The 54285-nt window shown below is 43.0% G+C and overlaps 1 protein-coding gene across 2 annotated transcripts; it reads left to right on the plus strand.

The window, feature by feature from the left end:
- Positions 1-5337: 5337 nt before the first annotated feature.
- On the plus strand, positions 5338-47953 carry inv (invected). Of its 2 annotated transcripts, XM_002050095.4 has the most exons (4): positions 5340-7106; positions 45731-45736; positions 47124-47284; positions 47370-47953. In XM_002050095.4, exons 1-4 carry the CDS (start codon positions 5726-5728, stop codon positions 47652-47654), a joined length of 1833 nt encoding a protein of 610 aa, XP_002050131.3. In that variant the 5' UTR covers positions 5340-5725; the 3' UTR covers positions 47655-47953. The 2 variants fall into 2 exon arrangements, with proteins under 2 accessions (XP_070066075.1, XP_002050131.3); XM_070209974.1 differs by lacking the exons at positions 45731-45736; positions 47124-47284; positions 47370-47953 and adding an exon at positions 9485-9686 and having other exon boundaries at positions 5338-7106.
- The last annotated feature ends 6332 nt before the right edge of the window (positions 47954-54285 follow it).

The following is a 54285-nucleotide window of genomic DNA, read 5'->3' on the forward strand; positions in this document are numbered from 1 at the left end:
TAAATTTGTCAAACAAAGAAATGTAACATAAATCCATGTTACCAATAATAAATTATATGTTTCTTCTTTCGGTCAACCTGGCAACGCCGGGCTATATATATAATGTTTTCTAAATAGCCAATTTTTGCAAGTGTTTAACAAGCTCACATCTCATCAGCTGCCGCCTGCAACAGCAACTGCAACTGCAACTGCATCTGCATCTGCATCTGCATCTGCATCAGGATCAGCTTGGCCTCCGAAATGAGTTCGTCATGAACAAATCAATTTTGTTGCGCATTGAACCTTTCCCAGCAGACCGTTAAATGTGGCAAAAATGCAAATTTCCTGCTTATGGCAATGAGAATCCATCTGTTGCCCGGTTGCTCGGCTCCGCAGTTCCTGTCTGCAAATGCAACTGCAACTGGAGACCGAGGCTGAAGTCTGACCTTTGCGGGTGACTCTCTCTCTGCCATGAATGAAAACATTTGCTGTTGTCGCTGTTGTTGTTGCTGTTGCTGTTGTTGTTGCTGTTGGTGTTGCAGCGCAGCCAGAGCCCTGGGGCCGGAGCAGGTGGAAAGATCATCGGCCACGTTGCAATTGTTGGCGTTAATAGTTTTGTTGCTGCATATTTTCCATGCTGATGATTAAATTGCGATAAATTTTGGGCAAATTGCAATTCGTGTACAACAAATTGCCAAGGCGTTTGGATCTGGCCAGAGATATCTACGTCTGCATAGATGGCCAGATCGCGTGGGCGTTGCATAGACTGGGTGAAAGCTCTTCCTCCTTTCCGTGTCCAAAACAAATTGGGCCTTATCAACGATAAATCAACTATTTGTGTTTGCCGCTGGCCAAGACAACAATTGACACATGAGACGGGGAGTATATGAAGTGGAATTGAGGGGGGGGGGGGGGGGGTTGCAGCAAAAGGGGCAGCAAATTGCATGCGATTGAAATTGAAATTGAATGGTTTAAATGGTCATTTCAATGGCTGCAATTTAACAAGCCATAATTAGTTTATTGTTGTATTTACGAAATAAACAAGCAGCAACAACAACAACAACAACAACAATAACAAACGACAAGTTTGTTATAAACGCCAACTGACAATTGACATTTGCATAGGCCGCGCTGTCGGCGTCGCGACGTCGGTTAAATTGAAAGGACTCGCTGCCTGTTAATACATAAATAAACAGGCGTTACAAACTGCTCACAAACACTAGCGCACACACACACACACATAGACTCACGTACGCGTAGCCATCACACACATGTCCATGTCACATGAAATCGGATGGGCTCTGCCTTTGCGCTGCTGCTGCGCTGCTGCTGCGGCGATTTGGCTTGTCGGCCATATTGTGTCTGCCTCTCTTCGCTCTCTCTCTCTCTCGCTCGCTGCTCACAAAAGCTCAACTGCAGCAGGCACCGTTACTGTTGTTGCTGCTGCTTCTGCTGCTGTTCCGTGCTATTTATTAACCTTTTATTTAATGCTATTTGCTTAGAGGTTTTACTCGCACGGAGCCCCAACAAGCTGGCAGCAACAAAGGCAACTGATGACAGGCCATCGCCTTGCAATTACCCTTACCAGAGCTTGAGCGAACCGGGTTGGGCCGGGTCTGGGCCAAGTTGGACGCTCTTCTATGTAATTAGGTGATTGTCTGTCCGGTTCAAATGTCGCGTTTGTTTGTTTGCCTTTCGCGTGTACACTACGCTCCTATACAAATGCAAGTGTGTGCGTGTGTGTGTGTGTGTGTGTGTGTGTGTGTGTGTGTGTGTGTGTGTGTGTCTTCTAGGAGCTGGCAAATGGGAATGGAACGGCAGGCTGATCGTTAAGGCGGAGCGCCAACTTGCAACTAATGACAGATGATTGCGGCTGTTGATTGAATGGAAACTGAATAGCTGTATGATTGAATGAATGAATGAATGTATTCACTCACTTGTGTGCGTGTTAAGTTCGAATCATTTTGCGGCTTGCGAAGTTTTGAAGTACTGTAATTTGCATGTTTCATCAAACAGCTTTTCAGATGACGCCGCCAATGCCCCAGAAAAACTATTCAAATAATAAATGAGCCTGTTAATAATTTCAATCCATTAACTTTACTCAACCGAATACTACGAATAAATATAAAAAGTTAAACAATACTCAAAGTACTCATACATACAAAAGAAAGTAGGTTGCAAAATAGCAATTACAATGTATCTAAAACTGTAGCCAGCGCCAATTAGATGTTGTCTAATAAGATTATGTACTATTCCATTAAAATTACATTTAAAATTCTGTTAAAAGAATACTCTAAAATTTAACATTTATCTAATTGAATGTGTGTGCATATGTAAGTGCTTGTTAAACAGTCCAATCAGACAACCAGTTGGAGTCAACTTGTATGGCAAGTGGAAAACCGTTTAGCTGTCAATTAAATACAATTTCCACATGGCTTTTATTGATTTTCTCGCTCAACGTGGCTAAAGCGAGTTGGCTAAGTCGAGGGCAATCAACGGTTTTCATCATGTGTTAATTGCAATTAGAGCGGCTCGCAGCCATATTTGTTACGTGCGTGTGTGCGCGTGTGTGTGTTTGGTATTCAAATATCGATACATGGGCGTATTTTGTTGTTTGCTCGCCAATGGGCAGGGCAAACATAAATTGAGACAAATTCCCCATGTCAAGAAATCAAAGCAAAGCAAAGCAGAGCAAAGCAAAGCAGAGCGAAGCAAATCAAAATGCGAGCCAAATAGGCCGCTTGGGGGCATTGCGCAATGCGCCGACCGACACAAATTATTAATTTGCGCAACAGTTGTAGCCATTTTGTGATCTGACTTATGACACAGTCATGTCCATTGTTTGCTAAACGGCATTAGACAAACAACAGCAAGAGCCACGACAACGACAACGACAACAATCGCGACAATCGCAATAATCAATGCTACGATTCGATTAAAAGATCAGCAGCACAAACGAGAAGACTGCAAAAATGCAATTCCAATAAGATTGACAATGAGCGGCTGCCTAACGAGCCAGACAGCGGGTGCAAGCGAGAGGGCAGGCACTCAAAGTCGGGCTTGCACTCCTCTTGTGTTGCTCGTTTGTAAGCAACATACATTTTTGCGCGTCAGCGACGACAGCACTGAAGGCTCAGCTCTCTCTCCCGCTTTATCTCTCTTTCGCTCGCTCTCTCTCTCCCTTTGCCTCTTTCGCTGTCTGTCTTTGTGGGTCGCAGTCGCAGCCGCAGACTCAGAGTCGGTGACTGCGCTGCGCTTTGTTTAAATAAAAGCCTCTTTAAGTTTATCTATCGGGGCGCATCTAAATTGTGTGGGGAGCCCGTCGCTCTGTGCGATTATGCTATTTGTTGCTGCGACTGCGCAGTCGGCAGCGACTGCGATGCTCGTGTAATGTTTTGCCGGCGCGCTTTTATTTTGCTGTTGCTTTTGCTTTTTGTTCGTATTGCTGTTGTTGTTGTTGCTGTTGCTGTTGTTGTTACTTATTGCTAGCGTTGTACGCTTCATGTTTTGATTGTATTTATTTTAGTTTGAGTAACTTTACTTTTTTGCTGCTGCTGCTGCTGCTGGTGCTGAGCTGCTGCCGCTGCTTGCGTCCATTTCTGATGAAGATTTTCTGCGCGATTAACTGGCGAGATCGCCTTACGCGCGCTCCACGCGGTCTCTTTTATGTGAAAAGCGTTTCGTGCGCAGCTTTAATCATGTCTCTTTTCATGGAACGACGACGCGCTGGAACGGCCACGGCAACGGGTTGGGGTGGATGGGGCACATAATGGGTAACGGTTGGATTTCGCATTGCGCAGACATTTGAGCAATTGCGTTTAATTTTATTCATAATTCGTGTCTAGGGTTTCTCGACTGCTTTTAATCGCTGTATAATTGTTGCCCTCTCGCTCTCTCTCTCTCGTACTGTGTGAGCTGCCAGCTGAAATTAAGCTTGATTAATTTGTTGGTTGCATTATCGACGCGTCGGCATCTGGGCCCAGATCGGACCCGGACCGGGGGCCGCGACCTGCGCTCCAACAAAGTTATTAAACTGGATTGGGTGTGCAATTGGGGCGTGGCAGTGTGCCTGGCCAGATAATAAACCGTGGACAGCTTTCGATGGTCGACGGCAAACAAAAAAAAAAAAAAAAACACACTGGAATTTCTATTTTATGGCCAACGGATGTTGTCTGAAGAGCTAAAAGCAACTTTTTAATGGCCCATTTTGAAAGATGAATGCAGATAAGATAAATTTAGCTTATTAATTAGTTGCCGAGAGACAATTGAGTATGTGTGTGTGTGTGTGTGTACACAATAATCAAAGCAATTCAAAAGGGCTGCCACTTGAAAAACAGTTAATTTCCGAGGCTCAACATAACCTCAACAACGACGACGACACAGTCGTAAGTGTGTATGTGTGTGTGTGTGTGTGTTCTGTAGCCCAATTAGACAAGCTCACTCACACACACACACACACACACATGCATGAATAGTTGTGAGCAACTATCATCAACGGTCGATGTGTGAAGCAAAAAAGGCATCAAAAACAATTATGAAATCACAGCAGATGTTGGAACAAAATTGTGGTGGTGATTTATAAAGCGCAGGCTAAAAACAGCAACAGCAACAGCAACAGCAACAAAAACAAAAACAACAACGGCAGTGACATCAAAAAGCGCAAAATTTTGGTTTTGTGTTTTATGAAAAGAAGAAGAAAAGCGAAAGACACGAATAGAGGCAGCAAACAGGGACCCAAGCATGTGGCATGTGTTACACATACAAAGGCGAACGCACACACGCACACCAATTGGTTGGTGTGTACGCAAAAAGAGTATGGAGGATGCCACTAAAAGGACTGCAGATGCGCAGCCACAAGCCAGAAACTTATGTACGGTGGAGATTTACGACTTAAATGCTGCAGCGCATAATCAAAAAGACAAGCGCAGATGGAGCTGGCATCGAAGCTGTGTGGAGCAGCAGCAGCAGCAGCGATATCCGCAGGAGTAGGAGCAGCCGGCAAAAGCAGCGACGCTGGCAGTGCACTTAATTAACAAATATACAAACACTTAACATAACCTCAACTGACAGGCGGTCGGGCTAGCGGGCAGAGCGCTGGGTGAGCGAGATAACGCTAGTGTACAATTGCCTCATACCCTCGCGCGCACACACACACACACACACACACACATCAATGGAGTGCGAGCGCAGCTCGCTGCTCATTGGATGTTCGAAATGCGAGAGAGCGGCGGAAAAGAGAGCGCACGAACAACGCGTGTGTGTGTGCCTCTACCTGTGTGTGTTTTGTTCTTATTGCCGTTCCGGTTTTGGGCCCTGTGGCTTGACTGGCGACTGCTCGCTCTTGCTCATTTTTGCCGTCTCGTTTAGTTGCAAGTTCGCGGGAGCTTCAGTTGGTTCAGCTAACTGGCAGAGCGCACGTAACGGAAACCGGGCGAGAGTTTTATTGTTTTTCTCTGGACGCTTTATAGTATTATGTTGAATATTGAAAGCCAGACGTGCGTGAGCGCCATCTAGCGGCGAGACGATCACATCCTAACGTATCGAAAGTGCCTCTGCGTGTTTGTGTGTGTGTGTGTGTGTGTGTGTGTGTGTGTGCGCGCGTGAACTAATTGCGAATTGTAAATACCGATACTTAAAAATGCCGACGGCTTTGCAGCCGCTGACACAGGGCTAGCCGAACATCTGCCTCGAGGCAAAAAAACAACAGCAGCAGCAGCATTGTGTCCATTGAAAACTGGCTACACTTATGTCCACGCTGGCCAGCAGTCGCCATCCGACGCTGAATCTGACACTGAAACGCAGCCCCGGCAACCAGCAGCGAGAACAGGAAGAAGGAACGGCGGTTGCAATGCATCCCGATTGCCTGCCACTGCCACTGCCGCTGGGCCCAGCTGGCAGCCATGGGAGCAGCCCGCAGCTGCAGAAGCCCGACGATGGAGAGGAGGACGACGGCTCCAACTGCGACGAGCATATGGTGAACATACTGGACGACCAGGAGCCCAACGAGGAGGAGGACGAAGAGCTCGACGATGCCGCCAGCTGCTGCAGCGAGAACAGCGTGCTTAGCGTAGGCCAGGAGCAGTCCCAGGTAGCTGCCGCCCAGGCCAGGCAGCGTCTGCTCATGAGTCAACTCTACCGCCCGTCGGCATTCAGCAGTGTCTCCAACTCCCACTCTCACGCTGCCGAGGATCCTGGCGGTGGCAGTCCCTTGCCCCACATGCCTGCGCCGGCCAGCTTTCAGGAGGAGTTTCTGCGCAAATCCCAGCTCTATGCGGAGGAGCTGATGAAGCAGCAGATGCAGCTTATGGCCGCCGCCAGGGTCAATGCGCTCACAGCCGCCGTGATGCCGTTGGGCGGCCTGCGCGGCCCCAAGGTGTCACAGCAGCTGCAAATGGCCGCTGCGGCGGCGGCAGCTGCCGCAATGCGACCCAATTCTGGACAGGATGCTCTTGCTCAGCTGACGGCCACAGCGTTGGGCATTGCCCCGGTCGCGCATCCTCACCAGCTGCTCATGCAACAGCAGCTCCAGCAGCAGCAGCAGCAGCACCAGCACCAGCAGCAACAGCAGCAGCAGCAGCCCAATCCCTTCCAGGCACAGCAGAGCAATCACAACTACAACAACAACAATCTCAACGAGAACATGCACGAGCGGGCGCTCAAGTTTAGCATTGACAACATCCTCAAAGCGGACTTTGGATCACGTCTGCAGCAGCGCCTGGCCGCGACCGGGGCAGCTGCTGGAGCAGTTGGCGCAGCGCCGCTCAAGACGCCTCGAAAGGCCGTCAAGCCCCTGAATCTGGTCCAGGCGCAAACGCAGTCGCAGTCACAGCCAGGTCTGCAGCTGCAGACACAGACACAGCCCAGCCTGAGCTTCTCCAGCACGCTGGCCAACATCTGCAGCAATAGCAACGACTCCAACAGCACCGCGACCAGCAGCAGCACCAACAATCCGGCAGCCGTTGACCTGGTCAAGTCGCCGAGCGCCACATCGCCGGCGCCCGCAGCGGCCGGCGGCAAGGCTTCAGAGGATGGAACAGCCGCGACAGCCTCGACATCGACCAGCTCCACGCCCATTGTGTGGCCCGCTTGGGTCTATTGCACGCGCTACAGTGACCGCCCCAGCTCAGGTAAGTGGCATTCAGACTGAGATATGCGTGAATTCAGTTCTCCCCCAAACTTATGGAATATAAGTGGAAGCACCTCTTAGGCACAGTTGCTCCAATTTGTATTCCTGTGTTAGATTTGGTTCAAAGTGAATCACAGATTAATATCTGTAGTGAATGAAAGAATTAAAAGATTTAAGCGATAACTACACTGAGCGAAAAAAGTCGATAATCGTACTTGAATCAAGCACAAACAGTCTTAAAGTGAGTTTATATCGGTCAAAATTTACTAAAATATGAAATTCTTTCTTCAAATAAGACTCTTCAAGTTTCCATGAAATCTAAAGTCTGTAATTATCAGACTACTTAATATCGAGGTGTTAAATATGCGGGTAGAAAGTTATGTATCCATATTTTTTTAAAATCGAATCAATTATTATTTATTTAAGAAATATGAAGGAAGTTATCTTAAGAGTCTAGATTAGCTATATAATATCTCTGACAGAAAAAGTCACAGATATATCAAACCAATCTGATCAAGAATCCATAAAGATTATTGTATACCAGGTATACAATCTCTTATTAAAACAATATATCAACAATTATGGATTTAGAATAATTTCTTCAAATTTTAATAATTGATTATGTAGCTAGATACTGTAGCTAATCTCCAGACAGGAAGAGTGCAGCCACTTTCACTTAGCTTACTTTCGCAGGGTGTACAGGGCAGAGAGGGTGTTGAGTGGGGAGTGTTGAGTGGTTGAGTGGCTCGTAAACAGTTAAGCAAATAAACTGGCAACCACAGAGAAGTTCACACCACACCACATCGCATCGTTCAGGCAACGGCGTCAATCTGCAGCTCATTAGTTTGCAACCACCAAAAAAAGGGGCAACAGCCGTGACACGCTCAGACCACACCATGCCACAGCACTGTGAAAGGCACCCTCACCCAAGTCCAAGTCCACATCCACATCCACATCCACATCCACATCCACTTTCACATCCGCAGTCGCATCCACTTCCACTCATGAAGTGTTTGCTCGAGTGGTTTTTATGTCCTTATGGCTTATGTAACATAACTTAAGCTCATTATGCGTGTGCCTGTATGTGCGTGTGTGTGTGTGTGTGTGTGTGCGTGTGTAGCACCCATCTGCCACCCCCTTTCCAACACTGCCCAACAATCATGGCACTCATGAATTTAGTTTATGCCGCCGCAGAGAATTTGGTAATCGTTTGCCTAATAATTTGATGTGGCCAACTACAAGTCCCTGTGCTCCTTCCTCCAGGGTTAGGCATGCGAAGGGTTGTTCTATTGGCTGGTACACCCATTGCCGTTTCATGTTTAACTTGTCATTTTGTTTGCCTTTTCGTATTATCCAATATTCTCAAGTGGGCGTCATCATATAGATATAGATTCTCTAATGCTTGCTAATGAGATTATTTATTACTAGTAAATAATGAACTATGTCAATGTTAGGGCAATCATTTTTCTAAACAAAAAACCAACATTAATTGTGAAAGTTAATAATCATAGTTATCGTTTTATGTGTTTCTTACCATCTATTTACTTAATAGCCAGTTTACATAAAATGATTAATAGACTAATGAATCTGAGCTTAAAGTCTAATGTCTAAGTCTATACTAGTTTGTATGTATGTATGTATCATAACATACTTTCTTAAAGCTATCTATTATTTAAAAGGATAAAGGAGGCTTCATTACGAACCTCAAATTTGGTGAGTAGCTCTTCCTTTTGCACGCACAGATCAGGTTTATCGATAATTATCGATTCTCACATTCGTCTTTTCTTATATCTGGAATTGTGGGATCTAAAGACATTGCAATTCACTTTTTGCTTTTCTGTATATTAAAGATAATTCTAATACTTTCCACCTGCATTTGGACACTTCTATCGACTAGATTCCTTAAAGTATCGAATCATCGATAATTATCGATTTTCATATTTGTCGTTTTGCTCTTATCGACTTAGCACCTTCTATTCTTGGTTTCACATATGTATTTACCATAAGATACTCTAGATGATTTGTTCCGGCAATTTAGGTATTACACTGATTAATGTCAGGTCCCCATTTGAGTAATTATGGGCGCTCAACTGAATCCGACTACCCCATGGTTCCCCGCCTAGCCACATTCTCAAATTTATTTCAATCTGGAATCCAAACCTGAAGCCGAGTGCATAAATCTACGGTTTTGGGTGGGTTTGTCGCGCTCGCTAATTAACCAGAAAACGAAACGTTTTTTTCTTTCTTTTTTGTTGTTGTTTCTCTCGCTCTCTCTCTCTCTCTCTCTCTTTTTTTGAGGTGTGTTTATTGTAAAAATGTATTATGCATTTTATTGTTGTTGTTGTTGTTTTGGTTATATATTTTTTTTTATAAATTTAGCGTGACTAAAACGAGATCTCGATCGCATTGCGGCTCCATAATTTGAATGAATGTTGTAGGCGATGGCGTCGGTTGGAGCCGGAGCTGGACTTGGAGCGGGAGTCGGAGTCGGAGTCGGAGTCGGCGTCGGCCTGGGTCTGGTTTGTTGCTTTTCGGCTGCAACAATGATTTACCGTGAGATTTGTTCAACAGCAATCAAAATAACAACAACAACAACAACAACAACAGCAGCTGCAAAAGCTGCAAATAAAATGAGAAGAAAAAAAAAACAACTTTTAAATGCACACGAAATACCGAAATAAAAGTCATAAATTTGGTGCTTTTGAAAAATTGCCATGACTACGACAAGAAAAATTATTAAATTTTATTAAAAGGTGTTAATTTGACAAATTAATGCGACACGTGTGTGTGTGTGTGTGTGTGTGTGTGTGTGTGTGTGCGGAATTAACAGTTATCACAACTCATAAAACACGAATTTATTTGTAGCGTTAAAAAATCTACGAAATTTTACATTTTTAGCAAGCTTTGGAACTTGTAAAATGGCTCAAACTGATAAAACCTAAAAACATGATGAAAACTCGTATTGATATTGCTTTTGCTTAAAGTATGTCTAGAGTTATTTATTTCTATAGTTTATCTAGAAGTTCTTTAAGTTTATCCAGAAGTTTTTTAACTTATGCTCTTGTCTGCATGCGATTTTGCCTGGACTTAAAATGCAGGTAGAGCGTGTTTAACTGCTGGGTATAACCAATTTTTGCTAGGTATCTGTTTGTCTATCATTTTGATTGACAGAAAACGGCTTCGATGCTTACGGCATACTCTAGTTGCTCAATGCTCTACATTTGTTATGTGCCGGGACTCTTCCGATTCGTTATGTTGAACCTCATTGACCTATACTGAGTGTAATACTCATATTATGAACAGCTCAAGCGCGAGCAGGTGCTGCAGTTTATAATTATATGCTTATGCAAATGAAATACGCCACAAGAGTTGTCAGTTCAATTGCAGTAATAGGTATAATCAGAGTAGGCAGAGCTAAGCCTGATCAACCACAAAATGTTATAGAGTCTGTATAAAAACAAAAGCTATTGAGCTACTCAAGACTGAGAAAGTGATCCGAAATGTGTCGCACAATTGATCAAATTATGCGTTTCGGGTCTATATATATGTAAATATGCGTTGTCAACACACTTGAGCTGAGCGCTTTAACAGCTGCTCGTGTTGCCAATTACAGACGAGACAGTTAACAAATTCGATAAACTTGCAGCCAGCTTCAGCTAGGCCAGAGGCAAAGGCAATTTTCGCATTTGTCCGGCACTTGGCGCTCATTTAACAGTAGCCCCGGCCACTGAACCATTAAGTAATTTTCAATTTGCCCAGAACGAGCAACAGCACAACAACAACGAACAACAAACAAGCGGCTGCTGTGGCAGCCACAACAATGACAACATAAACAAACGAATTTCAATTACCCATCAGGCTGGCTGCAATTACCTGCACCCCGCGCAACGCTTCGCCCTACGCTCTATTGGCCGCCTCAAGAATTTTCCGCGCAACACAGCTAAAAATTAGTTGAAAGTTGTTCGCTTCGCTTTTCGCTCATGCTGCGCATTTCTCAATGGAAAATTTGCTTAGGAAATTGGCCTCAGCGATTTGCCAGTTGGAAAAACCAGAAAACCAAGTCCCCCCCAACAACATTTCCCATTTGGCATTTCGCTTGGCAAACTTCCCGCCCCTCAAAACGCTGCGTTTATCACAATTTTACAATAGTTGAGACTGCAAAATACTTTGTTGATTTCTGTTTTCGCAGCCTCACCGACTCTGCCAGATACCCTACATTCCTGCTCTTTGAGTTAGTTACGACTACAAAGTCTGCAATTACGTGTAGCTCTTTGGTAATTATGGCTGGAGGGAGGAAGGGGCCATTAGGCGTCGCCCGTCATGTGGTCGCCACCTAATAAAGATTTGATTGCTTCGATTCCTGACCCCCTCCAGCCCCTTAAAGTGGCACAATGCATGACATGGCATCAATAAGTGGCGCCTGGCAACAGTTTAAGAGCTATTTGCAACATTTTCTACACTTGCCTGCAAGTGAAACTGTGCTCCCAAGTACTTATGCTGGCCAATTAGTTGGGCCGAGCACGTGACCCACTGCATATGACTCTATCGAGGCATAAAGACGTAAGAGTGTTATAGGCCAGACGATACCCTGCAACGAACCTTCTGCGATATTCTCTGCCCATACATGAAATCTGTCTCGTGTATCTTACCATACGTCAATTTCAAGAAAACGACTTGGCCTTAATTTTAAGCACCTTATTTACTGCACCTGACTTTAAGAGATTGGAGATAGATTCTCCTGCCTGTTGCATACATTTGAACAGAACTAATATACCCCTTTCTACTCGGTGTAAGATATTAAATGTGTCAGATGAAATTTAAGTAAAGATTATTTTCTACAGATGATACATGATTCAAAACGTGCTAAGAACAGTGTATCCGTATTTCTCTATGTTTGTTTAGGTATATAATTATTTATCTCAATAAAAACTCTGCTATCACCTAGACTTTGATATGGGGAATATATAAAATGAGGCAAGGAATCACTTTAAAATTGATTTAGCTTTTCATTTGTCGAACAAGTCACTGAGCCCGCCCAATTGCGAGCCAATTTGCGTTGGGAACGCAATAAAACCAAAGCCAGCAACAACAACGGCCAGAACGGCAACAATAGCTGGGTCTATGGCATGTTTATGACCCAAATGCATACATAAATATGAATATGAATACGTAGCTGTCACGTCATATGATAATCAAGATATAGACGCCATATAGACGCCGACTTGGCGGAGGCAAAAGTCGAGACTTCCTTGGCCTTACTCGAGACTCCGCCAGCCTTAGAAGGCAAATTAAGCCATTGGGGCAAGAAACTTGCCAGTCTAATAATTGCTTGTTGCTGTTGTTGTTGTTATTGCTGCTGTTATTAAATGGAAATGTTGCGCATTTCCCGGGGCACGCCAACAGCATTCAGCAGCATTCAACACCTTAGAGAAAATTCGAGTGCCCTAAACGTAGAGGAATATGCTTGGAATTAGTCGTGGTCAGCATATGCTCGGGGCCTTTTATGGGGCTTTGCTAGTTTTGGGTCACAACACGCATAACTCAACGCCTCCTGGGGGCGGGCCTTGCCCATGTGCAAGCCCATCACAGCCATGGCAATCAGCTGGGCGATTTATGAAGTGACAAAAATTAATTTCAACTGTTAACTTATCGCGCAGCAGCAGCAACAACAGCAGCAGCAACAACTGTAACTGGTAGCACCTTTTAAGGCACGACTGCAGCAGCAGCAACAACAACTGCAGCAGCAGCAGCAGCAGCAGCAGCAGCAGCCATGCGCCTCGTACTGGCAATAAAACTGTCGGGCTTGGGCTCTGGCCAGAGTTTCCCAGTCCAAAACGAGACCATATCAGCCGGCAAAAATGTCGTTTAAACTGTGCTGCTGACCGCATTTGGTTAATGCGATCTGCAGTTGTTGTTGCTGTTGTTGTTGTTGCTGCTGTTGTTGTTGCAACTGTTGTAGATATGGCCTGAAATTGCTGCGGCAAGCGTTACTAACGGCCGTGTATACCCAGTGCCCGGTATGAAGCGCAAAGTTTAATTTCCTCCTTAATATTTGGCATCCCTTAATACATTTGATATCATTTAATCATGTTTATTAATACTTTTTATAACTCTAAAAAATATTTTTATTTTGGCTTAAAGAAATCTCGCTTGCATAAAAATTATGATTTCAAAATTATATTTTGTTTTTAAATTATATTCTTTTTTATTATTTCTTATTTAAACTGTTACAAGCTTTTCTTGTACCTGATTTTTATTTTAAATTAAGCTTTTTAGTTAATGTGTGTAATTTATTTTATTCTCCTGTACATATATAACATTTTTTCTTAAATTAGCCAATTTATTCCGGCTGAAATGTAGTTCGATGCTGGATAAGAAATTGTAAAACTAATTCCGAATAATTAATTGTTTCACATTACACAAAGTGGTTTCAAAAGTGGTTCGGAATCATATGAACTATGTTAAATAAATTAAAGTAGGCTGTCCAAAATCGAAGCTTACACCTCGATCTAAACTGGTTCTATTTTGATCTGAACTTGATAAAATTGTAGGTTTAAAAAGATGCCACTCTAATGGAGGGGCATCTTTTGTTTAGATTTTCTAATAACAACATCTTGTTTCTATAATATGAGAATTAAGCTTTGGCTAGGCGAGGACATGTCAAGAGAAGATTATAATACAAGGGAAGGGTATAGCTACAGTCGGTTATTTTGTCTGTGGTATTCCATGTTGACATACGCACAATTTCACACGCAGAGCGAGAGAGAGAGAGAGAGATGGAGGGGGGGGGGGGGGGGGGGGAATTTGGGCCAGAGACAAGCCGAAATTCCACAGCTGATTTCGTTACTTTGTGCGTATACGTAACATATTCGTGGGCCAGACAAAAGCTCGGGCTGCGGTGGCTCGGGGACCACCCAGACTGAGCCCGGGCCAAGCTCGGCGCAGAAGACAAGTTTCCGCATTTGGATTCAGATGAATTCAGATGAATCGCATTGCTGGCGTATAAAAATCATTTTTATAACTTCATTTGTGTTAATTTGGAAACGAGGCGAACCGCGAGCTGCTCGATCGAGAGGCCGAAATGTTTTACGGCTTGCCGTCAATATTTACAGCTGTCAAAATATTTTCTACAAGCAAATGACTTCATTCATCAAGCGACTTGTATAATAATCGTGGAGCTGCCCAAAGTGGGCAGGGCAGGTATTTCATATTCTCTTATTTGTATTCGTATTCATTTCTTATGACAGGCCGCAGATACAAATGCGATCAATCTCTGGCACGAGGTGACTGCCAGTTATTCAGTCAGTCAGTCAGTCAGCCAGTCAATCAGCCAGACGGCATAAACATGCATTAAAAGCCAACAGGCAAACAAATAAACAAATAATCAAAATAAGCCTCATTATGACTGCAGACAGCAGGCGAACTCGGCCAAGAATTTATTGAAAACTAATTAAACCTGACGGCAGCCACAATTCATTTGTTTGTGGTCTTTTAATCGTTTATTTATTACTCAGTCTCTATCTATATCTGTGCCAGCAAATGTATCTGTATCTGTTCGTACTCGCTGCTATATGTGGCAATTCAATAATGAGCTCAGCTCTCAGATGAGTTGGCTGCAGTACGCGCCCAGTTCTCCAAAGTTCTCATTCTTTATGCGAATGCTCGTGTTTCGTTTTGCAATTGATTCGTTCTCTAGAGTTGACTCCACTCAATGATTTGTTTAGCTAGCAGCCAATTTGTTCGACTCTAATCGAATTGCAGCTAAACATTTCAACTGTCAACTGTTCCGATCTGGTTCATAAATATAAAACTCTTTGCTATTAAATTGTGCTACTAATGCCATTAATTACGTTGAGCTAGTTAAATTAGTTTTGCACTAAGTGGATGTCACTTAAAAGAAGGAGAAGTCAAATAAAGTACCTAACTCTTTGACATAGCTAAACGACTTCGCAGCTATATACATTGTATATCTAGGTTAGATTAAGTTTTCTGATCTTTTCTAATTTGAGAATTTGAGCTGCTGTTTGCTTTCGGAGTTTTCTCAACATATGCAATTACTTGGATTGTATCGAGAACTGCATGTGAACTGAGATCAATGAAAAGTCATATCTTAACTGATCTACCTCCCGCCTTAATGCTGCATGGCGTTAATTGAGGCACATAACTAACACCCTTTGGAGCACAGCTCGAAATGGCTTCGGGCTGAGTGAAACCTGTACAGGAATTTGTGGCTCTCATTGACATTTTGAATGCTGTGGCTGATGAGTTGGCTGATGCTGATGCTGTGGCTGATGTGGTTGTCATACAGTTGACATGTCTGTCTGAGGGATGGCTGGGGCATTGCTTTGATTATTTTATGCCAGTGAGTGACGGGCAGGCCAGGCATCTTTTGGGCCTGTCGCAGTCACGACAGCCAGGGTCCAGAGATGTTCACAGTTCTGGAATGCCCCAGTACCCATCAGAGTCAGAGTCCAAGTTCGAGTCAGAGTCGCCAGCTTGGAGCCATTGAGTAACCGGGTGAGCGATGTCCAATGCTCGATGCGTGCGTGTGGTCAACCGCATTTGTCAAGTTTAATTGGGAAGCGAGCTGGGCTTTTGGTTGCTTTTTGATGGTTCTGCCTTTTGGCTTTGGTTTCACTTTTGCTGCCGCTTTGCATAGCCATGGGGCAGTCAGCTTTGGTCTCACCTCTCCGACCGCTTCGGCTTGTCGGACATATGTTGGCGTCCGCCTCGGCGTCGGCGTCCGCGACTTGGTTATTGTTTGTTTATTACTTGTTTCGCCTTAATTACTTGTTCGTGATGATGATCAGCGTGGAGATGTGGGGCCGCTGTCGTGCGGCCCGCAGCAAAACCGATAGTCACACTTATTGGAATTACTGCTTCATTATCATGTGAAACGATTTCCAATTGGAATCGTAGCTGGTGCTGTAGCTGGAGTTGGCCAACTCATAATCTCTTGACACTTGAGTACCATTCAAAGGTCTTCAGCTGTGTGGCCAGCCAGCAAATTCAAATCAGCTCAGTTTAGTGAGAAACAAAAGAACTGATCGTCGGCCCACGGCACACACAGCTGAATAGCTGTTGCTGAAATTGTTGCCGCAGCTCCAAAGCTGGCTGGCCTCAAACAGATCCACAGCCGTGTTGCCATCACGCCTCGAGTGCTCTGTAAATATTCATTTTGTAGCGCACGATAATTGAGAGATTCTAAGTCTTCTTCTCGGAAATAATAAGGCGCGAGTGCCGCAAAGGGGCGCCAATCTGCAAGCGGCAGCCGCCGTTTACTCGCCCGTCGAGTAAGTGCATCAAAGTTATTCCATTAGATACTCTGTTGCACATCTATATATATATTGCACATATTGATGTGTCTGGGTGAATCTTCAGCTTGGATTAATATACAAAAAAATAATATTGTTCCCATTTTAAGTTTAATTTATAAACTTGCCAAAAAAGGCAACATTGAGTATCTTCTATGGCAATTTGTAAATGCAGCAACCCGACAAAAGTGTCGAATGTGTAAAATTGAATCGCGTTGCTTATTCCCCACACATGTGCAACATGTTGCAACAACTGAACGGGATTTATCTGGTGCGCTTTGTTGTGGCCTTAACTAATTGCGATCCGGCGAGTGCTCATAATGTCAGGGCGCGATAATGCCGAGTCTGATGACTCAAGCAAGCGCAGTTCCCATAAGGCTATCAGCTATTGTCTAACTCTGATCTATATAGTCGTGCCCATGCAGGCCGCCTGCAACATGTGGCATGCAGCGACTTCCAGGCGATGGGCGCATAATAAAATTAAGTCGATTTTGCTGCAGGCTGCACAAGCTGCAGCCTCTGGTTGGCTTTGCTCCATACAAATTCGCGCTGATGTGGTTGTTGTTCCTCTGTTGTTGTTGTTGTTGGTTGTTGTTCTTTGGCTGCCGCTGACTGGGACCACCCAAGTTGACAGCGAACACGAACAGCGCTTAAGCTTGTCCTGTAGAAAGAGCCACAGAGAAGTAGTCTTGGACTTGGACTCGGAACCGTAGCCGGAGTCCGAGTGGCTGAGTCGGTCCACAGAGCCACCGAGGAGCCACTCTAATAAAGCTCGAATGCAGCTCGTCTGACGACGTTCCGCTGCATACAAATAAATTTTATTAAGCAGTTAGAAACGAGCATTAATGAAATGCAGTTTTCAGTTGGAGAGAGAGCTGTTGGGAGCGGGGGCATGTGGCATGGGGCATGGGGCAAGCGGCGGCTACTGATCCGCAGCGATAACTGCGTATGATCATCTCTGGCAGGCAGATGGATGCAACTGAGCTGCTGGAACGGGTGCTGCAACTGTTCCTGCTCATAGAGAGCTATACAGAGTGAGGCAGAGGGAACGCGTGCGACTCAATTTGCTGCTGCTGCTGTTGTCCTTAGCGATCCGAATGCTGTTGATATATGTACGTCTGGGCCATTGTCGTGATCGTCGATGTGGTCATTGGGGCTTCATTGCGATTTATGTGCGTAATAATTGTGACAATCACAGCGACTCGATGCCGACATGTAGCTGGACTCGCTGCTGACATCTGACAATGATCATCATGCTGATCATGATGATCATGATGCTGTTGTGAGTTTGTGCATTCTTTGTCATTGTTATTGTGTGGCTATACGAATCGAACTGCAGTAATTAAATTGCATTCCCCCCAGCCAACAAGCCCTTTGTCGTTTAATTGAAAGCCAAAGAAAGTTGAGCTGAAATTATGTAAAATAAATTGATTAAAATTATGATGAATGACTTATAGATGTGTGATGGATGAGCGCTACAGCTGGAGACCACCCACATGAAATGTCGATGATATTCAACTGAGTTAGGCAATTTGTGAAAGTCTTGACATAATATTTGTGTGCACACGAATAAAACCCAAATGCCAATTAATATGCGAATAGCTGCCATTTATATTCTAACTAAAGTTGGGCAAGCTGTGAAGTCGTAGATCTGCTGCTTATTATCGTGATAATTCTACAGTTTAGTTGGTGATCTATTAGCGCAGATCTATTAAATGAAATTTGTTTCTAACTTCAATTGGCAGTTACGCCCGCTCGACAGCTCCAGAGCTTCATGGAGTCTGGCATGCCTTGAGGCCGTGTAGCCAGGCCGTTGCCAGAGTTTTTTGAATTTTGGTCTGGTTTTGCCTGCAAACGGTGTCAATAAGATTGATGGCTTAAAGCTTTGCAGCTCAGCACAAGCAACAGCCCTGCGACCGAGCTTGAGCCTAAGATACACAACTGTGGCTCCCCAAGTGCCGGCTCATAGATACATTTGCCACAGATACAGATACAGTTGCATTTGAAACTGGCTGCGGCTCCGAGCGGAGGCTTCGTCAACAACATCGACTTTGAAATTGCTCTCATATACGTGTGTGTGTGCGCCACTTAACTTTGGTGTCAGTCAGCTTGCTGCGGGGCTGAAGCTGAAGCTGGAGCTGTAGCTGTAGCTGGAGACGACGATGACGACGAGGACCACACACGCGGCAAATGTTGATTGCCGACTTGACTGACACTTTTTGATAAGTTGATTAAAATGTTTTTACGCAGCGTTTCGCTCTTTGAGTCTGCGGCGAGTGCATTGACATTGAGCTGAGCTGATTTGATTGACTGACTGACTGACTGACTGACTGACAGTCGATTCGTGGCCTAGCCGGGCCGTAAAAGTGTTCTACGGAACGCATCTGATCGGCGGCTCATTTAGCTAGTTCTAGTATCTAGATACTCTAGTTCCCAGAACTTGGCTGGGTTCAATTAACGCGCACTGAGCGCTCGCAGCGATTAAAATCGCGCCGACTTCTGCATCCGATATCCAATTGCTTAATTGTAAACTAATGTTGCATGTGGCAGCCAGTCGGCCAGGTCGCTCAGAGCCGGGCTGAGTGCGTTTTATTTGTTTATTTGCCGCTGGCCATTAATTCATGTTGTTGCCTTTGCGCCTGCTCTGCTCTTTGCAGGTAATTGGCGCATGCGCAGCCCCTCAACGAATTCGTTTATTTATTTATTTAATTGTTAATTGTTAATTGTTTGTTGTCGCTGAGCCTTCAACTTCAATTAATTGTACAACTTGGTCGGCAACGTGCACAGCCTGGCTTCGATTTTAATTCCTATTCGCTGTGTAAGTAACAATCCGAGTATCTGTATCTGTATCTGTATCTGTATCTGTATCCGAGTATTTGTATCTGTATCTGAGCAATTGACTGTTGCCGCAACGATTTAATTGCCTTTTTAAAGGTTAAATTATTTTGTAGTTTATGCTTATATTTGGAATTGATTAATTGCAATTGACTCTGCGCCTAAATTGGCCACTCACTGAATTTTGATATGTTTTTAGTTTTTAGTTTTTTTTTTTTGTTTTTTGTTTATTTTGTTTTTTCGTTCATGACTATAAAAAGTGTCATGTCGTGTACGAAACAAAATAAACAACTGCAATCGAATCAAGAAATCGAGACAATCAAATCGGTTAACCACAAAACGCAAACAAAACAAAACGTGCAAAAAATAGATAGAAATACACATGTACAAATGTGTGTGAGGGGTGTGTTAGGGATGTGTGTGTAGTGTGTGTGTGTGTGTGTGTGTGTAGCTGTGACAGTTGTCCAAAATCTGTTCTAATTGCATGGGTACAGTGAAGCTTCCCTGCGGAGAAACATATTATATATATATAAAGTAAAGTAAGGTTAAGTATTTAGTCTGGAACTCCAATTCATTTATTATTTTCAATGGAACCCGAACAAGTATAAAAACTCTTTGGGGAGACTTAGACACAAAACACAAATTACTTGGGCTACAATTTTTGATTAGACCTTATCATATTTGTTAGAAAATTTTGGGTATTTATCAAACTGGAACTTTTACATTTAAATAACTATATATATTGGCTAGAACTTGGCAGGTTGCTGGTTCAAACCGTGAAACAAGATATATGAGATATCCCTATATATAGATATATATTATTATATATATCCTAACTATGTTAATACCATATACTACCCAGTTTGGGCTTTGAGATATATTTTAAACAATATTTATCTAAATTTGAATGAAAAAAATGTGTTATTATAGCTTTATATTCATATTTAAAAGTTTAACTATAATTATAAGCAAAAGCCACCTTTGAGAAATAGTTATATGATGTCTATAGAGTGGTTCCTAGAGAGAGAGACAGACTAATTGGCTTGTATTTAGATTTTTGGAAAGCAGTCTTGCAGCGCTTACCAGCTAGTTCACTGTACCAGGTGTAGCTGTTTTATGCAAGAACATCTTGCTGACAAGAAACTGATTGTTCAATTAATATGAGGCCGAGAAACCCACAAAAAGTCAAAACATGCGAGCGCATGTAGTCGGCATAACTGAGGAGAAAAGCCGAGTCGAGTCCAATCAGAAGAATGTCGTCCATTAACAAGTTGTCCCCAGAGTCAAGCGTTTGTCCTGCCTGCTGCCCCGAATGCCATTCGAACATCTGCCCGAGATCTGAGCTCTGAGGTCGCCAGGGACGAGTGCAAGCCCATGCTTAAGCTGGGGGATCCGTTGGACTAACAGCTTCCTGCTGCTGCGGCTATTTGCATTTATACATCGTAATCATATTTTTATTATTCGCAGTTAGTTTTTCTGCCGTTGTTCGCATCGATGCGGAGTGCTGCAGCTGATCTGTTCCCGTAGCTGCTCGTCGGACAATTTAAATGATTTAACTGCCTTTGATTGAAACATTTCATTATCAAGGTAGTCAGCATTTCGTCCTCCTTTGTTTCTGGCCCTGGCTCACCTGTATGCGTGCGTGTGTCTGTGTGTCCGTTTTGGGGGATTTAAATAATTGGATATGCGTGTGGTACTCCCGATGATGAAGCGGCCGACAGACCCACATTTCGACTGTGGCCACGTTCATCTGCATTTAGTTGACGTTCCGCTCAGTTGCGCCGAGTTAAGTTGAGTTGAGTGGAGTCGAGTTCAGTTCAGTTAGTTCCTGTCTCTTTTTGGCGCCTCACCAGAAACCTGGTCCCAGCTCATCGACCATCTGCAGCTGGCCAAGGCCTGCGCCTTCTCCTGCTCCTGCTGCTGCTGCTGCTGCTGCTCCCGTGGCGCCTGCTCTCAACTGGAATATATTTTCGGCTTTTGCGGTTAATCTTCGCATTGTTGGGCATCAAAGGCTGTTTCTCTCATTTGTGGTTTGCACTTGCATTTAGTTTAATTCCCCACTCGCAGCTTTGATTTGCAGCTCAAATTGTGGTTTCCCATTAATTATGGATTAGTTTAAGGCACGGGTGTTGTGGTTCCCAGGATTCTTAATACACTCCAAATCGAATCATTTAGCGTAAATGAAGTTCGATGGCAAATACTTCAAAGTTTTTGAGTAGAATCCAAATAAACAAATGAATTGTTAATTCAAAGAAAAAACTATTTAATTGACTATTACCCGGCATTGCGCGATTTCTCTGAAAATGTTATTACTAGCGGCTGTTACCCGGCTTTGTGCGGGCATATTTATAGTTTATATACAATATTTTAATTGCTTTGGCGCCTGTACAAATATTGAGCAGGTCCGTACTATCTGGAACAGGAAATGCAATCGTTCGGATTAAAAATAAAAGTCAAATCCAGCAATCGACAAATTTACACCTTTGTCTGGACTTCTTCAATTCGTTGAATTGCATTCAATTATAAACTTTGTGTCTTTTGTGATAAGTTTGTGGCATAGAGAAAAAAAATTAGATCTTGCAGCGCAGACAAATGTCAAAAGAAGTTTTCAATAAATTTGAAATAAATCTTTGAAAATAGGTTCGATAAAGTTTTTATTTCTTCATGTTTTATATGACTATTTTTCGCAATTTTTTTTTTTGAGAGTGCATAGACTATATTTGAGCTCTTTTAATTGGTTTTGGACAACTGAAAATGTGACTTTGAACTTTCAGTTCGATGTCTTTTTAGAGGCACAATTCCAAAATAATTAAACAATGTTGTTGTTGTTGTTGCTATTGCAAAATAGCATGATATTTTTCCGCATATAATGTCTTTTTAATGGGCAATGCCACGTTTTCATTTCATTTTTTATTTTGCTGCGCAAAATGCGACAAAAATGACGAAAAAAAAAATAGGCAAAAATATATATATAATTAAGTTTTACACGTTAGGTTACTATAAAAAAATATATTTCAATTTATTATTTTCACTTAACGGCTACTTTTGTTGAGTACATTCAGATTTGCTTCCCGAATATGAACTGATTTATCTAACTGTTGCGGTCGCTTAGCAAACTTCGCTTTGAGAGAGTTTGAGTCAAAATTGAGTGAAGTTTGAGCTGCGTCAGCAATTATGCGTGGGATAGTACTCTGATGGGAACATTGACAGTGGCGTGATATTTAGGGTGAATTGTTTATGTCTACCAAAGGGGGACAGTTTGATCTTGACCAATGTCGATGTTATCACCAGGCTCTTTGTTTACAATATTAGAAATGTTTATAATTGTGCTTATGCTTATGTGCTAAGTTATGTTAAAGGGTGGGTGCGACTATGGATATGTCACTCCCCCAACCATTAGAAAAGTGCCTGTCCTCAGGTGTTTAAGTTTGGATATAGTGTAACATTTTCTTCTTTTAGAATTGGTATATCTCCTATTATTGTAGGTGTTTCTTCTACTTTGGGTTTTTTATATTTTATAATTAATTTCTTAGGTATGCTTTTGAACTTATATGTCAAATACAGTGTTAAACTTATTAATATGATTACAAATATGGTTATTGTAATTATCTGGAATACATTGTTAAATTTTGTATGTGCATTTATAATTTGTTTCGTTTGTACAAACGAAAGTGGTTCTAATTTTATAACATCATTGCTTACGTAAATGCTTTGAGTATAATCTAACATATTGTTTGAAATTGAAATTTCATTAATTTGCAATGAACAATTAAAGATTTTTATTATATTGTTTCCTTCTATTGTTATTTCGTTATTTATACAATTATGGTTTAATATAGTTTTTGGTAAATTCCAAGTTAAAATTATATTTGGTTCTATGTAGTTGATTTGAAAATTTTGCAAAATTTTAGTATAACTACATTCTGATGTTATTTGGTTTAAAATTCCTGTTAAACATTCATTATTAATTAATTTTTTTGTTTCTCTGCTATAAACTTTTTTATCTTGGGTAAAATATTTTTCATGAGCTATTTCTGTCAAAATATTATTATTTTCATCCGGGTATGGAATTATTTCGAATACCGGGCTTTTTATTATTTCTCGAGGAATATGGGATATTATCAGTATTTCGTTTGTATCTGATTTAAACCAAGTGGAAGTTTTTGTATTCAACAATTTCTCAGAATTAACATGCAACAAATAGTCATGTTTTAGTAATTTTGGGTTAAAAATTCCTAATCTTGTGAGCTGCATTCCCATCTCAATGTCTTCTATATATTCTGTAAAGTGTTGTAAGTTAAATATAAGGATATCTAATTTCTTTCCTTTTTGTTTCTCTTGATCTAGTTCGTTCATGATTTCTATTCCTTTGTTTATAGCTTCTATTATGTAATTTAATTCGTTAACCTGAACGCTGTTTTCTGCTAAGTTGCTTATTTTTTGTTCAATTTCTGCTTTGTCTTCTTGATTTAATGTTCCAAATAAGTATTTATATGCTGTTCCTACTATGTTAACTAAACCTCTTTTGCTACGTTTGGCTATTTTTAAGCCGTTTATTTCTCTGTTTAATTTCTCTACTAGGTATTCGATTTGTATAAGGTTATTGAATTCTTTACTTTGTTCAATTAAATTGTTAAAAGTTTCTTCGGTTTTTGTTATATTAACCGTTAAACAGTGGAATTCGTAATCTGTCGGAATGTCTATGGTTCCTGTTTTAAATATGAGATATCCGTTATGGGCTTTGATAGGATTAATTTCAATACTCTGTGCATTTATATGGTTTACAGTTATTGATAGTAATATTATAATAATTAATTTAAGCTGGTGCTTGTATGTTTTGATCGCTGTCTGTTGTTGACCTGTAATTGTTATATTTGCTTTGATTAGTCTTCTTTTATTAATTCTTTGGCATGCGTATTAGTCATGTCTTTGTACGTAATTTTTATGTTGGTTTTGTGAAAGTAATTCGTAACTTTTGTTTCGTTCTCGGTTCCTTTTTCAAATTCTATTTGTCGATTATAATAATTAAGTGGTCTTTCTGTGATTTGTAAATGGTTACTGTTGTCTTCTTGAGCACTATGTATTGTTGCTCTTGTGCTAATTGTATCTTCGCCTAAGAAGTTTTCGTTTAATTGAATTCTGGACAGAGCATCTGCCACATAATTTTCTTTTCCTGGGACGTATTTAATTTGGAAATCAAACTCATTTAGCTTGATCTTCCACCTTTGTAATTTCATGTTAGGTTCTTTCATATTATTTAACCAGACGAGTGGTCTGTGATCACTAAGGATTTGAAATTGTCGACCAAAGAGATAGGACCTAAAGTATTTAGTGGCCCAAACGATTGCTAATAATTCTTTTTCAATCGTTGAATAATTTAACTCATGCTCGTTGAGAGTTCTACTTGCATAGCATATAGGCTTATGCTCTTGCGAAAGGACGGCCCCTATTGCCATATTACTCGCGTCTGTAGTTAATGAAAATGGTTTTTCGAAGTTAGGGTATATTAAAATTGGGTCGGATGTTATGAGTACTTTTAGCTTTTCAAACGCTAGTTCGTAGTCTCTGTCTTTTATATTGATTTTTGCTCCCTTTTTTAATTTAAGTGTTAATGGTTTTACTATATTAGCGAAATTTGGTATAAATTTCCTATAGAAACCACATAATCCTAGAAATGATTTAATTTCTTTTGGGGTTTTTGGAATTGGGAATTTGACAATTGCTTGTATCTTGTTGGGATTTGGTTTTATACCCTCAGTTGTGATGATGTGACCGAGAAATTCAGTTTCTTTTCTCATAAACTCGCATTTATCCAACTGTAGTTTTAAGTTAGCTTCTCTAAGCTTCTTAAATACCTTTTGTAGCGACAAAATGTGTTCCTCCAATGAAGTGGAAAAAATAATAATGTCGTCTAAGTAGACCAGACAATCCTTAAAAATTAAATCTTCTAAGAGATTGTTCATACAACGTTGGAACGTTGCAGGTGCATTCTTAAGACCAAATGGCATGCGAGTGTACTCGTAATGGCCATGTTTAGTCGAAAATGCGGTCTTGGGTATTGAACCAGGATCCATTTGGATTTGGTGAAAGCCTTTGGCTAGATCAATGGTTGTGAAATATTGACATTTTCCAAGTTTGTCTAATATTTCATCCATGATCGGGATAGGGTATTTATCATTAATAGTTAGTTCATTGAGATTGCGGTAATCTATGACTAACCGGAACTTTTGCTTTCCAGATGCATCGTTTTTCTTTGGAACGATTATTACTGGTGAGCAGTAAGGGGATTTGGATTTACGTATGATATTTTGTTTTATCATATCGCTTATTTGTTTATTTACTTCCTCATCGTATATTTGAGGATATTTGTATGGACGCTTGTAAATTGGGTCCTCATGTTTTGTTAGAATTTTGTGTTTAATTGTACTAGTGAAAGTCAAATTGTCACCTTCATGGTACTGGATATCACGAAATTCATGTAAAACTTTTTTTATTTTTTCTTTTTCTTCTGAGTTTAGGTGCTCTAGCCTAAACTCATTGTTTTCTATTAATTCATTATTAATAGCGAAGTTAAATGGTCTGTCCTCTGTTGAGGGTGGATCAAGGCACTCTTGTGCGGTCATGTCCTCTTCGACCTCTTCGTCGTTATATCTAAAACAAAAGTTAAATTCTCCTAAGGTTACGGATCCTTGTGCATAGTCTATTTTTGCTTGACATGCCTCAAGGTATTCTCTCCCAATCAGAACATCATAATGCTCTGAGAAGTCGTGAATATAGAATTTTTGTTTGCTCGGACAAATTTTGCTTGCTCCTAAGCGTATACTTTGTTTTAATTCAATAACACCATTTATGGTGTGAACCTTTAATGTTTCGTTGTAAACTGGAAAATTTAAGCGGTTAGTTTTCATTAGATTAATGGTTGAACCTGTGTCGATGACACATTTTAGAACTTCGTCATTCATAATCAATTTTATGAATGGATTTCTTCTGTTTGTTCCGAGGCTTGCTGATGAAAATTTTCGGATGTATCCATTTTCATCTGCCCACTGTTACTATCTCTTTGACGTTTAGTCGGAGGGTTTGGTGCATTCAAGCGTGAATGGGACTGATTTTGGTAGTTTAAGGGATTTTGGTATCTACCTTGACTTAATTTCTGTTGGAACTCGTGGTGAGCTTTCTGATTGTCTTCGGACTTATTATGCTGTTTATTTTGTGCGTGATAACTCTGATTCGTGTTGGAATAGCCACTTGAAATGGTGGTTGGGTTAGCATTTTGCTGATAATTTCCCATGTTCCTACGATTGTTATTTGGATTTCCCTGAACATTATTATTTTTAGGTTTTTCAGTAACGCTATTTTCATATAATCCCTCTCTTTGAGCTACTTGCTTTAGTTTTTGTGTCGACGTAATGTCGTGTCTGGCTAACATCATGAAAAGCCTATCTGGTAATTTTTTTGTAATAACATCTTTGATTGTGTTATTCATAGCATTTGTATAAAGGGTTGTATTGCTAGGTATATTTTCTAGTGCTAACTTATTTAAAATAACAAAAGATTTATTCTCGAGCTCCTCGATGAACTTACGGACGTTTCCTTGGTAATTCGTGTTGTATAAGCGTCGAAGGAGTTCTTCAAATGGTGTCTGCACTTTGTATTCTTCAATCAATGCGTTTCTCAGCTCCTGCCAAGTGTTGGCTGCTGTCCTTTGTGATATTCTCTGAGCATCTCCTGTGACTTGCAATTCGATGGCTCCGTATAAGATGCTATGTTGTCTAACATCTCGGGTTGGATACAGGTGTAGGATGTAATCTATCCTTTTAATGAAGGCGTTTAGTTGATCCGTTGATCCGTCAAAGCTTGGCACCTGTCTAAGTTGTGAAAGGGCCTGGTTGAGGTGTTGTTCTGATAATTCCATTGTCATCTTGGTGTAATACACTTTTTTTGAATAGTTTTGAGTTTGTAGGTTTGAACTTTATTGTTCTTTGATTTTGCACTTTTATTTTAAGTTAAAGTTTGTGATGGATTATTGTGTAAATGTTTTTTTTTTTTTTTGTGTGTGTGTCTTAAAAAGACTCAGTAATAACGTATTGCAGGGATCAAACGATATGCAAAGCCAGTCGTTATTAACTGTAGTAGCTTTATTGCCCAAAGGGTCAATATTATTAAGCTACTAGTGACCCGAAGGTTCTTGTGCGGATACGTATTCGAGAAAATTTTTATTACACTCCGACAACACTTTCGGTCGTGATTGTGCGTTAGATCTGGGAATTAATTATCCTTTAGCGATCTTTAATTTTTCCCGACGTATCCTACCGGCTGCGCCAATTAAGTTTTACACGTTAGGTTACTATAAAAAAATATATTTCAATTTATTATTTTCACTTAACGGCTACTTTTGTTGAGTACATTCAGATTTGCTTCCCGAATATGAACTGATTTATCTAACTGTTGCGGTCGCTTAGCAAACTTCGCTTTGAGAGAGTTTGAGTCAAAATTGAGTGAAGTTTGAGCTGCGTCAGCAATTATGCGTGGGATAGTACTCTGATGGGAACATTGACAGTGGCGTGATATTTAGGGTGAATTGTTTATGTCTACCAAAGGGGGACAGTTTGATCTTGACCAATGTCGATGTTATCACCAGGCTCTTTGTTTACAATATTAGAAATGTTTATAATTGTGCTTATGCTTATGTGCTAAGTTATGTTAAAGGGTGGGTGCGACTATGGATATGTCACTATATATATTTTATTTATTTATGTGTGTGCGAACGCAAGTAATGTTTAAAACTTAATGATGTTGTTGCTCGAATGTTGAGTTGTTGTTGTAGTTGTTGTAGTTGTTGTTAGTCGTGTGTCGTGAGTGCCGCCGTCGAGGCACAGACCACGGCCAAGACACGGAGCCCGAACATGAACGCAAACGCCGCCAGTTGAAGGAAGGTGGCCGGTCGCCATCTCCTTTCCCAGCTGCCAAGTGTCGAGGCTACAGCAGCAGGTGTGTGCGTGTGTGTGTCTGTGTGTGAGTGTGTGTGACTGTGTGTGTATTTAGCTCATTCTTTCACTCGTGTTGCTGTTGTTGTCGTGGCTGTTTTGACAAACGCGTTTGTTGGCCATGTTTTTCCATTGGAGCAATTATTATTTATTATTGTTGCCGCTGCCGTTTCGCAGCCGAGCAGGTGTTAATTGTCCAGGTTGAGTTTTGTGAACTGCAGCTCAGCACTCTGTAGTCGTATTTGGCTCGTTGGGCTCGAGCTCGACTTCAGACCGAATCAAGTTCGAGTTGCCGTTTGAGCCCAACTTTGAGTTATTCCCGATGCCATCACTCAACGCTCAGAACGGGTCACATCTCTTGGTGTCGTCCACGTGTGCAACTGTAGGCAGTCGGTGAGGCTGTTGGCTTTTGTCGCCATAATTGCACCTGTTAATAACACAGGCAATTGGCTGAGTGTTGCAGTTATACAACAAACAGCCGATGTAGTTAATTGGAAGTTGTCGCTAAATATCTCAATTAATTGATTAATTGCCCGTTAACATTTTTTTTTTCTTGTAATCTAGCTAAATTATTGCTGAATAGCATTTGACTAAACTAACCTATTGATCCCATTGACTACTTCAAAGCGAACGATTTAGCTTTATGTTAGTTTAATGTAAATTTCTAAATGTAGATAACATTGATCTTTAACATGCAGCTGTTAACATTGTTGCATGCTGTTACCATATTGGAAGAAGATTGATCATATTCATATTCTTCCCTTTTTTTGCGTTATTTTTCATTAAAGAGTTATTTCTAGTCAATAAAGGTTACGGATGGCATATTCAAGAAATTTATCTGATCCCAGACTCGTCGATCTAAATCCATTATCTATTTATTTTTATATGCCCCTAAGGCAGTTTTTATATATCCCTAAGAGTGCTTTTTAATATTCAAAATTGACATCAACCGAAAGTGTATAACATACTTAACATGTAAATGTGCAATTATGTAATGCAATTTCAGCGTGTCTTGTTTGCTTAATCTGTAAATATTTTGTTTATTGTGAAAAGCATTTCGTTTATCGTTTCTTCTTGCATTCGCATTCAACTAGACTCAGCTTCACTCGAAATTCGAATGACCTTCTCATTCAAACACAACAAATCATGTGTCCAAACTTCATCTTGGCTACAAACGACAATTACATGCGTGTGTGTGTGTGTGTGTGTGTGTGTGTGTGTGTGTCTATTTGTATGTGTGTTATTTAATGTGTAATGTAAAATCCATCAGCTGCAAAACGGCGAGCTGACAGTTTGTTTGTGTGTCTAAGCAGTGGCTGCTCACGGCCAATGGAGGATAGTTTGGTTATTATAGAGGTGGGTAGGGGAGGGGGAAGATGGGTGTAACAAGTGCAGGCAAATGCAAGACGAGGAAGAAGAAGAAGAAACGCAGCAACAATCGCTGGCATAAGACAAACAAGGCACACTCAGCATTGTTGACATTGTAGCTAACTCAACTATGAAATACCCTGTAAATTGTGCTTGAATTATCATTTTTAAAACACTTTTTGTGCTGGCCTTAGATACATTATAGCATGTATATATATATATATTATTATGGCTGCCCACAAAACAACCCCTTTAGTCTGCCTGTGTCCAGGGTATGCAGAGCAACTTGAATGCCCGCTTGATGGACCAAGGTAAATGGCTTTGCGCAACTGACAAACGGCGGCAAATAAACATCGCCTGAAGTTCAGGCAAGTGGAACCGGGTCCAACAAGCCATCGAATCATTGCGCTCCAGTTGGGCCTGTGCTCAATCCCATGCTCATGCCCACCTGCTATTCCCATTGCGCTCGCGGGCAATGATAGCTACTAAATTGTGGGCGGCAAAAAGCTGCTCCGTTGCGGCCTAACAAAATTGTGGTGCATTTGTTGACATTAGCCCGGATGGTCGGAGTCCCGCTCAGAGCTGGAGACATTGTGGCTGCTTTATTGGTATATGATTATGTGATTATATGGCCAGGGCAAGGGGCCAGGGGCTGTTGTAATATGCAATTGCCGTACGGTTGCCGCTGAAACAAAATGAGTTATTTTTCACTTTGAGGCAACTGCCGGCCAAATGCTTGTCATTAAAAATCCATTAAACCGGGCACCGCCCGCAACTGTCGTCAAAGCTTGCGGTTCGATAAGCGGTTCGGGGAAAGCAAGAAACTAGCCGCAGAAGAAGAAACGACAGCTTGGCCAGAGTAGAAACTGGCCAGCTGACTCACGACTGCCACGGAAAGTGCAAGTGGGACCACACACACACACACACGCACACACACGAGCACGCACAACTAGGCCCAATTCTGTGCACACACTTTTCATTGTAAGCCATTAAAGTAGAAGCTCATTTCCACGAGTTGCAGCTGCCCGCGCCCGCGCCTGCGCCTGCTCCGGCTCTGGTTCGGCCAGATCGGCCGGGGCCACCCACATTGGCAGCGTTTGCTGCTTCAAAGGATGCCGCCAGCGGCAACTGGCAGAGATTTGCAAAATATTTCACAGCATGAGAAATGTGACGCAAAAGATGTCACAAAATGCAGAAAACACTTAAACTCCAAACAGACGATGGAGCGATGGATAGAAGACTCGCCTTGGCAATGAATCCGGCGCAGACACTGGAGGGGTTAAGGCGACATGTGTGATCTCTCCCTGTGTGTGTGTGTGTGTGGGTTGTTGTCAAGTTGTACCCCATTTCCACTGCTCTTCCACTTTCCCTCCAATTAACTAGGCAAGGGGCAAGTCTGTGCCTGGTTCCTGTCACTGTCCCTGACCCTGTTCCTATGCCTGTGGCTGCCACTGTTTGCTTGCCATGGCACACAAATCAATCGAAATCGATGCCACAACAACAACAACAACAACAACAACAACAACAAGAGCAACAACAATGCACAGCCAGGCGCCACACAGACTTAATTAAGTCATCAACCAGAAGGCAGGCTAATTGAAGATCTGTGCCGCGATCACAGCCCAAGCCCAAGCCCAAGCCCAAGCTGTAGCTGAAGCCAAAGATGTTGCCTATATCTCTTTCTCCCTCTCTGTCTCTGACCAAGAGACGCACCCGCAACTGGCGCACACAAGAACGCAATAATGAAGATCACAATCATGATGATCAGCCTGATGCTTCGCTCTGCTCCGCATGTTGGACGTAGATGATTCAGTACGTCAGCGGACCACACACACGCTCACTTCCACCTAGGAGTTCCCTCTGCGCCAGTGTGACTCACTGGGTCCGAGCCGAAACCAGTCGCCAGCTTCGACTTGGACTTGGCAGCAGTCGGCGTCAAAGTTTGGCAAATCCGCCAACAATGGGAGCAGAGGCAGAGACAGAGGCAGCAGCAGCAGGACCACCAAGGAAGATCGGTATAGGCAGAGAATCAAGCTGAGGATGGGGCCACTTAAGGGGTGGTCCTCGCCGTTTTGTTGTTGTCGCCGTTGTCGTTGTTCTTGCTGCTGTTGTTGTTGTTGTTGTTGTTGTTGTTGTTGTTGTTCCCTTTGCTACTGCTGGCGGCTGTAAATGAAGGCCGCTAACTACAACAAAAAGAAGAACAGAAACACACAACAACAAAAAAATAACCGTAACAGCACTGTGCGACATAAAAGAATATTGTAATTTCTATTGTTTTGGGTTTTTTGTGTAATGTTGTAAGTTGTAAACATAGATGAACAGATTAGAATAATTACACTATGCTCTTGACTTTTTGGAAGTGCAAAAATTCAGTTTGTTGTAATTTTATTATTATTAATATTTCTCGTAGAATTAAAAGGAAAGGAAATCTAATTATGCACATTTGAAATTTCTTAAGTGATAAAAAAAAATGGTGCTATTTCTTTGTACTGCAAATATCTAAGTTGTCATGGATTTTGTTGTCCAGTGTAGTTCACCTGATATCGATAGTTGCTGGAAGCTGCTTCTGTTTTTTTTTTTATTTTTATTGTTGTTGTTGTTGTCATTCTCGATTGATTGTGAATTAGTTACGTCTGATGCAGTTGTTGTTGTTGCTGTAGCTTGTTTTTGTTGCTGCTCTTTTGCGTGCTCTTCTTGCTGGATTTGCATAATGCCATTTACAGTTGACATTTTTATTAACTGGTGGGCGCCATTGAAACCAGCTTACGTTAGCGTCAACCCCCGTCCACATATGCGCGACCCAGTTGTGTGGCGGTGGAGGGGAAGTCAAGAAGTCGAACTAACCATGCCTGACCACACGCAAACAGCGGCCATAAATATTTACCCTCGATTGTAATTACAAAACACCGATAGGCATCTCGCTCTCGCCGTTCGTTGCTCTCCCTTGCGTCGCTCTCCGCTGCTGTTGGGGGTTGCATTCGAAACAATTTGCATTTCAGCGAGCATTTGGGAATTAAACAACAACGCGGGCGCCTCGCAGTGCTGCTGCTATACATTCCCCTGGACCCTTGGCCGCATATAATTAAGCGGGGCCTTTAAATTGCAAAGCATGCAAAGGGCAGCCAACTATGAGACGTAGCGACGTCTGCGTCAGCGTCTGCGTTGGCGCAGCAGCAGCAGCAGCAGCGACAGCGGCAGCTGCACTTGGGTGGTCCTCTCGTTGTCAAAATGTGTGGTCTTTATTAATAACAGCAGAGCGACAGGAGCATAGGCAGCGGGAGCTGTTGTGGGGGGGCGCTGTCGCCAATACAAAACGGATGTGCACTGTGTCGTCCCGATCCACAGCAGCAGCAAAGGCAAAGGCAAACCCAAACGCTAACGCAAAAACAAGAACAGCAACAACTCGTGTAATCTGCACGCTCTCTCTCGCGCTCTTCGCTGCGCTTCGAACATGTTGGAACTGCATGTTGGACTGAGAGCGTGCTTAAACGCAGCAGCGATCAGCGCAAATTGACGATTGTTGTTGTTGCTGTTGCTGTTGTTGCTGTTTTTGTTGTTGGTGGTTTTTGGGGCTGCCGCGGCATTTACGCCTTTGATTTTTTCCGCTCAAATGGGCAGAAGCTGCAAATTAAAACATTTTTATTTTCTTGTAGTTGTTGTTGCTCCCCTTTTTACAGTTGTTATTTCGCTGTGTTGTCTTGTTGCTGCCGCTGCCGCTGCCGCCTGTCGCTTTGTTTGTTTTAGCGCCTTGATTCTTTGTTTGCTTTGCTGATGACGATCATCATTTCGCATTAAGTTTAATTTAAGTTGAAATTAGTTCGCTAATGAACTCATCAGCAGCAGCAGCAGTGTTCAGCCTTTGTTTATGGCTGCCTACGTGAGTACTATTTATGTATGTAACATATGTTTATACATACCCTGACAGTAGGCATATCCGTTCGACAATGCAGCTGGTTTGCTTGCAGATGTAATTCGTAATTCATGTAAACTGGCAAATGTTAATGTGTTAATTAACGATGCCAAAAACGATGCTGTGCGTCCAACAACAACAACAACACATTTTACAAGAACAGACAGTGCAGCACGCAGATTCGTTGCCAGCAACAACAACTTTCAACATATGGCCAAGAAATCTTAAGCAAAACAACAGCGCGTGTGTGTGTGCAACTTGCATAGTCGACTATGAGATACTCTAACGCCAAATTTAAATAACTCATTTGGTGCCTTAAAAATTTCAGATTTTATCAAAGAAAATTGAATATATTAGATAATGATAAATATTTTTTTGATTGCTTATTGAGATTATTTCACGATTGCCAGTCGCATATTTACTAACAAACCAGAGCTAACCTTACTGTAAAAAAAAAATCAGAATTACATATGAATTGTCCATGTGGAAGCTTTTGCTGCAGCTGGCACTTGCTTGTGCCAGGGCTAAGTAAGACGTCTACGTTGCGGCTGTAGCAGGGGCAGCCGTCTGCCCCAGACCCAGACCCAGATCCAGACCCATAGCCAGAGCCAAAAGACCCGGCACAAGTGTCGCCACGGCCCGGGGAGAGAAGGGAGCGTGGGTAAAGGCGGCTGCTGTCTGCTCATATAAATTTCTAGCACGCGTGCGAGTAATTAAGCCCAAAGATGAGACATCTTTTTGTGTCTTCAGCTTACACGGATCGCAAGCTACACACACACACACACACACACACACACACACACACACACATGTGCAGGGAGTGAGATACACACAGAAATGTATCTGATATCTTATCAGGCATGTTCATCGCAGCAACTGCGGCCTGAGTAAACGCAGCGCGTCCCCCCCTTAAGAATTATTGTTATGACGATGCACACATAATTAGCTGCGGTCTGCACGGGAAGGTGGAATGTAGAGGGGGGGGGGGGGATACCCTTACGAGGAGAAAGCAAATGCTAATGGAGCCTAAACGCCAGACTTTAAATGCAATTGAATTCCAGGTGATAAGCAGAGTGCATATTGCCATAGAAAATGAATAAAAACAGCTTGGAATTTCTTTTATCTTGCAATATAAATAGAAAAAAAATGATTCGACTGGGCTTAAAGAATGTGAGACAAATCATTTGATTTTAACTCTAAATAATTGTGCTGCATTTTAGTTTAAAATTTATGCTGGAAAGTTATCTTCGGAAAAATATAAAATGCACATTGCGAACTGCAGTTGAATGTCTCGCATAGCTCTCATCTAGTTGGACTGATTTATGTGATTGAATATTGCATGGATTTTCCAATTTCACAACTTGAATTGGGCCAGAGACGTGGCGAGCGTTATAAATTGCATCGATCCGGACTAAAAATTTACTTTCTATGCGAAATTCCCGACATATTTTATGGCGCTAATTTCTTTATTCATGGCGCCATCAAAGTTGTTGTTGTTGTTGTTGTTGCTGCATTTTGAGCAATAAACGCCTCAAATTGATTTTGCTTTGGTTGCCTTAATGAGCCCACTGGACTTCCTCTATGGAGGCTGTGGCTGTGCCACATTGTGCATGCAGCACATGCAGCAGCCGAAGACAAATTTAGTTGCATGCCACAGAGTCCTTAGCAGCTGCTGCAGCGGCAGGCTTCGTCGACTTAATTGCGTGCATAAATTGTTTCAATTTCAATAAAAATGTTGCACAACTGGCCGATCGGCCAGTTCAGTTCAGTTTAGTTTCGGGCGTATCAATCAATGTGAGAAACTCGACTCGACTCGAGTCGAGTTGAATCGAATCGAATCAACTTGCAGCCAGGCAATGAATTAAGCGCTGTCTGTTGCAGTTCTGTAATTAATATTCTGCGGCCGTGCAGTCTGCAGCTACTCGGATACTCAGATACTCGTCTACTCGGATACTCAGATACATTTGTGTAGCAGACACATTTGGCGTGTTAACAAGCAGCTCACAGTAGCCGCTGCCAACTGAAAAACATGTGACAATTGCCAACTTTGAATAATGAATGAATTCTGAATAGAAATACAAGTTCTCGACTGCGTGTGTGCGTGTGTGTGTGTGTGTGTGTGTGTGTGTGTGTGTCTGAACTGAGCCATGTCAACTGGCCAGTTATTTATTTGGGGTTTTGTGCCAATCGACAGACGTTTTGTACAAGTAATTGAAATGTAATTGTTGCAATTGTTGTCTTTGTTTCGACTTTGTTCATTGAGAGACATTTCCCAGAATATTGCGCATACGCAACGTTGCCCAATGCGTAATTCAAGCTGCGGCCAAGCAAATGAGTTTTGCCCCACACAATTGCTATACTTATGTATCTATATGTATATATATGAATAGTTAAGTACTCGCAATTGAATAAAAATCATCATGCACGAGGGTTGCTGCAATGATTGCGCATGGAAAACAAATGGAAACAATTTAATTTTGCAGCCTGATCAAAAAAAGTTTCCCCTCCGCCTCCGGAGACCGTGACAAAGCACAACGAATGCTACCATGGATTACAAATGAAATGTGATGCTTGGCAGCTGGCAATTGATGGGCAGCCATTTATTGCGATACATTTACTCAACAAGTTGCTCAAGTTGCCAAACTTAATTAATTTCCTCGACAATCAATGCAAATGAAAAGCGCGAAAAGCGTTGGAAAGTCGAAATGACATGCGGATGCATTTCTTTAAATAGCGACAATATAACTCCATTCAGATCTGAGGCAAGATTTTACATAAAATACAATATCGCAGCAGCTTGTAATTAAATTCCTGGTTCTAATGACTAAGAAATAAATCATTTCCTCGTTAACAGCAATTGGGTTAATCAGGTATTTGTGCAGCTAACTCAACATACGCATTACCCTATAATTGAGTACTTTGCAATTAGTTTAAAGACTCCGAAGATAAACGCTCAATGGAATATGTTGTTTCCAGGGTATCTGACAGTCGTGCGGATAGCTCTTACTTGTGTCTAATTCAATAAAAAGCTGCCACCCTTCTCGCAGGGGTCGCTTTCAGCTGCCACGTGCTGTGTTCAAGTGCTTAAATGAATGCGGCTTATCTTGTCGACACACTCGGCGGATGGCGGGGTGTGTGTGTGTGTGTGTGTGTGTGCGGGGCTTGCTCGGTGAGGCTGTATGTTTTTCCACTTAGGAGGAGAGGGAGGGCTTGTGGTGGTTTATGGCCTTATGATTAGCGTGCAAGATAAACACGACGCTCAGCCACTCGTCCTGCACTTATCCTTGGCAGAAGTCGAGGGTGGGTGAATGTCCGGAACGGAACGGGCTAGAATGTTCAACAGAACTGCCATTTTGTGGTTAGATTATTGCGCAAGGAAGCCACAAAAGTGGGCGTTGCCATAACTCATGGACAAGCGTTTGAACATGCAAGACGACAGCATCGGAAAACTTGTTGCCAGTGCAACGAGCGCTAAAATCGTCAACTTGAGGCTAATAACTCATTTAAAAGTGGCTGACAACGTGGTAGCTGTTGTTGCCGTTGTTGCAGCTGCAGCTACGGCAAGTGCTGCTCGCCCCAAGAGCAAAATAACTTAATTTCATAAATGGCCACGGCAAACGGAGTCGCGACTCGGTCCCAATCTTGGCGCGGATTCAGAGTCGACTTGTCTAAAAAAAGCCTCTCGAAATGAGTCGGCGTGCGGCTTTTAGCCACCAAATTGCTACCAACTTGACTGATTGACGTTGCCAACGAGCACATGTGTGTGTGTGTGTGTGTGTGTGTGTGTGTGTCTATTACTAACTTGGCCAATTCGTGTTCTTAATTATGCTACCAACGCCAGTTTTATTACCTTTTTTTTCTATGCAAAATGCCGAGCTAGGCACGTGTTGTTGTTGTTGTTGCTGTTGTCTTTGCAACATGCAACAACTGGCGCTGATTGTTAGTTGTAGAACTATTATTGCTGCGGCTGTTGTTGCTGTTGTTGCAACGAAATTGCCGCCAGTCAGCCAATTTGGCTCATGAAATTATGACGGTGACATTTTCATTTTGGCTAATTGAGTTTGCGATTGCGAGGTGTATTTGGGGGGAAGGGAGATGGGAAGGGGTCTCTAGTTACTCGTACCAGGAATGTAATTAACGGCAAAGTGAGTCATTAGATTTGATTTAATGGCGTGCATGAATAATGTGAAAATTGAAATGACAAGGAATAGACATCAAGTTTCGAGAATTATGGCAAAAGTTGACTGTTTAAAAATAGCTGTTGAAATAAAGTTATTAGTTTGATGCTAAATAAAAATAAATGTGGACTGTAGACTAAACTTATAAGCTTCAATATATTGGAAATCTCGCCTACTTCATATGAGTAGCTACTATCCTCTATGGCTCGTTTCAGCTGCGTCTACGCAATCATCAATTACGATCCAACTGGGTTTTCATTTTACAGCTTTTCAATTAGAAAATCAAATTGCACTTCAAATTCAAATTCAACTCGTCGCATTTTCCCAGCTGCAATCAAACGATGGCAAATGGAAATGAAAACAAAGCGAAAAGTCAAAGTGAATGCATCAAAAATCAACAAATCGAAAATTGAGCGTCTGCAGACGCACAGCACGAGGGCAACCACACCCACACGTACACATACGTACGCAGATACAGATACAGATACAGATACAGATACAGCTGGAGATTCAGATTCAGATACGTACTCCCGCCTCTGAGCTATCAAAGTTGCATGGAAGCTGTCAGCTCGAGTTGAATTTAATTAAATCCTTCATGTCGGCGTGTCTGTTAAAAATAGACAAATGACAGTTTTTCTGATGCAGCCCAACCTCTCCTCCCTCGAAAAGGGGGGTTGGCTGGCAGAAAGGATAACAAAAGGATAGACAGAGTGAGGGGGGAGGGGGGAGAGGAGGAGGAGTGAAAACGAGAGGGATAAACTTCAGCTCCGATGACAGCTGAAATTGAAGCAGAGATTACGAGCAAAATTGAATTGAATTTTTTGCGTTTGTTTGTCTTTGTTTCTGTTTTTGTTTTTGTTTCGTTTTGTTTGTTGTTTTTTTTTTTCGCTCGCCTCGTCACTAATTACTTAATTAAAGGCACAATCGGTTGCCATTTAAGTGACTCGAAGACATCAACAAACGATCGATTCAGCTGTTCGAGTAATTAAAAGTCGCCAGAGAGGAGCGTGAGAATTTTAACAAACCGATTCGCGTTCAAATCGAGCCCAGACCCAATCGATAGGGTTGAGCAGAAATTAACTTCACATCCAGCAGGTTGTTTATTTATAAAATACTCTAACATCAGGGTCATACACACATATGAAAAGGTTCTAGATGCCAGATTCTAGAAACCTTTTTGTCTAATATGGCAACAGATTGAGGCAAAGAACTTGATATTGAATTTCTAGGCCAATAAATATCTATATTCCTAATGTATTTAGCGGTTAGCAGGGTATGAAGAGTGCGCTTATTGGTGGCTAAAATACCTTCTTTTAGCTTTTTTTTTTTTGCCAGATCGCGTACATTGTAAACATGTCAGACAGGCAGCAGGAAATGGCGCACAAATTGTCAAGTAGCTCCGTAAACGATCCACATTCCCCCTCACATTCGCTCCACATGCCGAATGTATCCTGTGCACAGTCTTCTATGCGTCGCTGGCGCCAGCTGCAGATGCCAGTTCCCACAGATGTGGCAAAGTTGCTGACGTCATAAAAACTTTGATAACTTAATTAAGAACAGCGGCAGCAGCCATCGCCGATTGAAGTTCTTGCAGGTCCGGAGCCACAACCAAGCGGATCGGCGGCTGCGACTTCAATCATGTTCGGTTATTTCAGTCACAGTTCCAAATTCAAAGGCTGTGTTGTTGTTGCTCTTCATTCTCAGAGGCGCCGCTCGCAGTTCGCCGCTTTTAATTTGGCCAAGAATGCGGTAGGTAAACTAAGCCAAATTAAAAGTGATCGCATCATTTTATCGATAATTTATCAAAACGAAAACCCAGTGGCGAATACTTTGGGCCCATAAAAGCAGCGCTCACCCAAGCCCAACTCTGTTCTTATTCTCGTTCCAGTTCCCGTTCTCGTGCCCTTCTCTGTGGCCACGGCATGCGAAACGGTCAACGTGTGTGGTCCACATGGCCTCTGCCTCAGCTTTAGACCCGGCCCCGACCCTGACTCTGCCGCTGCCGCTGCCGCTGCTCGGCTGGGGCTTTGAAATTAGCATAAGAGCAGACAGCGCGAAGAGCAGAAGATTTCGTTGGGGACGTCTCTTTGAGCGAAGAGCGCCAACTGTTGGATCAGCTGCAAGCCAGATTCAGACTAGGTCTAAGCCCCGTAGAGACCGGGCCAGAGGTGCAGGTTGGCAGCGGGCCATAAATCCGCACGGCCAAAGGCCCCAGCGCCAGCCCCAGCTCCAGCTTCAGCCCAAGCACAGGCACAGGCACCGCACAGGTGGTCAACATGGGCGGCTCGGCTGATATTTAAAACAATCTGTTGTGCTTTTCAATTACTTTATAGTACACGTACACGATATACGATCGGCGTTGGCTGAAAAAGCCATAAAATTGCAGGTGCGGAGTCCGATTGGGCGCGGTAGGCAAAAAGCCATGCTTTGATCAATCAAAAAAGACCTGAAAAGAATACAAATTAAAATAGAACTGGGGAGTTCTACAAAATTGAACATGCCGATAACTCTTGTTCGGGATTTTAACATGATTCTAAATAAACTTCTGCCTACTTCTACTCTGACATGTGGCCTTACCCGCGAGTCAGCTGAATGCGCTCCTGTGCCCGGGCTCTTGTGATCATGCGCTCAGCATAAAAACTTATGAGCTCAGCTGTGCTATTAATTGTTTTATTAAGACATTTTCAGATTTAACATGCTCTATACCCTACACTCAGCAGCTCGGTCTGCAGCGACCTGGCAGCCAAGCCAAAGTTCGACTCGCAGCAGCAGAGAATTTTATTATTATTAGCCAGCTGAAGCTTGCAGAGAGTTGAATATTGCTCTGCATGTGCCCCACAGCCTTGGGTGCAGCGCATGTGCTGCAGATCTGAAGCTTCCACCGAGTGACCCAGAGCCAAACCCAAGTTCAGACACTGATATTGCTCTCTCTTTGGACTGTGGCCTCTGCCCATGCGAGACTTTGTCTGCGTCTGCGTCTTGGTGCTCGGGTTCGGGTTCGGGTTCGTTTTCGTCTTGATCATCTTCTGCATCAATGCGCATGTGCGATCATCAGCATCATCATTATCGTGATGATCATCGCGCTGTGTCGGCGTCTGGTGGGTTTGTTTTGAGCTGCCTGCCTCATCATCGGTGTGGTCCTCAAGTGTTTTGCATCTTTGATCCGTGGAAGATTGATGTTAATGTTGGGTGGGCATGGTGTGAACATACTTATTCGCATATTTGTTTTGTTATGCCAGCTACCCGACCATGGCTCTGGCTCTGGCTTTGGGTCTGGCCCTATGGTTCCTTGGCGGCTGCCCCACACGTCGATCGTAATTAAAATGTGCAGCCTCGGAGCCGCCCCGGTGCCTGACCCAGCTATCAGCATGAAGCGCCGAATGAGCCACTAATAGAGCCATAAAACGAACATTTATTGAACTACAAATTATTTGGCTCTGACGCCACGCAACGACAACGAACTCCATCTCTCAGGTGGGTCAAAAGTTGATCGCTGATCGCCGCTCGGGCCTCTCTTCTTGCTGCGATCGGGTCCGTAATCTTAATATTCATTAGGCAAATAGTTGGGCTATTGGAAATTGGGAGCCGGTGCGTTGTGCTTTAATTTTGTGTTTATGGCGATCGCCTTTTGACAACGGGAACAAATGAACAAGCGAGCAGACTTTCGGGTGGTCCCATCCAGAGAACTGATGATCTGCAGCTCTGACAAAGTGTTGATTGGAGTGAAAGTCGGCAGTTCAATTTTGAATCGAACTCGTCAATCTGTGCGGCTGCGATTGCGTTAATTGAGAGGCCATAGAAGTGGCGCTCGGCGCTAATTTAGTCGAAATATCCATAGAAGCGTAAAATGTTCACACCTCAATTGCAAAAGCTGTGCGACGAGTCTATTAGGCCAGCTACCAAGCCAAGCAGCAGCTTTACAAATGCCTCCACAGATGCAGATACAGTCACAGATACTTTCAGATACTTTGGCTATGGATATCGATGTCGCTGCGGACCTCCATACGCCAGCCGCCAGACGGCAGCCACCTGATGGCTCATGAGCAGATTCGCTGGCGTCTTGGGCCTCGTATCGATTGCAGTTTCTTAATGAAATTGTTTGCTAATATCAGCGGAAAATGCGGTTTACAATTTTTTTCGATGTCGTTACCGCCAATGTATTTGCTGTGCGGTCTCACAGCCCCCCGTCCTCGATCTCGCCAACGTCCACGTCCACGTCTACGTCCTCAGCCTCATCCTCACCTCCGCCTGAGTTCCATTTGTGAAACTGAAACCGATACCGCAATAGATCCGATCCGATCGGATTCGATTCGATCGCAGCATTTACTTTACGAGCTCGACTCGCCAGCTGAAGCGTTAAGGTGTGAGTGTGAAAATTGCAAAGGTTAAATAAAGTTGTTCCATTCGAATGGGGCAATCAGTGGGTATATGATTAATTGAAGCCAAGAAATGAAAATAATCTATTGTGCGAGTCTTTGGCCAGAAGGTAGTCTAATCTGGACTTAAATTGTTAATGTTAATAATTATGAAAATTGATGTATGCTCTTACTTAGTAAAGTTATTGGATCGGAATATGGTAACGTGTGTCTTAGCCAACTTTCAGACTAGAGAACAGATATTTTCAAGTCCACTTTAAAGCCTTTATGTCTGCGAGTAAATAGGTTTTTCACTTTCCTTTCGAGCCGACATCAGTTTTGTAACATGTTTTGACGCCTTTCACAGAACCTAGCATATTAAATGAAGTGCGGAGCATGAAAGACGCATGTTGGCCAATTGCTATGCAAAACATGGCTAACATGCAAATAGCCAACTCCAACAGCAACAGCAACAGCAACAACTCGCAGCAACAACAATATTGATAAAGCAATTAAAAATATATCTAAATATTTTCATGTGACAGCGCAAATTATGCGCTGGAATGTTGCAGCGGCAACTGCGCTCGGAAAAGACGACAAGTTGGCGGCGTCTTAGGCCTAAAGGCATGCAATCTTGGCCATTTAGCGAGGAATATCTATTTTTGATTTAAGCCACGCCGATTGAGCGATAGACAAACCGTTGACACTTTGCCCGCCCGTTCCTCAGCATCGGCATCGTTTGTCAACTACCGACAGCGGCAAATCCAATCCATCGATAAAAATTTATGCACATTCGCCGAGAATGCAACTTATGACTGCAACTGCAACTGCAACTGCAGCTGCAACTGCAACTGCAACTGAGACTGTGATTGTCACTGCGGCGTGTCAATCATTTCAATTAACGTGCGATCAAATCAATCGTCGTGTCAATCATCATCAGCGGCAAAGGCTTAGGCATTGGGGCCGCAATTGTAACCGCAGCGTTAATTTGCCTGTCATGTGAGCGGGTGCATGCATGGTGTGAGGGGCAGGGGGCGGGGACGACAACGTGAAAGAAAGACTTGAGATGACATTTTTGCAGGTGCCACCAAGTCTAAGAAAGTGGGCAGTTGGGAGGCAGTGCAGCAGCTATGCTGATACTTTTTAGTGCCCAGTTATGAATTAATAATTAAATTCCTGAATCGGGTGCATTTCATCATTTAATCTGTTCGTCATCTTTATGGACTGTCATAATGAATCGACTTTCACTCTCGGCGCGTAAATTTCCCTGGTAACGTGTTGTTTTTATGACTTATTAATGAGCTGACCGATCATTAGATTGGGCAACAAGATCCGATATCAGCGGTGGCCCCAACAACGAGCAAGAACAAGAAGAAGGGAAAAAGTGAAGCAAGGCCCCCATCGACACTGTCGAACATATCGCTTACATGGCTCAGTTGCCGCCCGGGCCAAGTTAATCAGCCAGGTACTGGTTGCCGGTTCTGGTTGCTGTCTCTATGGCTCCCCAGTGACGGGCTCGGACTCTGGAGCTGTGTGTGGCCCGTTAGTTTGAGATCTTTATAAGTCAATTTTAGCTGTGCTCGTTTCTGGCCATGTTGTGCGCGTGCTTTACCATCGAAAGAGTCTTTGGGCCAGTTTGCGGCTCCCCCGCGAGCCGGGGGCTCCTTTGAGCTGACCTATCAGCAACATTCAAATCGAAGCGCCTATTACGAGACGCTCCCGCTCAGTCCCTGGACACTTAATTGCGCACTCGTTCAGGTTCATTCATTTGCTGCCAAAATGGTAACTCATCAGCGGCCAGACCCGTTCCCATTCCCGTTCCCGTTGCCATCCCGATTCCGAGATCCTCTGCACAAGTTGTCGGCTGTTTTTGGCATTTGCAACTCATGTTAAGCATAAATAAAACAAATGCGCTTATTTTAAACATATGCCCAAATGGACACCGACTCCACTCGACGCGGCCTGGCTCGGACTCTGACTTGGTTTATTTTTTGTTTGCCAGTTGCCAGCCGACTTCTGGCAGTTGCCAGTTGCCAGTTGGCAGCGGCTCTTACCAAGTTGGGTCATTGCGTTTAACAACCGATGATGAAGACATCTTCCCGTTTTTGCCACTACACAGCCGCGTTTTGTTTTTTTTGTTTTTCTTTTATTTTGAGATGAGCTCTGCAAATGAAAACAATTTATGTGAATACATTCGTGTCTCTTTTTTTTAAGCTTTTTTTTGTGCATGTTAAGCTGATCAGTTGTTGCTGTTGTCGACGTTGGTGTTCGATAGATAAATGTTTAGATGCAGTGTTGAGAGTGCAGTACCTGAGAAGCGCAGAGAAGGGCGCTGAGAAGCGTAGAGAAGGGCGCTGAGTAGTGCCAAGCCGTGCGATTAGTACTGTACTCGACTATATTAATAAATTTTGTCATGAGATTAATTTAAGCCAGGTAAATATGTTACCTGCATATTCAACAGTGAATAACTCGTAACCCGACACTGTAAGGGTTGTTTAATTCTTGTATATTGGCGACAATGTTTTATTAGCATAATGGGATCATTATCACATCAAATGTTTTTATAGATATTTAGAATTTAAGCAAACAGTTTAGTTAATACTTAATTTAGATTTTCTGTATTCCAGTAATACAATTCGATTTTTAATGCTTGTTTGCATGCAATTGGATATATTGTTGATTGAGTTCATATAATTTCTATTAAAGCCAATTTGGCAAAACCCCCCGGAACGCCGTTCAGAAAAGCTCATCCTTCGGCAGCATCGAAAGGACAACATTGAAAATTTTATTGTGTCAAATTTGCGCAGCAAGCAATGAAAAATTTAACACGCTATAAATCACAATTTCCACAAAGGGAAAAGGCATGAGGGCGGCGAATGGGAACGGGAACGGGAACGGGAACGGGAACAGATTCGACGCCAGCAATTGTTGCAGCTTGAAAATGAGGGGCAGCCAGCGGAAACAGCAACTGGCAACCTGCCAACCCCTTGGCAATGTCCTTGCGACGCCTTGGTATGCAACTTGTGCCGGCTTATCTGCCCGGCAACATGCGTTCCTCGACTGGGTGGTTGTAGCACTTACTCCACCTCGCCCGTTGCCTGCCGCTGGCGATGACGAGGCAGAAGTCGCCCGTTGCCCGTTGCCCGTTGCCCGTTGCTGGTTGGCAGTCGACGTCGTCTCCTGGCTGTCTGACAGGTTCAAGGTCTGTTGTTTGTTGTTGTCGAGCTGCGTGTGAAATTTAAAACCGTGATAACACCTCAGTCACCAACGTCACGCCCCCTTTGGACAACACGTGCAGGCACGTTCCATGTACTGTTAATGTTTTTGGTTTAATTTCGCGCCGGTTGGCAGCCTCGCAGCGAAATTGTTGACAAAATTGATTTGTTCAATTTTTCCAACGATTTAACTTAGGGCATGACTTGGTTGCCGGTTGCCATTAGTTCCGGTACATTTGTTTCGAAGGTTGTTCGAACCGAGCGGCATATACCAGCGCAGGATTGGGGCTGGACTTGGACTTGGGTTCTGTTGGAATTTTTGCACGTTTCGACAGCAAGAAACTTTGCTGCCGCCGTGGAATTTAATCAATTTCCGATACTTTATTGATTCGCGTTAAAAGCAAATTTAATTTTCAATTGTCTAGCTTAAAAGTATGTTTTCTTTTCATTCTTCTCATTGCAGGTCGAAGTAAGTACAAGATGATAAGATGTCCGCAAATTGTTTGCTCTGGCCGGCAACTGACCTTAAACTCTGCGCTACGAAACATATATTTGATGTGTGGGGCAAGAAGGTGGATCTACTATGTGTAGTTCAGACAGCTCTAACTATTGGTTAGCTCTTTTAAAATAATGCTAACCTCCGGTTAAGAGAGAGGTTCGAGTACCTAATAGAGTGCAAGGAAATGAATCAGACAAAAGCTTCAGATGTCAGACAATCATAGCAAGTCCTTCGGAACTATTATATTTAGTGGTTTGAGCTAGTTAACAATGAGGCTTCGGAGTTTTCTTTCTAGCTTGGGCTAATTAAAGAAGTTAACCTTTAAACGTTAACTAAAGGAAGAAAGTTGAAGAAACACCCAGAAAAGTACTCTTAAAGAATTTTACGTGTTCAATATGTCTGTTAAATATTTTCAAGACTAACTGTCCAAATATTATTCCTACACACTTGGCATGAGTAGGCAAGAGCGAGGGGCTTTATGATGAATGGAAGCTGATATTACAAAATAGTTTGGGCCACAAGATGCTGGCAAACAAAGTAGGCTGCGGTCACTCGTGGCGCTGTGAGGAATGTTCGTGGTTCCAGAAATGCCCATTAGTAAACCTCATAATTGCTTCATTTCAGCGCAACTATTTCTTGAAATGAGCTCAACTTTACCAACTTGCCGGCCCATTCAGTTTCATGGGGAAAGGAAAACCCTTTTACGACAATTTTGTTATTTGCATAGCGTTTCGATAACCCTCGCTCCACACTCTCTGGCCAAAAACTTTTCTCCTCTGCACATTGAGAGTAAAAAGTGGGCGTGGATGCCGATGCTGGCCGGGACGTTGATTTTCTGCGCTTGTCTGCCCCGCAACTGTTAATTAAAAGGAAGACAACTCAAGTCGAGAAAAGTGAAGACAGTTTCGGTTAAGAGTGGGGGTTGTTTTTCATTGCTTGCAGCTCAAGACTGTGCCCAGAGCTTGTGCGGGGACGGGGGCTGTCTTGGGGCGTTGTGGGGGTTGAACGGGAAATTAGCCACAGTCAAAAGTCATTGCGTTGATTACTTTTGAAAATGACGCGCGCAAATTTTCGAAACTTTAATTGTTTTGGCCTCGAGTGGGGGTTGAGGACCGCCATCGGGGCGGGGGATGGGGATGGGGCGGGGTCTGCTAGCCAGGGGTTGTCTGGAGCGCATTTAAATGTGAATTAATTGCTGGCCATCAGCATTGCATATATGAGCATAAGGATTTATGTGTGCGCGATGAGTTGGCAGCAGGTCCCTGGTCCAGTCATGTTGTTGCCATTAACTGCGCCGTGGAATTTTTATGACCTCCCTCTTCTGTTCTGTTCTGTTCCGACTGTCTCCCTGTCGCAGGTCCGCGAACTCGCAAGCCCAAGAAGCCAGCGGCTACCAGCACTGCGGGCAGCAGCAGCGGCGACAAGTCCGATCCGGATGGCGCCTCCGGATGCGCTGGCGTGCCGGAGGACAAGCGACCCCGCACCGCCTTTAGCGGCACTCAGCTGGCCCGACTGAAGGTGAGTCCATTGAGGTGCACCGGTTAACAACAGCCAAAGGCTGATTCCCCCCTCTCTCTCTCTCTCTCCGGCTGCCCTTTCTCAGCATGAGTTTAATGAGAACCGCTACTTGACAGAGAAGCGCCGCCAGCAGCTGAGCGGCGAGCTGGGCCTGAACGAGGCGCAGATCAAGATCTGGTTCCAGAACAAGCGCGCCAAGCTGAAAAAGTCGAGCGGCACCAAGAATCCGCTAGCGCTGCAGCTAATGGCCCAGGGCCTCTACAATCACTCGACGGTGCCGCTGACGCGTGAGGAGGAGGAGCTGCAGGAGCTGCAGGAGGCGGCGGCGGCGGCGTCAGCGTCAGCGTCGGCAGCGGCCGAGCCATCATAGGGGCAATATTTATTGTATAATTAACCATAATATTAATATTTAAATTTATTGTGTAGCGTGTAAGCTTAGTGCTTAAAGTTGCTAAACAATTAAGTTGTAAAATATTCTAGTCCCCCCTCGGCGCACGCGACGTGATTTGCCCGCTCGGATGCGGATGTGGATGCGGACGCGGTGGAGATGGAGTCGTAGCTGCCCCGCGCTGCGCTGCGTGTTTTTGTATAATAAACTTAGAAACAGAAAAAGAAAAAATAATGCAAAAAGAAAAGAAAAAAATAAACAATACAAATAATATAAATAATTTAACAAACATTTAAATTATACACAAAGCGCTGTTTTGATTTGCTTAATTCTATCTTTGCATATTTTTATGATTCCGAACAGAGCCGCATCGAATCGAGCCTAATCGAATGGGCTGCCAGGTAGGTGGTCCCAGCCGAGACTTGGCGCTGATCATGATGATCAGCTCGTTATCATCGTGGCAGCTGCCTCTCTAATTGGCGGTGGGCGTCGGTATTAATTACTCAATTAATGAGACTGCGTTCGAGATGGAGTTGGATCGGAATCGGGATCGACAATTGCTGGTATTACAATCGCATTAAATTCATTATGCAAATTACACTTAAAAGCAATCTTGGCCCATAATCACGCCTAATAGTTGCCCATACCGAAACGTTACGAAAACGTTAACGTTTTTCTGTCTAATTTAGCCATTAAATTTGCATACACACTCGTCAAAGAAATAACAAAACAACACAAGACAATTAAGAGTGCCCGACTACCAGATACCCTAAGCTGTATACACCGAGCAATGCAGCCATTAAAAACATTCGACCTGTATTTCATACACACATATATAAAATATAATATAATAAAATATATGCTTCTTCCCATGCCCTCGTGATTTGCATCGGTTTTCATTGTCCGATCTTAATGAAAAAATTCAAATAATTATTCAACAGGCTTTACGTTTAAATGTGAGTTTTTATTATTTTCAATTTTGGTTAGAATAGGAAAATATATCCGAAAAATGTAATATTCCTTATTTGTTTACTAATTTATGCTAGACTATTATAATATATTATATATGGAATTACATAAGATTACATTACATTACTGCGTCCAGCACGAATAATCTGTATATTATTCTATCAAAATCGATATTGAATAGTTCACACCGAATGATATTGCCTTATAAGGTCGGCGATGCTTTCACCTACCTGTTGCATACATTCGCACAGAATCAATATACCCGACTTACTTATATTCAATGAGCTTAGCAAAACAAACCAGCAACAAAGGCGGCAAATGTGCATGTGCTTGTGCGTTAGTGTTGGTTGTGTGTGTGTGTGTGTGTGTGTGTGTGCTGGCATGCCAACGGCACAAATTGACACCTTGGAGACGGCGGATGCTTTTTTAAGTTTGCCCGAAATGCAGCGACGCGTAGGTGTCAAAAGTGGCTGTCAGACAAAGGATTGGAACAGTACAAAGCGTCAAAATATGCGGTACTCGAATTATTATGATGTTGATGGAAACGCTGTTGAATCCAACTGGGACCACATGTGCAACAGATCCAAGTGTCTTACGGGCACGATTACCTACTCTACTTCGTTGTCAAATATACAAATAGACATTGGAATTAATAGGCATGCATCGAATATATTTGGGGTTTCGGAGTTAAACTTAAATTGCGATTGGTCAGAGTCAGTCTGAACTACTTTATTTATCTTACGGATTTATATAAAGACACATAATAGAATATAGTATTTGAAGAAATTATAGATATATATGAATTGCTCCGAGTTTAAATACGATTTTGCACTCCGGCAACATCTCCAGCAATAACAACAAGGAAAGCTCGGTTTCGAGCGGGCAAACATCTTAATTTTGTGGATGATTTACAGTTTGGTATTGGATTTCATTGTTGGGAACATTTTTGGTCTTTTTGGTAAGCGTTCGGTGACAAAAGTTGGACTTGAAGCTCGAGACGTTGTTTACGAGCATAACAAAGTGCTGTTTATTTGCACAAGCATAAGGAGCAGGGTGGCGAGGAATGGAAAGGGATCGGGATCGGGATTGGAATGGACAGCCGTATGAGTGTGCGATCGCGTTGTGCGTATTGTGAGTGGGTGTCGCTGCTTAAGTGAATTTTTATGGCACGCGCTGCGTGCAGATGACTTCATAAAAAGTCAATTTAAGTTTAGTAATATTTTGTTGAATTTATAGTTAAGTATTTTGTTTAAGCATAATTTTTTATTGCACTCGAATCGAAGCAGACGTGTTTCGGAACTGGACCCGTAGGCGGCGCTGGGCCTGGGATGAGGCTGGAGTTGCAACTCTAAGAATGAGTCATGGCGCGAGTATATTACGTTATAAATTCAATAAATGTGACCATAAAAAGCCCATTCAAAATACCTTGCGCGCGTACATTAATCCCGCCAAAGGCAGAACCCCACAGCCCCACAGCCCCAGAGCTCTCGGCCGGCCAGAGTGCCAGATCCCAGTCCGAGCTGAGGCACATTACAACGCCTCGAGTGCTGCCGCAAACTGCTGGCCCCCAATGATTAATGTTCGGCAGTCGGTTGGCAGCAGCCTTGGCCCCAGTCTCCGTTGCAGTCGCAGCTGAAGCCTTCCCGGAATGTGAGCCCAAGTAACCCGAAAAAAGACAATACGCATAAATCTATGGGGATGACACTTAGTACCGCTTTCGGCCCGACCACAGCCCCAGTCAAAGTCTCAGTCGCAGTCACAGTCGCAGCTACAGTCGCAGCCACGGACTTCAAATGAATTTGTTTGCATCTCGGAGCTCGCAGGTCGCATCCATCTGGACTTCACTTGCCGCACGATCCTCGCCTGGCAGATGAGTTGTGGCAAGGCGCGAGGTGTCATAAAATTGGCAACAAATTGTTTTTCACGCCGTTTTAAATACACATTTTCGATACTTGGCCATAATGAGCGCGGCCTGTGCCCGTCTCCAGTCGCCGGTACCCTTCGCCAACTGCTGCTCCGACGTTTGCCCCATCCTTGCTGTTGTTGTTCCCGTTTGGGGCGCAGACAAAGCCGCCAACGACATCATTCGGCTTTGACGAACTGCAGCGTCCGTCGTGTCCATCGCCTTGCGCCTTGTAACACGCTAATAAATTTGCGGCTAAGGAGATAAGCTTATAAATTTTAACTGTAATTATGCGACACAAGATTTATGAAGCGGCCGCTCTCCGCTTTCCGCTCTCGGATTATTAATGAAACACAAAGTTACAACGAAATGCGCTCAACTGCCGGCATTACAAACGAGGCCTCGCTCCGGCCTCTGTATCTCGGCATCTCGGTATCTGGTGACGGCGGTTCTGGATTGGCCCTGTATCTGACTCTGAATTTGGGCCTTGTTGTTTCTCAACACCCTTTAGCCAAGATTTATTCGCCGTCGTCTAATTCGTGGGGGCTCTTAATGAGCTTTTACTCTGGCGCATGCAAATCTTCAGCGCGCTCCGTCGAATCTATTCTACCCCATTGATCCACTGGCCTACGCATGTGGGCGTGGGTGCGGTCCTGCTGTCACCAGTTCCCCACTCTCCAGCTCGCACGGATGCACTCTTATTGGCGACCACCCACGTGAATGTAGCGCCAATCACACTTTGAGATCTGCGTATTTGACATTGCCTTCGCCTCATTACGCCTGCGCAGACAACAGCAACAACAACAACAACAACAACAACAACTTGGAGGTGCGAGTGCCAAGGCGTGGGAGCCAAAGCTGTTCCAGCGATAACTTGATAGACTAAATGAGTCTCATTCAGCCCGATTATTGAGCCATATATGTAAGTACTCTGACGAAGTCATAAACTCCGAAGGTGTCTCACAGCTTGTGTGTGTGTGTGTGTGCGTGGATCTAGACTTAAGTGAGAGTCGTTCCTTTGTTTTGGTTATGGGAATCAGGAAAACCCGCTTTCGAGAGAATGCAAATACCATATTATAAATGTGCGAATGCGTAAAACTTCAAAGTTGTTGCCAGACGTGCTTCGTATCAGGTTGCAATGGAATCACTAAACAAATAGTCGTTCACAGTTTTATAGAAAAGTTACTTTTAACTTCATTCTTTTACCATATCTAGAGTCATTTATTGGGAAAGTCATTTTGTTCAATAAGTACAATTAAAGGGATTTAAACTAAAAGGGCTTTGAAGATATAAAAACTACATCATGTGGCCTTAAACATGACTTTTACTGAACTCAACTAAATGAAATTAGCAAATTTGTAAATAGGGTATATTCATTTTGTGACAAGTTTAGTAACATGCGGAAGAAGGCATCTCAACCTATACTCTGGCTCAGCATCAACAACTTGTCTGTCCGTCTGTTCCAATGTATAAATGCGTCGATCTCAGATAAGCTACGTCGATTGTTCAGATAAGTTACGGAAAATATGCGGATTATTTTTATACCCTGAACTCATTAAAAATGGGTATAAGGCTGTATTGTATTTGTGCAAAATCCAAATATATGTAACAGGCAGAGGGAAACATCTCCGACCCCATAAAGTATATATATTCTTGATCAGCACCAATAGCCGAGTCGATCTATCCGTCCGTCCGTCCGTCCGTATGTATGAACGCAAGGATCTCAGAACATATAAGAGCTATAGACTTGAAATCTTAAATGTAGGTGCTCCTAGTGCCTGCGCATATCGAGTTTGTTTCCGATAAACGATAACTTACTCGGTTGCCAAGCAATCGATAAAAATCGATATCGATATCCTGCTTTTTGGGCAATTTTGGTAAATAATAAGAGCTAGAGTCCCCAAACTTGACATATAGTTTCTAAAATAGAATATATATATGCATTTGATGTAGGAAGAAGAGGGTTCAGGGTATCCCCTAGTTGTGAGCTCCCGACTAGAACCTCTTACTTGTTTGTTCTCAATTTTAGTTGCAAGCCATATTGCTTAGTTTTAAGTATCACTCTCTAATGGGAAAAGTATATAAGTAGAGCTAGTTGGTATCAATTAAAGATGGACATAATTGCCTATAATGATGATTATGTGCCTCGTTAGCAACAATAAGGTGAGCTCTCCTTTCCCTGTGTGGCAGCCATTAAATTTGTTTATGGCACGAAAATGAACTCGGTTATAGGGTTTCATCATTTGGGTGGGGTTAATTATGCAATAAAAATACTTCATTGTTGTTAGTGACATATGAAAATTTCATTTAATTTTCTCCCGGTTGCTGGCAGAGCTGAAAGCGCGCTGCCATCGAGCAAATGACTACACGAAGTGGTTAACACTGCCGTTTGCCATTGGCCCGGAAGTATCTTGTTAACATGCAAAACAAGCTATTTACCAGGTTGCCGGCTAGAGTGGAGCACTAGGGCATTGGGAGTGGGCCTTGGATTCGGTGTGGCGCTGTTTATGAACCTGCCAAAACGTGAATACTTTTGCCAGTTCAGTTGGATATATTATTATGTTGCTGAGCCCACTGAAACTTGGCTAAATAGTTGGCCCAAAAGTTAACAGCCAACTGGCGACTGTCTATTGGTTTCAATTCAATTAGAAACAGGAATTCCGAGTGTAGCTGCGAAGGAAGTGCGACGTGGATATGAAAGCCAAAGCCGCATCGTTAAATCTAACGATGTGGCCCAGCCCTTGGATTGCATTTTCATGGCACATTTGCAGCAATTTTAATTGTATCAATGCGCCAACGGAGCCCAACCCAGCACAACCCCAAGCAAGTGCTGACTTAGTCGAGGGCAACCCTTTCGTGGCTTTCGTTAACGCGATTGGACACGCATGTCCAAGTGCTGGTCCTGGTGTCGGTCGTGGTCCTGGTTTGGGCGCAGGCAATAAACACGTAACGCAAACCTAAACAACATTTAAAGTGTTATAAAACTGTCACCAGGACGACCAGCAGATGTCAGTGGAGTGTCCTTTTCGGCTGCTTGATATTGCCTTTTGATCGCATGGAAAGTTCTGCGACTTTGATTAAACATCTGTCGGCTGGGCTCGGTTTGGCTCTGTTCTGGCTTGCCCTTTGCCTAGAAGTAATTGCCATGCATCAGTCCAAACATCAATTAGACACACTTCAAGTCCCCTGACAGTGGAACTGTCAAAACAGAAATTGATTGCGTCTGGGAATGGGACTCAAAGGGGGACTGTGCATGCCACAGCGTGTGGGTGTGCACACCTGAAACTGAAACACAAACAGAAACTGTGGCTGGGGTGGGCTGAGGCACAAATCAAAACATTACTTGCATAAATTATGAACAATGCGAACCGCAAGCGAATCCAAAACGCAAAATCGTGCACAAAGCAACTGCCACAAACAGTGGCAAGGTCGCCGCAGCAGGCAGTCGCAGACGTGTTGCACATACTGTTCCTAGAAGAGGCATCAACCGTTTACCATTTAATAACACACACCCCAGTCAGTCAGTCAGTCAATCAGTCAGTCAGTCAGTCAGTCAGTCAGTTATTGTGTTGTGGGATCGATCGATCGCATTGAATTTAATTAAATAATAAAAATGAGCCCTAAATGAGCCCACAGAGGCGTGCCGACAAGATCCCTTACCTTAGGCCTAGCAAAGAGAGAAAGGGAAGAGAAAAGAGAGGGGAGCAGGAACCTAAATGATATGCACAGTAGCCAGCGCTT

The sequence above is a fragment of the Drosophila virilis genome, chromosome 5 (assembly GCF_030788295.1).
Source record: "Drosophila virilis strain 15010-1051.87 chromosome 5, Dvir_AGI_RSII-ME, whole genome shotgun sequence".
NCBI lineage: Eukaryota > Metazoa > Arthropoda > Insecta > Diptera > Drosophilidae > Drosophila > Drosophila virilis.

Excerpts from the sequence above, each read along its gene's own strand:
- inv (XM_002050095.4), top strand. The coding sequence starts at position 5,726 with ATGTCCACGCTGGCCAGCAGTCGCCATCCGACGCTGAATCTGACACTG. Across the intron at positions 47,285-47,369 it reads CTCAGCTGGCCCGACTGAAG|CATGAGTTTAATGAGAACCG; the intron begins GTGAGTCCATTG and ends GCCCTTTCTCAG.